Source organism: Rhinatrema bivittatum, chromosome 3, assembly GCF_901001135.1.
Source record: "Rhinatrema bivittatum chromosome 3, aRhiBiv1.1, whole genome shotgun sequence".
NCBI classification, from domain to species: domain Eukaryota; kingdom Metazoa; phylum Chordata; class Amphibia; order Gymnophiona; family Rhinatrematidae; genus Rhinatrema; species Rhinatrema bivittatum.
The window spans coordinates 469504990-469569963 of NC_042617.1; the positions used below are offsets into that span (position 1 = coordinate 469504990).

Consider the following 64974-nt stretch of genomic DNA (forward strand, 5'->3'; position numbering starts at 1 on the left):
TAGTAAGGGCAAAGGCTATCTGTGCCATTTTGAATACTGGCAGCCGATGGCCCGAGTGCAGGAGATGGCTCCAGGACCCCCGCTGGACCACCAGGGACTTTTGGCAAGTCTCAGGGGGGGGGATTCCTGACCATTGGTCAGCTCCTATGACATAGTAAGGGCAAAGGCTATCGGCGTCATTATGAATACTGGCAGCCGACAGCCCGAGTGCAGGATATGGCTCCAGGACCCCCGCTGGACCACCAGGGACTTTTGGCAAGTCTTGGAGGGTTGTAGTTAATTAAATTTAAAGGGTTGGGATATCCTACACGCGGGCCGTCAGCTGCCAGTATTCAAAATGGTGCTGATAGTCTTTGCCCTTACTATGTCACAGGGGCTACCAGTGCCATTGGTCGGCCCCTGTCACATAGTAGGAGCACAAAATGGCGCCAGCTATCCATTGCTCCTACCATGTGACAGGTGCCAACCAATGGCATCGGTAGCCCCTGTGACATAGTGAGGGCAAAGGCTATCGGCACCATTTTGAATACTGGCATTTGACAGTCCGACAGGAGTGCTGTTCGTCATATGTTTCGTGACCAAACGAATACAACAAATAGGAACATATACGTTTCAGATTGCCAATACGTCAAAAACGAATGCACACCCTTCTCCCTATCTGCTTGCCCCTTGTTCTATACCCATAGTGACTCATTTTTCCTCCTTTCTTTTATCATAGCACTGTCATTTGCACCAAAGGCTCAGTGCAAAGACGCACACAAGGTTCAAGCAACTCCTCCATCCATGTCCCTACCATAGAGGAAAAGTGCATGATTAAGGACATTTTATTATACTGTATATTTATGATTTTATTTTGTTTTATATTTGTTTTACTTAGCTGTGTTAAATTTGATATGTTTGTTTTAATTGTTTTGTGTTTCCAGTATGTTGCTCTGTAAATCACTGCAAATCTTTGCTTGGCAGTGATCAACACATTTAAATGTAAATTAAATGAGATGGCGCAGCTGCAAAGACTCGGAGCATGTGCTCACTCTTTACCCATACTGCTGCTGCCAATGCTCTTGCTACCACAGCTCTGGGAGAGAGAGACATTAAGAGGTAAGGTGGGTGAGCATGGGAAGGAGGTAGAGAACATGTGCAGAAGAAGAACCTAAGGAAAATTAGACACACAGAATTTGATAGCAGATAAGGACCATTAAGCTCATCTGATCTGTACAATTTTGTTTCTGGAACAATGCCATAGACCTAGGAGAAAGAGGGTAGAATAGGAATAAGGGAAGAGGAAAATGGAGAAAGAAAATCTGGGAGAGTAAAAAGTGGGGCAGGAGAAATACCAGGGGAAAGAGGATGAGGAGAGGGGAAGGAAACTGGGCTGGCACTTGTGGCGCACAATAAAGTATTTCTGGATGTCATACTTTTACTTTAAAGCTATATATTTCTTAAGAAAAGTCAGCAAATATTTGTCCAGTCACCAGTTACAAATGTACAGGAAAATAGCAACATGAGCACAGTATACGGGATGGGAGAATATCAAGAGTGGATAGTTTCTTTGTCTGGCAACCGGGTGGATAACAGCACATAATTTACCTCAACAATGTACTTAAAGGGAATAATTAGAAGATGGCTACTACTGATATAAAGCTTTAAAACACTGGAAAGCATTTTTGGGAAAGATGAGTCTCAGAAATAGTAAAGTATGCTACAACATCATATAACAAGGTATAGAAGATCTAGCAATATAGTTCAAAAGCAACATTTTACATTGTTATGTAAGTAAATATTAATTTTAACATAGATCTCTGAAAATACAGGCAATATTGGGACCAAGATATATAAGGAAATAAAAGAAGCTCAAATACATATAATCAAAAACAAGAAATACACCACCATATGATGCAATACTCCTGACTTTATAGCCCTTCATCCCTTTCCATCTAGAAATCCCCTTAGTTGATCGGGTTCGTAGAAGATATATTTATTCTCTTGAAATTTTAAACAATATTTGCAGGGATACTTCAGGACCATGCTGGCCCCTCGACTTAATACTCCAGGCCTCATTAGCAAAAACTTTCTTCTTCGCTCCTGAGTTGAGCGGACAATATCCGGATAAATCCAAATACTCTGCCTGTAATATCGAACAGTTCTATTCCTGAAGAAATACTTCAGAATAAGATTTCTGTCCTGCTCAAATGGAAAAGTAACTAGTAAAGTGCCCCTGGTCTTTATCTCAGTCTGTATAGACATCTCAATCAATTCTGAGGCATTCAAAGATCTTATTTCCTGCTTTTTCTCTATTCCCATGGATGGCATATCCTTCTTGGAAACAAAAAATGCTTTTGAAACAACCTGAGTTAGTTCCTTAGGAATTTTTAAACAATCTTGCATATATTCTCTTAACATTTCAACAGGGGATAACTTTTTCACAAATGGAAAATTCACTATTCATAAATTAGAAAATCTCAGTGAATTCTCTATGTTCTCAAATCTTCTCTCTGCTTTTACCTCAGCTTTTATTAAAGTTCCCTGGATATTTTCCAATGAGGTGACTTTCTCCTCCAATTTCTCAATTTTATTTTGATGTACGTTCGTCATTTTTTCAATCTTTAATCCCCTTTTGTTCAAATCCAAAAAAGCCTGTGTTAATGTTGTAATAGCAGACTTGATTGATACCATAGCTTTCCACAACATATCTAAAGTCACTCCTCCTTCTCCTGTTTGGACTCGTGGTGGTGTCAGCTTTTCGGATGCCCCTGGGCTGAGCAAAATCTCTTCGGCCATGGGGATCAATGGAATATTATTTTATATTGTTCTGGCATTCAAAAAGATTTTGGCAAATGATTTTAAAATGATCTTAGACTGCTCACAATTAAAACAAATATATTGGCCTGCCTCTGTCCCAACTACTACTTATTTATAGGCCAGGCTGCTTAGTTGGACATGTGTTAAGCAAAAAGTTTATCCATATATCTACATTCCTCAGAAATCAACCAGAAATAGTGTACTTTTAAAACCAATGTGCTGTAATTGATAGTTGGGTGTAGGGGAGAGAAGGAGATGGTTATTTAAAACTAATTTGGAAATAACTATTAAAAATATTTAAATAAAAATATCAATGTTGGTGCTTGGTAAAATGTTTTAGTAATTATTATCATTAGTATCATTATTCATTGAAATGCTTATTGATGGTCTTTCTGATAGACAGCTTTATTTTCCCTTAAGAAGTCAAATATTGACATCCATACATTGTTTTTATGGCATGAACATCTATGCTTTATATAGAAATCATTAACCATGCTTTCTTTTGCTTTTAGATACTTTTTTTTTCATAGGAAACTCATCACTATGATGTGTGTAAGCATTTGACTAAAATGACAATGGAAAACAAGGCATTTGAACTTGGAACATTAGAACAATGGGGATCTATTTGATCTCAAAAGCTCATGTACAACATCATTGGACAATTTATTTATTTGCTTATTTATTTAAAATGTACTTATTAATTGTGTCCTCAATTCAAAAAGAGTTGCCCAATGCAATTTAGAATAAAAACATGCATAGAAAATAAATAAACAAATCATGATATAAACACAAAAAGGTTACATATGACACACACAAAATACCACGATTCGAAGTTCAATGATGTTAAAAATATTCAAGCTGATATATCTCACCACCCTTCAATCTAAGCCAGAAACCAATACCACTATTATATAGCATATTATAATTAATTACTGGGAAAGAGCCAAGTCTTTTATTTTTATATTTATTCTTTATTGATTTTGAAATATTTATGACAAAAAACTGTCAAATACAAATATGATTCCCACTGTTATCAAATACATCAATGTAGTAATTATTTAAATAATGATATTCTCTCCCATTAAACAGTGAGAATCAGCTAAATACTATGTAATTTTACAGTGAGAAAATGAATTAATGAGCATATATAAGAAATAATTCAAACAAAATGTGAAAGTTACCACACACTTACATTCTATTCTAACCAGTTTTGATATGGTCTATATTCCCTCCAATCAAACTTTTAGATTCTAAAAATCTCTTCAGGTCTCCTGGATCATAATAAATATATCTCTGGTTTTCGAACCTCATTATACATTTAGCTGGATATCGTACAAGTATATTTGCACCTACTTGTTCTGCTAATTTTCTCAAAATTAAGAACTCTTTTCTTTTGCGTTGAGTTATTTTAGCAATATCCGGATATATCCAGATTTGGTGATCGCAAAATTTTACTAATCTGTTACGTAGAAATAATCTCAGAACTGTATCCCTATCTGTTGGGAAAACAAATTTAACCATAACAGTTCCTTTCTATTCAACAATATTAATATCAGTAGAAGATTCTAAAATTTCGGAAACATTCAAAGGGGGAGTTTGTTCCTGATCTATTGGAGTAGATACTATATAATAAATTTTAGCTATAACCGGTAGAGCTTCAGATGGGATCTTTAATATTTCCTTTAAGTACCTTTTAAATTGATCTAGTAAGTTTGAAAATTTTACCAAAGGAAAATTAATTACCCTTAAATTTAAGTATCTGTTCTCATTTTCCAATCTTTCTAGATTTCTAACATGTGACATTTCCCCCTGGATCAAATTTGTTTGCACTTTCTGTACTTGTGAGATTTTATTTTCCAATTCCACTAATTGTAATTTTTGTTTATCTAGACCTTCTTCTGTTTTTAATACTCTGTTGTTCATTTCTAGTGTAACAGTAGTCAATTTAGAAATAGCTTTCTCTAATGTTACTATTGCGGTCCAAACAGAGTCCAGAGTAATTTTTGATGGTTTTTCAAGTTTCTTCATTGGAGGGATTATTGCCAGTCCTGTCCCCTCCTTGTCCTTCATCTCCATTTGTTCTTTCTCATCCACCATACTTGAAACAGATGTTATTTGCCCTTCTATTTGATCATTTCCTTGTACAGGTGCTTGGAGAGGGGGAGAAGGGGTTACTGGTGCTCCCGGGCTGAGTGATACTAATGAGGCAGATAATTCCGTACTCAGCTCAATTTCTGGAATTATAGTGCCTCCATCGGGAGATTTTTCTTGTGTGGGGCTGAAAAAGTTCTCAATTTTGCCCTGGGAAGGGTCTGTGGGAGTAGATGCCGTAGCAGCTTCTCTCAATTTCCCCTTCCTTTTAGTGTGTGGCATAATGATGCTGAAGAAAATAGGTCGCTACTAATTTAGAGAGCTATTTCAATACCTTCCGCTTGATCTTTACCATGCACACTGTAAACTGGAGGGTATAGGAGAGTTAGTTTAAATTTTTTAATCAAAACTTAGACTTACTTGGAACAGCAATATTTTCTATCAAAGTTCTCCATCAAAGCCACGTGCCCCTTAGGCGCGCGCGGCTTGGGCGACGCGAGCGCCGACGTCAACTGTGCGCCGTTGAGGTTCAGCTTTTTAAAGGAAACTTAAGATGACGTCACTTCCAGGCAGCGATTTCTCCATTGGGGCAAGGTCCTCCCTGACCCGGGTAAAACAGTTTTCAGCTGTTCCAAGTCAAGTGAGTAGTATCCAGGCAATAATTCTTGACTTCTCCTTCCCCTCAATGAGGAAAGGGAGACCAGGTTTTTATATCTCAATACCTCTTAGTGACGTCACTTCCGGGCAGCGATTTCTCCGTCGGGGCAAGGTCCTCCCTGCCCCCGGGTAAAACAGTTTTCAGCTGTTCCAAGTCAAGTGAGTAATATCCAGGCAATAATTCTTGACTTCTCCTTCCCCTCAATGAGGAAAGGGAAAGGTCTTTATATCTCAATACCTCTTAGTGACGTCACTTCCGGGCAGCGATTTCTCCGTCGGGGCAAGGTCCTTCCTGCCCCCAGGTAAAACAGTTTTCAGCTGTTCCAAGTCAAGTGAGTAGTATCCAGGCAATAATTCTTGACTTCTCCTTCCCCTCCAGAGCCAAGTCTTAACTTTCTTCTGGCAGGACAAATAATAGGGATGTGAATCGTTTTTTGACAATTTAAAATATTGTCCGATATATTTTAAATCGTCAAAAATCGTTAGAGGCGATATTTAATAGGAATTCCCCCGATTTATCGTCAAAAATCGTAAATTGGGGGAAGGGGGAGGGCGGGAAAACCGGCACACTAAAACATCCCTAAAACCCACCCCGACCCTTTAAAATAAATCCCCCACCCTCCCGAACCTCCCCAAAATGTCTTAAATTACCTGGGGTCCAGTGGGGGGGTCCCGTTGTGATCTTCCACTCTCGGGGGTCGGGCGCGTTGATAGAAAATGGCGCCGGCGCTACCTTTGCCCTGTCATATGACAGGGCAAAGGTAGCGCCGGCGCCATTTTGGTTCCTGTTCCCCGACGTCACGAGCATAGGAGATCGCTCCCGGACCCCCGCTGGACCCCCAGGGACTTTTGGCCAGCTTGGGGGGCATCCTGACCCCCACAAGACTTGCCAAAAGTCCAGCGGGGGGGTCAGGAGGCCCCCCCAAGCTGGCCAAAAGTACCTGGGGGTCCAGCAGGGGTCCGGGAGCGATCTCCTACGCTCATGACGTTGGGGAACAGGAACCAAAATGGCGCCGGCGCCATTTTGCTATCAACGCGCCCAATGCCCGAGAGTGGAAGATCACAACGGGACCCCCCCCCCCCCCCCACTGGACCCCAGGTAATTTAAGACATTTTGGGGGGGTTCGGGAGGGTGGGGGATTTATTTTAAAGGGTCGGGGTGGGTTTTAGGGATGTTTTAGTGTGCCGATTTTCCCGCCCTCCCCCGATTTACGATTTACATGATATTTAAAAACACAAAACCGCGACGATCCGATTCCCTCCCCTGCCAGCCGAAATCGATCGTTAAGACGATCGATCACATGATACACATCTCTAACAAATAATTCTTTTCCAACCTGATCTCTAATGATAGCAAATTCCATAATGAGGAGACCATCACTGAAAATATTCTGTTTCTTAATTAAATCCTACTCATATCTCAACAATTATCCGTGACTGGCCCTTAATTGTTATGCATGGGAATATTACTGTAGTTTTGTTGTAGTTCTCTAAAAATAGAATACTTAAAGCTAATAGCTATAGAGAAAAGGTTTAATTAAGGGCCGGATTCTCAAAGGGTTATGCGTGTAAATCCGGAGGATTTACGCACGTAACCGGTCATACACGTGGCGGACCTATTTTCAAAAGGCTCGGCGACACACGTAAAGCTCCGGGACGCGTGTAAGTCCCATGGCTTGCAAAAACGGGGCAGTCTGAGTGGCAGGAGGGGATGAGGAGGGGGGTCTGTGGACAGGGCGGGGGCAGGTCCAGAGGCCTCCGCATGGCCTCTGTGCCGGGGATCCCGTGCCTGCAGTTGGCCAGCGCGTGCAACTTACTTCAGCCCCATGGTAGGAGCACAAGATGGTGCCGATGGCCATGTGACAGAGGCTGAACAATGGCACCGGTAGCCCCTGTGACATAGTAGGTCAAAGGCTATCGGCGCCATTTTGAAACCGGCAGCCGAGGGTGTGAGTGCAGGGGATGGCTCCCCCCCCCCCCCCCGCTGGACCACCAGGGAGTTTTGGTAAGTCTTGGGGGGGTCAGGAGGGTGGGGGGTTGTAGTTAATTTAATTTTAGCGGGGAAACGAATAGGAATTGATGTATAGAACGTATCGGGGGGCCCCCTTCCCGAAAGCAACGTATCTGCCCCCCCTCCCGATGAATATGAATCCCGAATGCAACACATGGCGTCCCTCTGCACATCCCTAATGATTATGGGCTGTGCTAAACTGCTCAGTTATTGGAAGCAGATACATGCGCTATTAGACAGGAGCTTGAGCTGTAATGTCTCTTTTATTTCAACGAAATTGCCTAATTCATTGAGGATCGGGGGCCCCGAGTCCAGATACATTTTTTCCCCAAACTTTGGGGAAAATCTGTTTTTCAGGTTTTTTTACGGTGGGAGGGGCACATTTTATTTTTTAAAATTAAAAACCACCCCAAGCATTACAATTAACATATATACAACCCCCCCCCCCCCCCCCCACCATCCCGATCCCTCCCCAAGACTTACTAACATCTCTGGTGGTCCAGCGGGGTCCAGCGAGTGATTTGCCCCTCCGTACCCAGCATGCCTGCCTCGCTCGAAATGGCATCGATAGCCTCTGACCTATGTCACAGGGGCTACCAGTGCCATTGGTCAGCCCCTGTCACATGGCCATTGGCGCCATCTTGTGCTCCTGCCATGTGACAGGGGCTGACCAATGGCACCGGTAGCCCCTGTGACATAGTATGGGCAAAGGCTAATGGCACCATTTTGATTACTGGCAGCTGACAACGAGATCGCTCCTGGACCCCCCTGGACCCTCAGGGACCTCCAGACCCCCCCCCCCCCCAAGACTTGCCAAAAGTCCCTGGGGGTCCAGTGGGGGACTTGGAGAGATCGCCTTCCCTCGGGCCATTGGCTGCCAGTAATCAAAATGGCGCCGATAGCCTTTACCCATACTATGTAACAGGGGCTACCGGCATCATTGGTCAGCCCCTGTCACATGGTAGGAGCACAAGATGGCGCCAATGGCCATGTGACAGTGGCTGATCAATGGCACCGGTAGCCCCTGTGACATAGTAAGTCAGAGGCTATCAGCGCCATTTTGAGCGAGGCAGGCTCGCCGGGCATGGAGGGATAAATCGGTCACGGGATCCCGCTGGACCGCCAGGGATGTTGGTACGTCTTGGGGAGGGATCGGGATGGTGGGGGGGTTGTATTTAATGTTTTATAGTAAGTTTTAATGCTTGGGGTGGGGTTTTTTTTAGCTTCGTTTTGGGCCGTTTCGGTTTTCCCCGTTTAGTTTTTTTAAAAAACTAACCGAGGAAAACCGAACTTTACCCAGAAGCGTCCGACTCAAAAAACGACCTGGTAGTAAAAAACGAAGCTCATCTCTATATATTTCTGTAAATTTTCGTCTGCAGAGCAAAAATTACAGCTTAGGGGATCGTGAGTTACTCACCATAAAATTGGCCCTCGAAGAATGGCGCCCATGGCTAGAGGGCACACAACACAAATTCACTGTGTTCACTGATCATAAGAATCTGGAACATTTCAATCAATCCAAACATCTCAATGCCCGTCAAGCTCGATGGGCTTTGTTCTTTTCCAGCTTCGATTTTGAACTTCACTATCGCCCAGCCGACAAGAATCTACGGGCAGATGCCCTATCACGATCCTTCGAGCCTGAAGACTCTCCGGAAAAACTAGTCATATAATAGACCCAGCCTGTATTTGTCTATCTGCTACTCACCCAGTTCCCTCTGGAAAGATGGTCGTGCCCCGACGACTCTGAGAAAGAGTTCTCCACTGGGCACATGAATCCAAATTCGCTGGTCACCCAGGTTGAGCACGAAGCTTGGCACTGCTCCAGCGGTTCTTCTGGTGGCCTACCATGATCTCTGACGCTAAAGCATACATCGAATACTGTAACATCTGTGCACAGCAAAAACCCCCGGTCGGTCAACCTTGGGGTTTTCTACAACCACTTCCAGCACCCGAGGAACCGTGGACACACCTGTCTACGGATTTCATCATAGATTTGCCGCCAACAAAGTGTCACACCATAATATGGGTAACCATAGACCGATTTTCAAAAATGGCCCATTTCGTCCCTCTACCGGGCCTACCATCTGCTCCAGAGTTAGCACATTTATTTTTCTATCGTATCTTTAGTAGGGGTGTGCATTTGTTTTCGCCGTATTGGCGATCCGCAACGTATATTGCACTATTCGTAGTATTCGTGGGGAAGCGAAACGTATTGTAATTCCCCACGAATACACGAATCTTCCCCGAATTATACGGCTACCTAAATAAAAATCTAAACAAACCCCCTACCCTCCTGAACCCCCCCAAGACTTACCAAAACTCCCTGGTGGTCCAGCGGGGGGTCCAGGACCCATCCCCTGCACTCATACCCTCGGTGCCGGTTTCATCATGGCGCCGATAGCCTTTGTCACAGGGGCTACCGGTGCCATTGGTCAGCCCCTGTCACATGGCCATCGGCACCATCTTTTGCTCCTACCATGTGACAGCGGCTGACCAATGGCACCGGTAGCCCCTGTGACATAGTATGGGCAAAGGCTATCGGCACCATTTTGAGTACTGGCATCAGATGGCTGGAGTGCAGGAGGTCGCTCCGGGACCCCCGTTGGACCCTCAGGGACTTTGGCAAGCTTTGGGGGGGGTCCTCCTGACCCCCACATGACTTGCCAAAAGTCCAGCGGGGGTCCGGGAGCGACCTCCTGCATGCCGTCCGTCCGATGCCAATACTCAAAATGGCACCGATCGCCTTTGCCCTCACTACGTCACAGGTACCGACGGTCGGCCCCTGTGACATAGTGAGGGCAAGGCGATCGGTGCCATTTTGAATACTGGCAGCAGATCGCCTTTGCCCTCACTATGTCACAGGGGCCAACCATCGGTACCTGTGACATAGTGAGGGCAAAGGCGATCGGCGCCATTTTGAGTACTGGCATCGGACTGCCGGCGTGCAGGAGGTTGCTCCCGGACTCCCGCTGGACATTTGGCAAGTCTTGTGGGGGTCAGGAGGCCCCCCCAAGCTGGCCAAAAGTCCCTGGGGGTCCAACGGGGGTCCTGGAGCGACCTCCTGCACTCCGGCCATCCGATAGCCTTTGAGGGACTGACAAAACAGCAAGGAAGGCTGCTTAATAAATCTTAATCTGCCAATATCCTTTGCCCATACTATGTCACAGGGGCTACTGGTGCCATTGATCAGCCCCTGTCACATGGTAGGAGCACAAGATGGCGCCGATGACCATGTGACAGGGGCTGACCAATGGCACCGGTAGCCCCTGTGACAAAGGCTATCGGCGCCATGATGAAACCGGCACCGAGGGTGGGAGAGTGCAGGGGATGGCTCTCGGACTCCCCGCTGGACCACCAGGAAGTTTTGGTAAGTCTTGGGGGGCTCAGGAGGGTGGGGGGTTGTAGTTAATTTTAATTTTAGCTGGGACACGAATAGAAATCACTGTATTAATGCATCGGGGCGCCATACGGCCGAATGCAACATATCTGCTGCCCGACGAATCTGAATCATGAATGCAACGTATGGCGTCCCTCTGCACATCCCTAATCTTTAGATTGCATGGTCTACTCAAGGACATTGTTTCAGATAGAGATACTCAGATCGTTGCTAGATATTGTCACACCCTTTGCCGAAAATGCGGTATTAACATCAGTTTAACAACTACCTATCATCCCCAAGCTAACAGACAAGCTGAGCGAATGAATCGCTCCTTGAAGGCCTTCCTGTGTGCTTACATCAATGACCACCAAGACAATTGGTACGAACTTCTATCCTGGGTGGAGTTTTCTCACAACTCCTATATTGCCACCACTAATGGAACATCACCATTCTCTATTGTCTATGGGAAATAACCAAAACCACCATTGCCCATACCTCTATCAGTGCCGTCCCCTGCGGCACAGGCTACTACAGATGCCCTTAAAATGTTATGGAAACAGACAAATCTCTGCTTGCGTCAGGCTGCTTCCCAGGCTAAGAGAACTGCTGACAGTCGACATCGCTCAGCTGCTGAATTCCTCCCTGGCCAGAAAGTCTGGTTAAGTACTTGGTATATCTGACTTCGAATACCATCCCAGAGATTCCCTCCTAGATATATTGGACCTTTTACAGTTACCCAACGCATTGGACCTGTTACATATTAGCTGCGGTTGCCTCTTATGCTGGGAATACATGATACATTTCATGTATCACTCTTAAAACCTGTAGTTCTATCCTGGCAGAAACTGATATGACGTACAAAGTACACAAAGTCCTCGACGTCCGCCGTAGGGGCCGCCGGTGGGAATACCTCCATTCTTGGGATGGTTACGGACCCAAAGAAAATTCGTGGGAACCAGCTCAGAACATCCTGGATAAAACTCTCCTCCTGAATTATCATCGTGCCAGACCTCTAAGAGGTAAATAACAAAAAATAACCCAAACACATACAAAAGATCAGAAAATGGCTTTACTTTTATGAAGTAAAATAAAATGTGTATTATTAAACATGAAAATGTGGCACAGAATTGAGGCATGTTTTTCTACCACTTGCCAGAGAATCTATCCCTCAGCTGCTGCAGGAAACTAAGGGCAGCATTTTTGTCCAGCAAATCAAGGATGTCTTTGGATCTCCTTCCAAAGCAGGCAGGGAAATTTTTCTTTGAAAGATGATAAGAATCCCAGCCCAGATCCCTACATTCTATTTACGAAGCAGTGCCAGAGATATGCATATTTCCAACTGCTCAATATACACTCTCTTGGAATCCGAACAAATCTTAGACTAAAACAGGAACATTTGATAGCATAATTTTCCCCCTGAGTTCTCATATGAAAGTGTGACTCTTACATTAGAGCCAAAAGACCAGGCTGGGTATTTCACTGACACCTCAAAGTGTCAATGTACTGCAGGTATCAATTCACTCACAGCAAATGGGGAAAAGAAGAATAGGCCAGCTGTCTTAGTCTTGTGCGAGAACACACAGGATAAAATTACATTGCAGCAGTCCCAAAGATGAGAAAAGAAGTCTGCCATAAGTCACCGGAGTGGAATGGAGATGCTGGTACAACACTTATTTTCCCTGCCTCATGGGACCCCCTCAGAAACTGTATGTTGCACCTGCAAAAAGATTTGTTGTTCCAGTGAAGACATTTTCAAGCAAATAAATGTTTAGAATTCTTTTCAAATGCTCAGTAATGATGCTAATATATAACAAATGAGTACCAAGTAATGTTTAGCCATTTCAATTGGCAAAAATAGTTGACATAAATGAAAAATGTTTAGGTGTAAGTTGGTATCGTAGAAATGCATATTTGTATCCTGTGCATCCTATTTTTGTGTATGGGGAGTTTTACTCCTTTTGATGTTTTCAATAATGGTGTTAACATTAGAAGCAGGTTGCAGGACTGGGCAAAAGTAAGACAAAACTTTTCAAATGGTCTGCAAGTTAGTTTGCTTGCACAGATGGAAATGTGCATATAAGTGGTGACTGTCATATATGGTGCACAAGGATGTGCTTTCCACACTGTTTCCCTCTACTTGAGTTCAAAGCTCCTGTATAGTTTGTGCCTGTTATATTGTACGGGGGGGGGGGGGGGGGGGGCAGGGAAGGTAACACAGTGTGCCCTCTTTTCAGAATGTCATGAATGCATACTATTTTCCTCCTACAACCTAAGCACTCTTCCAGGAAAGGCTCCTTGCAATCCATCTAAAAGTGCGAGCGCCTTGGAAGCCCACATGCAATTTTAAACAGGCCAAGAAGGCAATTTTCAAACAGGCTGATATTTCCCAGATAAATGGTTTTAAATATCATCCTCATAGGGATCAATTTACCACTAGAAGTTTGATACATCACTACTAAATTTCAGGTTTCCACAAATACAATATCTTCTGGAAAAAAAAAGGCCTGGAAAAAAAAAAAGAACATAAGGAATGCCGTGCTGAGCCCAGCATCCTTTTTCCAACAATAGACTATCAGGATCACAAGTACCTGGCAGATCTCAAAAAGTAGATTAAGATAAGATATTTAGCACATACATGAGTCATATTCTATATGCTATTTCCAGGCACTACTACCCCTACATATACAGCTTTCATTTGCTTCCCTGAGGCCCTTACCACCAAATAAATTAACTCCTCAGTTCAGAAGTAACTCCAGGCATCCTCCTTGGTGGCTTTGTAGCTCCCACTATCTCCAATTTAAGGGAAAAATGTATTTTTTCTTCTCTTTACTTCTTTTGGAAAATCATGGAAGCCAGACTGTGCCCATCCTCTTTTCTTGTATTCTATCTGAGTCCGCTGGAATAGAATCAGAAACACATTGCTGGAACAAGTCAAAAACAAGTACTATTTCTTGCCAGTAATTTTTCAGAGCTATTTCTTTGACATTTTTTAAAAGAAAGTATCATGACCCCTGCAGCACATATATAGTATCAGTATTGGTCTGAGAGGACCAGCTGAAAGAAAAAAAGTGTTCACTTAGCTCAGCTAAAAAAAAGCATTCTGTGGCCATTTCTCTAAAGTAATAGTGGACTGTATTTTATTGTATTATCTCATTTTAAAGGTAGATGCTACTGCATTAGTTTTACTTACTGTCCTCCCTTCAGTGATATTAAATTTGACTGCATTATGATCACTGTTACTAAGAGGCGCCACCACTGTAAACCTTTGCCCAAAATCCTGTATTCCACTGAGGACTAGATTTAAATAGCTCCCCATCTTGTCAAGAACACCCGAAGGCACCTAAAGTGGAGAAAAGGGCACCAACAGCAGAGGCATGAACACCCCAAGGCATAGTGAGAGAAGCAAAACAGCAACAACAAGGGCATGACTATCTAAAGCTAATAACCCAGGATAAGGCAACAGCACAGTGGCATCAAAACACCAAGACATAGAGTACAGTACATGTCAAAGAGCAGCATAGCATCAAAATATCCAATGCATAGAGAGTGGAGTATGGCGAACAGCAAAGTGACATCAAAACCTACAATACATATAATGTGAGGTAAAGCAAACAGCAGATAGATATCAAATCACCTAGGCATAGAATGTGAGATATGGCAAATGGTAGTTTAACATCAAAACTCCCAAGGTGTAGTGTGCAAGATATAGCAATTAGCACGGTCACATCGAAACATCCAACAAATAGAATTTGGGGTATAGAAAACAGCACAGTGACTTCAAAACACCCAAGGCATAGAGTGTAGGTTATGACTTCAAGATATTGTGAAAGGGCCAAAGAGCATCAACAACAGCGGAAGAAATAGAACAAGGCACCAAAAGAATAGTGACAACGCACCAACAGTGGTATGAATACTCCAAGTCACTATGACAGGACAAAACAGTACCAGAATTGGCAGGAGTTGTCTAAGACACTGTGAGAGGGCCAGGAGCAGTCTGGATAGTAACAATAACAAAGCAGAGTGCATAACAAGGAAGGAAGCACAGTCGAAAAAGACATTTTAAGTTTTTTTATGTTTTTAGGGACAACCCTCCCTCCCCAGTATAAGAAGTAGAGAACCAGGTTGTAGGAACCAGGCCAGATCCCTAGAGTAGTAAAAGAAAACAGCAAAGCACAGAATCAGGCAAGGCAGAGTGAGAGAATGAGAGGAGAAATTATTAATGGTTTGGGATTTTTTATATTTTTTTCTTTTTTGGGGGGACAAAACACCCCAGTATAACCAACAGTAAAGCAGGATAGGAGGACCAGGTTGGAATCCTAGAGTGGAAGAAGAAAAGATCAAGATACTGAATCAGGAAAGAGGCAGGACAGTACTGGGCAGCACACAGCAGCAGCAACAACACAGGTAGCTGGCAACTGTACAGCAAAGTGCTGAGCTTTAATGCTATGATCTTTGGTTCTTTGTAGCTGTACACTGAGTCCTACTGCCTCTTGCATGGAAATTCTGAGAAATTGAACAGAGGTAGGTCTATTTTAAGAAAGACCAATTTTTCTACCATCTCTGGAACTAACCGTGAGTGATATTGGCTCATGATGTCCCCTGCAATTAAGAATACCGATTCACTAGGAGCTCAAGAGATGAAATGCTGGCCCACATTATAGAACCATAGAAATGACGGCAGAAGAAGACCAACAGGCCCATCCAGTCTGCCCAAGAAGCTCTCACACATTTTCCCATATATGTTACCCCGACCCCTGAGTTCAGGGCCCTTATTGGTAACGTTTTGATTCCAATTTCCTTCCAACCCCGCCATTGATGCAGAGAGCAGTGTTGGAGCTGCATCAAAGTGAAGTATAAGGCTTAATGTTTGAGGGTAGTAACCTTTGTAATGAGAAGTTATCCCTATGTTTGTATAATCATATTGCTCAGATCAATGCCTTGTTATATGTTGTCTGGGTGTAAATCCTCTTTTCCTCATTCCCCTCCTGCTGCTGAAGCAGAGAGCCACGCTGAATATGCATTCAAGGTGAAGTATCAAACTTGATTGATTTAGGGTATTAATCGCCTCAAAAAGCAAGCTACTCCGACGTTTATTTGTTTCACCAGACTGTGCAATTCAATCCATGTTGGTTGCTGTCTGAATGTAAATCCTATTTCTTCATTCCCCCCCCTGCCATTGAAACAGTGAGCTGCTCTGGATATGCATTCAAAGTGAAGTATCAGGCTTAATTGATTAGAGGTAGTAATTGCTGCAATAAGCAAGCTACTTCCACGCTTATTTGTTTACCCAGACTGTGCAGCCTGGTTGGTTGTTGCCTGAATGCAAATCCTCTTTTCCACATTTCCTCTTGCCGTTGAAGCATAGAGCAATGTTGGAGTTGCATTAATCGTGCGAACGTTTATTGAATAAGGGTATTAATCACCAGGTTGTAGCCGTCATTCCCGCAAGACACTGGACAGACAGACACAATGCCAATGTCTGGACAGACATTGGCATTGTGTACCCAATATGCCAATAGATCTATGGCCGCATCTTTTATGGGCTCTGTCAGATACCATGTGACTGAAAATTGCGCTGGCATCTCCTTTTGTGGGGGAGGATAGCCTCTTTTGCCAACTGCTGTGGCTATGGCCTGGATCAAGAGAGAATCTTCTGTCATTAACAAGGGGGTGGATAAAGGGGGGAGGAAGTAGTAGCTCACAGGATACTACTCTTACTGAAACTACTGTGCAGGATGCCCACTTTTCCCTCTATTGCATCCCCAGCTGTGCCGGTGCAAGGGTATTAGGCACCCTAGGCTAACCTTTAGTTAAGTGCCTTCTACCTTAAACACTTTCCTATTGATGACAGTTCTGGCACAGAATCATCCTGTCTTGCCCCATTAAGCAAAATCTCTCACTCTCCTCTCACCATTATGTCCCCTATTTACCCCACCAAGTACTGAGTTTGTAAAGTGAAAAAATTATTTTGATTTGTTCATTCATTTCATAACTCTCAGTCATTCTTCATATTATTACAAACAAACAAAAAATTATTTTGTTTTTTTCATTGTTCTTTTGTTTAAATTGAAGTCAACAGGAGAAGCAATTCATAGGCCCCATTTATTTCAATGCAAAGAAAAAAATGTCCAATGCTGGGTCCCATCACCAAGGACCATGCCTAGGAGCAGGACCAACAACCAGGGCCCCACTCAAAGCCATATCCCATTGCCAAGGTTTAGGCTTTGTGCCGGGGCCTAACCTACAGCTGGATCCCATTGCTGAGACCAAGCTTAGGCCTGGAGCTGATGCTGAGGACTGGCTCAAAGTCAGGTCTGTCATCGAGACCCAGGCCTAGGACTAGGCCCAAAACTAGATCCCAGTCTGAATCTGGGCCCCATCACCAAGACCCAGGCTTAGGCCATGGCCTGACAATGGGCCCTGGACTGAGGCAAGGTTCTGACACTGAGGCGTGGTTCTAGGACTAAGCCTAGCCCAATGCCTAGGTCTGGCTCAAGGCCAGGTCCCAACATCGAGGTTCAGGCTTAGGCCTAAACCTATTCTTGAGGCCAAGACTGAGGTCAAATCACAAGGCCCAGGCCAGATGCCAGGTCATTAACCAGGCCCCATTACTAAGGCCCAGGGACAAGCCAAAGCCCAGGTCAAATTCCGGGACCTAGCCTAAGGCATGGCCATTTCACTTCAGCCTAAGACCAGGCCTTCTGCCATGTTCTTTCTTCTTCTATCATATAAAAATGATGCAATCCATTTGAAGGACACACCACATTGACATCACTGAAGTTCCTCCCTACTGAATGGACAACACAATTTTGATATATGGCCATACATTCCAATGAGCATACATCAAAATGGTACTATTCGCTTGGGAGGAAGGCACCACAATGATGCAACTGCGGCACCTCCTTCGGGTAGACGGCATCATTTTTATTCAATGGAAGAAGAAAGAAGACAGCAAAAGGCCTAGCCCTGGGCCTCCTGGTGTGGGTTTCAGCCCTGGCCTTGGAGATGTGATCTTGCGCTACTTTGTGTGTCACTTAACAGATCAAAGTAGGGTGGTAAATGCATTGTTACTGAAGGTGAATGGATTTCTTGAATTTTACCTGGTTTCCATGTAAGTTTGCTATAGCTTATATCGGGTAAGCTTTATTCCACTGAAAATAAGCTAAAGTTAATATCTTGTTTTATTCATTTTTTTATTCCCTAGTGCAGCCTCTTAGCGAAACATTGGCCACATCAGACCAAAGGTTGAAGAATATATTTTAGATAAGTGTTTGAATTTGTCACATGTTCATTTAAAATGTCTTAAATTTTGGAAGAAGGTTTTTTTTTTTTTAAACTAATGATTGTTTAAAGCTATTACAGGTAGACCGTGCTTCCATTGGGGGCATTCTGGAATCTTTTTCCTGACTTATTTCAATAGATTGAAACTGTAGCATTAGAATGTTTTCACCAGGAATGTTTAAAAGTTGGTAAAGTGTTGTACATATTAGTAATAGTTAATTGTATACGGATTGTCTTACAGCTGTATTTGCTTTTGATCTAATTCCCTGTGTCATGATGGAATTCAGTTGTATGCAGTCACTACAAATGCCTATGGGAAGTGATTTTTCTTTTTACAATATATATGCATTGTGTATTCTTCATATTCATCATACTCAGACACACACACGTACACACCAGTGTAGAGATTGGAGAATGGGGAAAAAAAGCTAAACAGTGACAGACAGATAGTCAGAGACTTAGCACACCAGCACACACACACACACACACTCTGTTGCAGCATCTGAACCAGTTTAATCTGTGGGGGTAGATATTCAGAATTATGCCATCTTCCCTCCCCCTCCCCTTCCTTATTTACCAGTGGCTGCTCCAGCACAGTGTCTTATCCTTTGGCAGCAAGACAAGTCTGTCACTCTGGCAGTGGTGGCTCCAGAAAAGCACACATATACACACACACACACACACTCCTCCTTGCCCCAGCATCCCCTTCTTTCTCTTCCCCTAACTCTTGCTCAGAATCCCTTTTTCACTCCTTCCCCTGCATCCCCTCTCTCCTCCCATTCCACTCCATGCCCGGAATCTCCCTGCCTCTCTCTGCACTCCTCATCTTGCACCCCTTTCTGTATCCGTTTCACTTTCACCCTCTCCTTGCCCTTCATTCCCCTTTCTCTTCTCCATCCACTCCTTTCCCTGCATCCTTTTATTTCTCCCCTTCACTCCTTCTCCAGTTAAATTCCTCTATCTCTCCCAGTCATCCCTTGCCCATCAGTACCCCATCTATGAACCATCCCTTGCCTAGTAGCTATCCTGCCTTCTGCTCACCCCCTGCCTGTTAGCAGCTCATGTCCATCTGTCCAGTAGCAGTCCCTTTCCCCCAGCCCCTGCTCAGCAGCCCCTCTTTCTCCCAACCATCTGTAATAGAAGCCCCCGTCTCCTCCATACCCATTTCCCAGCAGCAGCAGCCCTTCTCTTCAAAACCTTCCTGCCCAGCATCAGCTGTTCCACCTCCTCCACCAATCTCCTATCCATCAGGAGCAGCCCCCATCTCTCTGCCCTCAACCAAATTTCCTACGCACTCACAGGACCAAGCTTATTCATTGCAGAATCCTGACTAGCTGGGGTTTACCCAGGACATATTTGGAAACCACTTCTCTATCTCTTTCAACCTTATGTCCCCACAAAAAAAATATTCTCAGGTCCATAGCCCCTCACTCTCAAAGATTTTGAGAAAGAGAAAGGTACAGTATTGGAGGTGAAATTCTTCTAAGCACAAAGGAAGAAAAGGATCTGGGGGGGGGGGGGGGGCAATTGTATCTGATGATCTTAAGGTGGTCAAATAGGTGGATAAAGTGATGGTAAAAACCATAAAGATACTTGACTGCTTAGGGAGAGGAATGGTCAAGGAAAAGGGGAGGTGATATTGCCCCTTTTACCTTGAGACCTTCTGAAGACCACACCTTCAAAAGGATATAAGCAGAATGGAGTCAGTCCAGAGGGTGGCTACTAAAATGGTCAGTGATCTTCATTCTAAAGCATATGGGGATAGACTTAAATATTTAAACATGCTATACCCTAGAGGATAGGCAAAATGGGGAGATATAATAGAGACATTCAAATATCTCAAAGGCTTCCTTGTATAGGAGGTGAGCATTTTTTCAAAGAAAAGGAGGCTCTAGAACAAGGGATCATGAGCTGAGGTTGAAAGGGGGTAATATTGGGAAATATTTTGTTACAGAGAGGGAGGTGGATGTGTGAAACAACCTCCTAGTGAAAGTGGTGGAGACAAAAACTGTATCTGGATTCAAGAAAGCATGGGATGTTTAGGGAAGATATGAGAATTATGAATGCTAAATTAATTGTATGGATGGGCAGACTGGATGGGCCATATTGGTCCTTTTCTGCCGTCATGTTTCTATACTTCAATGATACTTATTAATCCTCCCAATTGTTTTTCAGCTGCTAGAGGTTCAATATCTGAGTCAGAGAATCCCAAACAAGATGCCTCCTCAGAATCAGTTGTTGAAAATGTTCTTTCCATTGCTTCAGAAGCAGTAACCAATGTAGAGGAGCATGCTGCTGGTTTTGGCTGTTGTACATCAGCTGTCCCTGTCTATGCCCCTGCCCTGGATGGCTCTCTCACCTTTTTCCCCTATTCGAAAGTGGGAAAGGAACAGGTGGCGGTGCAAACGCTCTTCAAATTTCAATTGCTTCTACCTTCAGCTACCTTCCTTTTCTGCCATTCTGCACTTAAAAAGTCTCTCTTCAATTTAGAGGCAGGACTGCCTTTTTTATTCCTGCTACTAGGCTTGTCTAGCTCTTCACCAGTTCCTCTGCCCCTACCAAAACTGCCAAGCCTGCCATTCCATTTTTCTTTTTCCTGACATGATGGAATTTGTTGATATGCACTGCCTACTGGGGGTTTGAATTTTACAAACAAATTTATCTACTGATACTATAACTATACCCCCACACACAGTGTAGAAAACTATCTGTTACACACACACACACACACACACACACACACACACTCACTCTCACACAGATATAAACACAAAGGGTATATGTGTGCTGTGTGCCTTCTTTCGCAATCCTCATACAAAATAAAATACTGTTATACATGAACATATCCAAAGACTGGCAGACTAATTAGACTCTTAATTATGTATGTATTTACTGTAAATTGCTTATGCCTTTTTGATTTAAGGCAAATAATAAATTTTAAATAAATACAAATATAAATACAGTGTCTCAGTGTGCTCTCACCTCACTAGTGTTTATACAGAGGCAAAAATATCACTGCACTGATAGAATCTTCCTCCTGTCTCCTACCCTGACCCTTCTCTACTAATGAGGGAGACGGTGGGATGATTAGATATCCAAAGGGTTACAGGGGCACTTAGGGAAGATAAGGCCATTCCAGAAAGACTAAATGATTTCATTGCTTCTGTGTTTACTAATAAGGATGTTGGGGACATACTGGTTCCAGAGATGGTTTTCAAGGGTGATGAATCAGATGAACTGAACCAAATCACTGTGAACCTGGAAAATGTAGTAGACCAGACTGACAAACTAAAGAGTAGCAAATCACCTGGACCAGATGGTATGCACCTCAGGGTTCTAAAGGAACTAAAAAATGAAATTTCAGCTCTATTAGTAAAAATTTTTAATCTATCATTAAAATCATCCATTGTACCTGAAGACTAGAGGGTGGCTAATATAACCCCAATATTTAAAAAGGGCTCTGGGTTGATCCAGGAAACTATACACCAGTTAGCCTGACTTCAGTGCCAGGAAAAATAGTGAAACCCATTCTAAAGATCAAAATGACAGAGCATATACAAAGATATGGTTTAATGGAGCACAATCAGCATGGATTTTCCCAAGGGAAGTCTTGCCTCACAAATCTGCTTCATTATTTTGATGGGGTAAATAAACATGTAGATAAAGCTGAACTAGTAGATGTGGCACATTTGGATTTTCAGAAGGTGTTTGACAAAGTCCCTCATGAGAGGTTTCTAAGAAAACTAAAAAGTCAAGGGATAGAAGGTGATGTCCTTTCGTGGATTACAAACAGTTAAAAGACAGGAAAGAGAGTGTAGGATTAGATGGTCAACTTTCTCAGTGGAAAAGCATAAACAGCCAAGTGGCTCAGGGATCTGTACTTGGACCAGTGCTTTTCAATAGATTTATAAATGATCTGGAAAGGATTACGACAAGGGAGGTAATCAGATTTGAAGATGATACAAAATTATTCAGAGTAATTAAATCACAAGCAGATTGTGATAAATTGCAGGAGAACCTTGCAAGACTGGAAGACTGGGCATCCAAATGGCAGATGAAATTTAATGTGGACAAGTGCAAGTTAATGCATATAAGGAAACATTAACCCATACTGTAGTTCACAATGTTAGAATCCATATTAGGAGCTACCACCAAGGAAATAAATCTAAGCGTCATAGTGGATAATACTTTAAAATCATTCGCTCAGTGTGCTGCAGCATTCAAAAAAGCAAACAGAATGTTAGCAATTTTTAGGAAGGGAATGGTAAATAAAATGGAAAATGTCATAATGCATCTGTATTGCTCCATGGTGAGACCACACCTTGAGAACTGTGCACAGTTCTGGTTGTCTCATCTCAAAAAAGAATGTGATTTGGTGAAGACAGACAAGAATGTGGACCCCTTGCCCGAGGTGGAGCTGGCACAACCTTGAGAGGGCAAACCATCACAGGTCCCTACCATCGGGAGGTGAGGCCGAGCTGTTTCAGGAGCTGGCTGGAGCTTCACCAATACCACCTCTGTTCTCCGCAGGTTGAGCTGGTTTTAGGTGGGCCCCTGGGAAGATGGTCGGTTAGCGGCAGGGAGTGTTGTCCAAAGTTGTTCCAAGGTCAGAAGCCAGGGGATCATCAACAGCCAGTCCAGAGTCAGAAGCCAGAGAGTCGCCGATAGCCAGTCTGAGGTCAAAGCCAGAAGAGTCACCGAAAGCAAATCCGAGGTCAGGAACCAGAAGAGTCACCGAAAGCCAGTCCGAGATCAGAAGCCAGAAGATCCATCTGCAGGAACCAAAGGATGGGGCTGGAGCAGAGGCAGGGCTCGGAAGGCAGGAACAGGACTCAGAAGGCAGGAACAGGAACCAACGCAGCTCGGAAGACTTCACCAGAGTGAAGCAGACTTGTTGCCAAGTCATGGAAGGATCGGAGAGGCAAGCCTAAATAGGCTTGGGCCGATGATGTCATCAGGGAGGCGTCCCGGAATTTTCTGCTGCTGGCCCTTTAAGAACTCGGCAGGAGATGCGGCTGAGTGCCTAGGAAGGGCCCGACCAGAAGTAGGCTGTAGATGGCATCGGCCTGCTGCCTGACGCTGTGATGAGGGGGCTGGAAGTCGTCCCCTCTGCTGTGGAGCATGGTGCAACACTGGTGGCAGGAGCCGTGGGAGAGGAGGCGGCCGGATGCATGCAGCAGGGGCGTCTACCCGCCGCCGCGTGAGCCCCGACAGTTGTCTCGGCACTGGAAACGAAGGTGAGGGGGGCTGGCCACAGCCATCTGTGGCCGGGCCACCTAACATGTGGTTGGTTCAGTTAGTGTAGCTGGGTTTAAAAAAGGTTTGATAAGTTCTTGGAGGAGAAGTCCATTAACTGCTATAAATCAAGTTGACTTAGGGAATAGCTACTGCTATTACTGGCATCAGTAGCATGGGATCTACTTAGTTTTTGGGTACTTGCCAGGTACTTGTAGCCTGGATTGGACATTATTGGAAACAAGATGCTGGGCTTGATGGACCCTTAGTCTAACCCAGTATAGCAATTTCTTATATTCTCATGTTCTTATGTTCTTATGAAAATTAGCAACAAGGCCACTGCCTTCATCCTTCTAGCACAGTGAATGAAACCATTATAGCACATAAAAGATCAGAGGAAGCCCTTTACTCTGGGAAGCCTTCTTCAAACACATCCCTCTCTGTCAAGTGCTGGAAAGGAAATTCAGAGCTTCTTGCACATGCTCAGAGTTTACAGTGAGAATAGGTCAATGTTACTTCAGCCAGATGGCAGCTATAGGCTAGCTAAAAAGATGCTGCACCTTTATTTACCCTCTCTATGAATTCCTTTCCAACTTGTCCTTCCTCGGTTCTGAGGTCACACAGGCAAGAATTTTTTTTCCCATAGTTTCCCATTGTATTTTTCTCAGCAATACACAGCCATAGACTTCCATGGGTCTTGGATTTCACTGGGAAACATTAAAAAATGAGTTGAAAATGTTTGTCTCATTCATGGGACTCCTCCATTTGTTTTGGCGGGGAGGGGGGACCACAAATAAAACAAAAATAGATGGGTTTTTTTTGTGTTTTTCCATTTATTTCAAAAGAATGTATATCCCTGCTATCTGTAAATGTCCATGTATTTTTAGCTGATCTTTTTTGTTCAAACTATGTATTAGTTATATAAAAGGTTGTTTTCTTGCAACAGAATTCTCTTAATATTTCTCTATTTCTTTTTACCTACTGAAAATGGACCTACAATATTCTCATACTTTTGGCACCTCACTTTAGTATTAAATTCACCTGCAATGATAAGTTTGTCCACAGGTATTTTATTCTCTTTTGTGAGTTTTGTATCTCTTCAAGAACTGTTCAGCTTTAACTCTTTCTGTATCTTCATTGGTGCTTACATTTGTATCATCAAATGCCATGTAGTTTGCTTTTAATATGCACTGCTATAATTCATTCATTGTATGTCTGATAGTATAGTGAAGTTACTGCAATACTTATCGCAATTGTATCGATTTGATAATTTCCTGTCTCTTGCTTACTGTATATATGTGTTAGGATGAAACCCAGGCAGGGGCTTGAACTGGGAACAGTCCCGGTGTTTAACTTAGCTGAGTTATTCATCATCAACAGTATGGGAATGCTGCTGAATATACTCAGCTATAGTTGGCTAGAAACGTTTATCCAGCTAACATTAGGACTGATCTTTGGCTGTCATAAGTTATCCAGCTATGTTAGCTGGATAAAGCTGAAAAATCAATGTTTATCTGGCTAACTTGCGGCCTGATTTACTAGACTTTTCTCCCACTCTATGTCTATGGGAAAAAATGTTTAGTAAATTAGTCCCTTAGTCAGATAACTGACCTTGCCTTGGAATGCCCCCTCCCCAAACCATTCATATCTGCCTTTTAGCTGAATAAAATGTTAGCTGGCTAAATCTGGAGCAGTCAAACTAGTGGGATTTTTAAATTTGGGTATTTTTCTGGCTAAGTGAAAAACTTAGCCAGACGAAGATGCTGAATATGGACTTAAAAAATGGTGTGGGCCATCCATTGCTCCTACCATGTGATAGGGGCTGGCCAATGGCACCAATAGCCCCTGTCACATGGTAAGGGCAAAGGGCTATCGGCGCCATTTTGATTAGTGTCAGCCAATGGCCTGAGAGCAGGAGATCGCTCCCGGGACCCCCGCTGGACTACCAGGTACTTTAGAAAAGTTTTTTGGGGGTCGGGAGGGTGGGGGATTCTAAATAATTAAATTTAAAGGGTCGATGTGGTTTTGGGGGGTTTTCTTCAGTGTGTCCTTTCTTCCTCCCCTCAAAACGAAAGGAGAACCGCACGAAAATTTTGTGGGGTTTTCCTATCGCTTTCGGGGACCCCCCCAATACCTGACAGATGAGAAAATATCGTACAATATTTTCATCCGTCAGAAAAACGATTCACATCCCTACCACCGACTGCTCTCCAGCGCAACAAGTACAATCTTCCCCAAGTCTTTATTACAATATGCAAAAGATGTCAAGGCAAGCTGCAGATGAAGGACAAAAAGGCAGGATAGAATAGACACAAACAGAATTAGGAAATTGCACCTGAGGAAAGGAAGGCTATCAGTTAAAAATGCCATCAGAGAAGAAGTGGTGTAAACTGCCATGTAGTGAATTTAGAAAAAAATGTAAAGGCTGTTAGTAAAGATAGAGTATAGAGACTCGGAGATTAGATAATTGTTTATTTCATGAAAATAGTTCTTAACTGAAATAATTTATAACAGTGTTAAATTTTATGAGAAAGATTTCAAATTGAAGCAATTCATTAATAGTTTTATAATTAATAATAATGTATCTTCTATATTAAAACTGATTGAAACAAAAGTAAACTTTTTTTTTTTTACCCGAAAAGGCTCAATATCATTAAACTTCCAAAGATGAGACTGAATAGCACCAAAAAGGTAAAAGCCTTCATCAGTCTGCAATCTAAAAGCTGTCAAACATTTCATGATTTTGTCATTTTTGATTGTTTGGCCAATATTAAGGGATAATGTATTTTTCATGGGAGATGAGGAAATGACCTGAACTGTACATGCCTGCTGGATTATACATCAGATTCTGCTAATAATACACAAGAGATGAACATTTGTCGGTGGAAGACAAAAGCTCATGCTATGAAACTCAAAGGGAATAATAAAACCAGAAGTAAGCTTAGGAAATATTTCTCCTCAGAAAGAGTGATGGATGCATGCATCAGTCTTTCAGTGAAGGTGGTGGAGAAGGTCAAAACAGTAACAGAACTCAAGAAGACATGGAAGAAGCATCAAGGATCCTTGATTGTGAAGTAGTCAAAGGAAAGACAGACGTCAGCTGGGGTCTATGGCCTTTGTAAAGCAAGCAAATTGGGGATGAGACTGGATGGGGCTTATGGTTCTTCTTTGTCATTATATTTTATGGGTACAAGGAAAAATAAAATATGTTAGATGAGCTGTGTGACCCATCCAGTCTGCCCACTTTGCTTCTTTTTACAAGTGCCATATACCCCAGTTATCACACTGATTTCCCTTTATACAATACATTGTGCACCTGATATGTGAAATAATGCAGGTATATCAATGATTTAAAACACAATAAAGGCAACAACCACTTGAAGTTTTCCATGTTATTACTGAGGTAAGTTATAATGTCACATTCCTGCATGTAATTTCTGAAAACGTTTCAAAGCATTTAAAAGCCCCAAGCTTTAAAAATGTGTAAAAGCCCACATTCAGCATCAGTGCTTGAACTGTGCAAACTTCTGTAAGTGCTGGAGAAAACTGGGAGGGGAAGAGGATCCCTTACAAAAACAGCTGAGTGCACTGTAAAATAGCAGTGCACTGCACTTCAGTGCTAAAATTACCTCCCCAGCTATTTGGAATGCAAAATCTTTTTATGTAGCACAACTGAGGCACAAATTAAAAAGAGCTGGCTCCTTTGCTGATGCTTCTTATGGAACTTGCATTAGCCTTAAACTTGCAGAATAAAGATCAATGAGAAAGTACATATTTTGCTACAGAATTCATAAAACATAAGAAGCCTACAAACTATCCTAGTCTTGCAGGACAAATGTCAAAAACAATAGTTTTAAAGTAGAAGAGGGAGACATCTTTTAACCACCTTGTGATTAACTTTCCCTTGCTTTTCAGCACAGTAAATTTGGAGTACAAAAAGAGTTAGGGAGATAGATTTATGCTGGGGGAGCTAAAGATTTTCATTTTGGGGGGAGTGCATATTTTTAACCATTTGTTTCCTCTGACTTAATATCACCACAATATTAAGTTGGAGGATGTACAGAAAGGTAGTATTTTCTGCTTTTCTTTAAATTGTTTGGGCTGCTCAGAAATTAACGCCTGCTCTGGGCAGGTATTAATTTCTGATAATAAAAATGTGCAGGTTGGGGGGCACATTTTTTTTTAGATCTGGAAAGAATAACTAATTGCCTCATCAAAATGCTATTAATTTTGCGGGGGGGGGGGGGGGGGGGGGGGGGAGGGGTTGGATATGCATTTTGGATGCACTAATTTTATTTATTCATTTATTCATTTACTTATTAAATTTCTATGCTGTCACTCTGTATTCAATCAGAACGATTTACAAGTATAAAAACAAATAAAAAAACAATCATATCATCATGTACAATTATAAATATAAAGAAATACATTGAAAGATTTAAAAAAAAAAATGAAATAATTAAAAAATAAAAGAAAGCTTAAAACACATCTAAAATGAAAACAATAGTAAAACCTGTATCATTTTTTTGTTTTGATGTTGCTATAACCCGTGAACCTTAAACCACTTTCACCATACAAAATGCGCGTTCAACCATGGGTTAAACAGTGCGCTCAGAGGAGCACGCTGTTTTGCATCAGCCCCAGTGTTAGCAAAAGACAAACTGTGCACCATAACATTCCTGCAGCTCTCTCCACTTCCTTCTCATACTACTGAAAAGCAGGGGCATATTTGTTCACAACAGTCTAACAATATTCCTTCATTTTGAAATTTATTATTTGAAGCTTGAGGTTTCCTCTGAAAACACTCCATTTTTAGAAATTGATGGGGAAATAAATCTCTATTCCTACAGATCTCTATTATGCAAGGCTGGCTAAGCTCCTTTAAATTAGTGCCTTAACAGCACTGTATATAATCATTTGTGACCTCCCCTCTAAACACATCAGGCGCTATATTTAGCAGCCATAATGCTGCATTCAAAATGATCAGTTTGTAAATGAGCCCCCTTGAGTTTTCCATAACAGAAAATTCAAAATACTGAAAAGCATATACATAATTTTTACAGTAAACATTAAGCAGAGACAGAACAAAGAACTTTTTTTTCTTCCCCTACTTTTGCAGCTGAGCATTATTGTTGTTTGAAAGACATGCTTTCACCCTGCAGAGTAATCATTTTCTTTGTAACATAAACCCAGCTGATATGTTATTGGAACTGAAATGGACTGGCTGAACATGACTGACCCTCTTGAGTACCATGAGGTTGAACTACCTCCTGTACTGAAGAGTGCTGCCACTGCAGCCGAAGGGCAATGTTCATACACAGGACCTACCAACAGTTTAATAACAAGAAGGAAAGTCAGAAGAGAGAGAGAGGGAGAAATAACCACCTGAGTCAAAATCTGGGACCACAGAGTTATATGGATGTGGCAGGTCAGTTTTGGAGTGAATGGAGAAAGGGCTAATTAGTTCAATGGGCACACTTAACAACTCATTTGCATCAGCACTGCAGCAATACTGCCAGCACAAATAAATGGAATTTGCAAACCAGCATTTAATGCTGTCAACACTTTAAGGATCACAGGTACAAAACTAGGGCCTCATTTACTAAGCATTTTTCCCCATAGACATGGAATGGAAGAAAAGCCTTAGAGAATCAGGCCCTTAGATAGTGAGGCCTCTGGGGACGGGAAAGTACCTCCCAAACCTGAATGGAATCCACTTTGAAGTGTCTGAAAAGGTGGAATATAAATTAAATTAAAATGGATAATTAGATGTACTAAAGGGATTTTCCAGTTTTCACAGAAGGTTGCAAATAGCAAGAAAAATCAAAATTGATCACTGGTGTCATGTTATTTGATTTTTCCTTCTATTTGCAACCTCTATGAAAATATATATATTTGTGTGTGTGTGTGTGTGTTTGTGTCTACATCCTCATTTTCGCTCTTCAGATATACAGTTGCTGAAAAACAGAAGAAAATGTGATCACAATGTGAGTCAGTTTCCCAAAAACCTCTTTTATCCTGCTTCCTTTAGCCAGTTATGTTAGCTGAATTTTCAGCAAAACCTAAATGATAAGAATCATGACTGAAAATTTCCCTAATCCAACTAAATTTAGCCAGTTAGCACTGAAAAATCAGCATTAAAGGCAACCATAACCCAACCCAGTAATTCTCCTCAAACACATTTTTTTCTCTTTCTAAATTTTCCCTTTTGAATTTAGGATTTTGTCTGGTCAGTGGTGGGGAGGGGGGGGGAAGAGAAATTTAAAAGGTGATGTTTAACTGACTAACTCTAAAAATTAGCTGGTTAAACTTTTTGATAACTGACCCAGGTATTTAGAAATAATTCTTCAACTTTGTAAAAAAAAAAAAGATTGGAGGTTGCCAATCAGTCCATGTTAGGATAATTTTGTAGACTTTCTCTGAGGCTGATGCTTAAAGATATCCAGCCAAATAAAACTTATCTGACTAACTTATCCTGGATTCAGGGACTTGGCTGCCCCACTGAATATACCAAGATAATTTTTAATTTAGTCAGATAAGTTTTATCCAGCTAACTTTAGATCTGTTTGATAGCCACAGAAGTAGCTTCTCCCTGTTATGCCCCATCCTGCCCATCACATAGCTGGATAAATACTTGTGGTAGCCACTAAACACATCCAAATCTTGCAACAGCACCACATAGCGTCTTATTAGCCTACGTAGGGATGACTATCAGTCTCCATATGCTTAGATGTTATTTTCCCATGAATCTGAGGCTACTACCAGTACTAGCAGCTGAGTATGCCTTTTAATTATTGCCTCAATAGCATGGTATGTATATCATTATTTTACCACTATCCTCACACCCCAAATATGTCAGGTGCTAAACTTAGCACCTAGTTGCCCATCAATACAAAACTGTACTGTGCTTGGTAATTTTTGCCTGAATCACGGCCTCCCTCTTCAATGTCATTGGACTTTCTCGTCAAACTCGGGCAGGCTCTTTCTCTCTTATGGGTTTCTTTCCACTTTTCCTCTCTCCCACATTCGATTAAGTTGCCTGCACAAAAAGCAGATTGTGCATCCACATGTGAAGCTGAGCGTACAAACTGGCAATTCAGGCAGACAACTTCCCGTTGTATGCACAAAATACTTTTTGTGTGGCAGTTATGAGCTGCATGCGCAAACTTCTGAATATGAAAAAATAAAGAAGCATAAACCAAACAAAATGCTCATCAAAACAAACCGAAACAAATTGAAACGAAAATATTTGGTCTGCACATCCCTAAATTGTAATTCTCTTGTCTATTGTGAATATGGGAGAGTAAGTGTTATTGAGTTTAGCAGCAAATCTTTAACTCTTATTATTGGTATTTTTGGGGAAGTGGCATTAAAGCGAGACCCGTTCAGCCCTTTTCTGTCATGTAACTAACATTCACTATAAATAAATACAGAACAGAAGAAACCCTGGGCTCACCGGACACTTTCCTGGTTGTCTTTATTATTATGTTTGAAAATGAGTGATAGAAAGTGTCATTTGAGTTAATTCTATTTTTCTGATATTATTTTAAAAATAAGGAAAGAAAGCACATGATTAATTAATTAGAAGGAAGCTTTTGTGTGATTGACAATAATATTGTAATCACTCTCCCCTATGATTTTTTTTTTCTGTCCGATTTCATGTTTGGCATTTTCCTATAGTGGTATAATGCAAAATAGAGTAAATAATCATAGCTAGCTATTGATTATTGTTAGAAAAGATTTGGATGAAATTACACTGTACGCAATCAACAGCACTGGGGGTGGGTGCGGGGGTCCTTATTCATAAAAGCTGGGGGTGAAGTGCCGGAGCAAGCGCAGTAATGTTCTCTCCTGGAGAACTGAAGGCAGCACTGAATCTGTTTCCAAAGCTTAGAGAGAATCGTGCATGCAGCACAGTTCATGATAAAGCCCAAGAGCAAAGCATTAGCGCTGCTTTGTAATTAATAAAGTATACTGTATCAGTTGTAAGCCTTTAGTACCAGCGCTTTGCAATTTAGCCATAATCAGGTAGCCATAATATTCTAAGTTATCTGTAACTTCCGAGTAGAACTGTGAAATTCAGGTTGCATCTTTTCTGTCACCCTGACAATCTGTGCGTGTTAACTTTTATTTCCATTTCGAAATGTATTAAAACAAGAAATGTTTGTGGTAGTGCATTTTTTAAATAATTTCTCCAAGTATAATTTTGCAAAAAAAAAAAAAAAAACACAAAAATACAGATAAAGAATTATCACAGGAAAACACATTTCATTTTTTCAAAAATGTAGGTCCACGATTATTCTTTCATAATTGACTAGTCTTGAATGGTTTCTTCTGGGAAAATAAATCATAAACTACTATAGGGATACTGTTTACAACTGCAAGGCCGAGCTTTTGCACCAAATAAACAAAGCCAGGGAAGATGCCTGGTATGCGGGAGAATACAGTTCTTTCTCCAAACAGGTAGAGAGTAATAAACCGCACCCTGCCAGACAAATGTATTTAAGTGCATCTCTCTCTCTCTATCATTTTTTAACCTAAATAATAAAGAACAAGAAATTCGGGCAGGAAAGAACCCCTGAGTGACGAGACATTACCCTAGCTTTGGGACATTTTCCCGAATCACTGTCTGTAACTCCAGGCTAGCGGTGTATGAAGAGGCGTCGCCTCGCCTGCTCTTCACAAAGGAATCCTTGAAAACTGCTGAGCGGAGAGAGTAAGCGCGCGCGACCTGTCCCCGCGGTCCCCAAGGCTTCTGCACAGTTCTGAAAATCACAGCCCCACCAGCCAGCTTACTCTTCTTAGACCATTCAAACGTGTTACGCCCGCGAAAGGGAAGCAGTTGAGGAACGTCATCCTTTGCAAGCGGCAAAACTGCTCTAAACAGGCACAGGCGCAGCCCCAGAGGAAAGGCACTCTCGTTTCCCTGTTCCTGCTAAGAGTTCATGGAAGAATTCATCGTGGCAAAGCGAAAGGGCTTAAATTAAAGCCCCGACTCCCAGCCTGCAAGAACTGAGAGCCTGCCTTAGCTAATACTACAAAGAAAAGCATGCCACTTCATTTTAGGAAATCCTATATTTCTATTTCCTTTCTCTTTCTTTCCATATCCTTATAGGCAATGGGGCATCTTGGCATGCCTACCCTGGGACCGATTCTTCTGTTTTCCTCTTGGTGTCTAAACTCCCAGCTCGTCACAGCCCTGCACATCAGCTCCTGATATTAGATTTCATTTAATGTAAGCTTATAAAAGAGCATTAAGAGCTGGAAACATGAGTAATGGAGCGATCACTTCGTGTCTCAGCAGCCAGTCTGCCGCTCATGTTACAGATTTCTTTGCACATGACAGGGTTTCTTTGTCTTTGTTTTTTCTTGTTGCTGTTTTTTTTTCAGTGAGGGTGAGAATCTTCCCTGAGATCCTCTTTGAGACTTGACACCCAGACAGCAAGAATCCCTCGGACCCACCACAGGTTCCCTGTACCAGATCAACACGTGGAGTCTCCGGAACACCTTGATCAAGGGACATTCCTGCACCACCATTTCCCTGTCACTGGTCCCGCGCTGGAGCATGAGAGTTGACAGCGGTGACCCTCATCTGAGATTGCCTGCAAAAAAAAATAAATATATATATATATATATATATCTATGGCAGCCGCTATAATGAGGTTTTTACTTGGCTGAATGTAGCCATTGATTTATCTGAGGTGATGGACTGACCGTGCTTGTTTTACATACGACACAGAAACAAAACAAAAAAAGAAGGAGCGATTGGCGCATTTAGAGACCTGGGTTTGACTGTTTAGCAACCATTTATCAACAAATACAACAGGTTTAAAAAGAGACTCCGATAAATAAAGGAACTGATGCTTGCCAAACAAAACTTTCATTTTAATAAATTGTCCATGAGCTTCTAATGCGCCTATAATTTGTAGTTATATCCCATAGTTTACACTATCTAAAATGAATTTAGCGTAAAATCGTATTCCACAAGAGGCGGGGGGAGGGGTTGCGTACGTCCCCACTCTTCAACATTTTTTTCCCGTTCTTCTTACAAATAATGTAAAAAAATGTAAATACTAACTTCAAAAAAGAAAAAAAGGACGACATTGCTCAATTTCGTATTATTTTCCCGAAATCTCTCACAAATGGAATGTGTTAGTGATAAAAAAAAAAAATGGAATTAAGTCAGTCCTTTGACCAATCTTTTTATATAAAGAGCCTCATCTACACATCTAAACTGCTGCTAAAGAGCTCAGTGTGTTTACTCCTGTCCCTTGCGCTGAAAGGTAATAAAAAACTGACACGTTTCCTCTTGCCTCTGACTCCGATCATATTGGTAAGGATCTCTCCTGGTACCACCCAGAGGAGATACAGTTCAGTTTCAATAAATATTCCCACTCCCAGTACGGGGGGAGTTGTTGCTTTAGCCTACGGCCATTTTCACTTGAATTTACGATGCACAGGTCGTGTACGTTGAGAACTGCTTTAAGAGGACGTCTCTGCCCTGACAGGCTAATTGCTCTATGGGGGTCATATCATAAGGAAATAGCCTCTCTCCTTGAGCCTAAGGAAACTACAGGAGTGAGCCACGGCTTTCCGAGGTAAACGCGACTGGCACTTTGGAAGAAAGTGTGAATTATGTCAGGCGGAGCAGAAAAAGGGTGAGGGATATCAGAGAGGAGTGTTGTAGCGGGAATGAACACTATTTCTTGAGTGCATACAAAAATTACAGGTAGCTGCTCACAAAACCAGCCAGAAATCTTTTTCACCATATTAATACACAGGTAATGTGTTGTGACGGTCAGAGCAATGTTACTGATTCTGCCAGTTTCCCGGAAATTGATTAACCTGACGTTAATATACAAAAACTGTTTCCATTTTCAAGCGCAAACTGTTAAGAGTTAATTTAGACATCAGACTCAGCAGCTTGATTTATCTGAACCATCATATTAAAAAAAATTAGTTAAAACCTGTAATTTTAATGACAAATCAGACCTCCTAATTCCTGCTGCATTAGGGCATCGGGAAAAAAAAAAACTGTTACTGCTGGAGGGTGCAAAAACCTTTGTATGAAAAAGTTAAGAAACGCTTTCCACATTTCAGTGACAACCCAAAGCTTGCGTGCCCAGAGGATCTGACTTATGGAAGACGCTTCCTATAAAGAGAAGGAGAGAAAACCCGTGGTTAACCGAAAGTGTGGGTGAATTTTACAGAGCTAATTACATTAAAAAGAATATAGTGCACCCCCGGTATTGCATCTAAGGGTAATTTTTTTTAAGACTTGTCTCCAGAGTCTGGTTAGATAGTTCAGGGTTAAGTGTGGTGAACAGCCCGGGGAGGTGGGAAGAGAGAGAGAGAGACCTGGGTTTGGTTACCAGAGCTAGCTTTTGCTCCAGGGCCCAGCTGAGGAGGTTGCAGAAACAGCACTCACATCCCCCTGGCGGGAGAGAGTCTTTTCTGAAGGGCCACACCTGGTCCACATTAGCCAGATTCCAGAGGATCCAGGGTTTGTACCCCTCATGCTTAGGAGGGTAGGCACCATGGCTGGGTAGACTTGGGAGGGGGATAGAAAAATAGGAGAAAATAAAAAAACATCAGGTAGCTGTGAATGAAGGCTTGTGTCCAATAGAGACCAGTTCTGGTTGAACTGGTGGGAGAAACTGACTCCTCCTTACCCCCAACACACACATACAACATACACAGATACACACAAACCAACCAAAAAATGCCTTCAAATAGACAGGAAATGAGAGAATTTGCATAAAATAATCCTCAAATGAAGTCCCAATATTTAAAAGTGCTTCTAAATCCATCTTTCAGAATAAACAGGTAAGTAAATGTTTCTGAAGCAGAAGAGAATCAGAGGAAGTCAAAAGCAAGTGCCTGGATTTAAAGCTGCCCAGTTCCAGCAGGCAGGGCAGTACAGTTTAATGTGAAGTTAGGATTATGTTTCAATTTTTGGTAAACAGAACTGGATACTTTAGTGGTATTGGATCAACGAAAAAAAAAAAAAAAAAGGTTTATATAGATAGTTGTGAGTATGTGTTAGCTTTCCAGGCCTCCCAGTTCAAGTCTACAGACAAGACACATCTGAAGCAAGGATTTCTGAGGTCTAACACGTTAGTGGACTATAACAGCTCTTCATATAAACTTATATCATGGCCTTCAAAATATCCTGGAAATGTGTGAGAACTCAAAGGTGCAGGCATGTTTCCAGTGGAAAGGAATCCTGGCTCAGGGGTTTGTAAAGAAACATTTCAGTTTGTTCTCCGAAGTCAAATACAGCGGGAGCACAACATTTAAGGAAATCAGATTTTAACAATTTTTCAAGGACAAATGTGTTTAGCAAAGTAGCTTCCTGGATTTTTTTTTTTTTTGTACCAGAACTGGTTTCTTTTCTTGCTAACTTTTCATTCTTATTCATTATTCATTACACTTTGCTCACACTGGGGCTGATGCACTCAGTGTTGAGCACCCACTTTCCTAACGCGCAGTCAGCTCCCTCCCCTGGGTGCATGATGCAATATATAAATGAGGGGTTGTGCTGCCAAGGAGGCACCAGGGTCAATTGCATGCCTCTAGCGTGTTCCTGGAAGCAGGTGCCCAGGAGAGGTCGGCTGTCCGCAGGTTAGGAAAGCGGGCGCTGAATTATACGAGCGTTTGTTTTCCTAACTGGTGCACAACCACTGGTTAGGAAAATGAATGCTCATTAACTGAACGTCCGTTTCCCTAACTTGACCATCGGCACTATTTTTTTAAAAATTTTTTTGGTCAACATTTTAAACTTTGGTTCCTCTGACTTAATATCACCATGATATTAAGTTGAAGGATTTAAAGAAAATCAGTATTTTCGGCTTTTCTGTACAACTTTTTGGGGTGCTCAGAAATGAATGCCTGCTCTGGGCAGGCATTAATTTCTGAATGTAAACATGTGTGGGTTGGGCGCACATTATTTTTTTTTTTTTACATTTGGGGTGAATAACTAATAGCCTCATCAACATGCATTTGCATGTGATGAGCGCTATTGGTTTCACCGGGGGGGGGGGGGGGGGGTTGAATGTGCATTTTGGATGCGCTAATCTTCTTATAGCATAAGGAGCTGTGGACACGCGTCCAACTGCGGGTTAAACAGTGCGCTCAGCTGAGAGCACTGTTTTGTAGAGATGTGAATCAGAACCGGTATCGGTTCAGATTCCGGTTCCGTTTCACTTCGTGAAATTTTTATCTTGCAGTCCGATCGGGTTTTTTTTATCGGCTGCGCCTGAGCCAATAACCAAAAAATACAACCGACTCTTCAAAATGAGTTTGTTAGTATCCCCGCCCCCCCCACCCTCCAGACCCCCCCCCCCCCCAAATTTTTATATACCTGGTGGTCCAGCGGGGGTCCCGGGAGCAATCTCCCGAGCTCGGGCCGTCGGCTGCCAGTAAACATAATGGCGCCGATGGCCCTTTGCCCTTAGCATGTGACAGGGTATCCGTGCCATTGGCCGGTCCCTGTCACATGGTAGGAGCAATGGACAGCTGGTGCCATCTTTAAAAATGGCATGGGCCATCCAGTGCACCTACCATGTGACAGGGGCCGACCAATGGCACCGATAGCCCCTGTCACATGGTAAAAGCAAAGGGCCATCGCGCCATTTTGATTAGTGGCAGCCGACAGCCCGAGCGCGGGAGAATGCTCCTGGGACCCCCGCTGGACCACCAGGTATTTAAAAATGTTTGGGGGGGGTCCAGAGGGTAGGGGGATACTAACAAACTCATTTTAAAGGGTCAGGTTGTGTTTTTAGGTTGTGTCCTTTCTTCCCGCCCCCCCCCCCTCCCCACTAAATTAATCGTGGGGTTTCCTATCGCTATCGGGGACCCCCCGATATCTGACGATATTGAAAATATCAGACAATATTTTCAATCGTCAGATAAATGATTCAAATCCCTACTGTTTTGCATCAGCCCCCTTATCAGGTTAGTGCTCAAAGGAGTTATGCACATAAATGTATCATGTGATCTAGCAATTTTCAAAAGCCCACTTACATGGGTAAAGTGCATTTACACATGTTAAACCGATTTTGAACATGTAAATGCATTTGAATAGCAGGCCCTTTTCTTTTCAGCTTTAGATGCTATTGTATTCATCCTGCACAGAGCTGTTGCTATGTATGAAATGCAGCACTAAGGGTTTGCACAGACTTTTTTTTTTCATTCTGTTTTCTTTTTCATTTTTTTTCACTTTTCAATTTAATTTGTTTCATTTCTTTAAAATAAAAAAAAAAGAAATTAAAATAACATAGCTATATAAAACAAAACAAAAATATGTGAAATCCACAGTCAAAATCCCCACTCTGAGCCCTCCCCTGGACCCTTTTCACCCTGCAGTTGAAAATGTCTTCACTGGGCAGGCGCAACTATTGGATATGGTGCCGGCAGACAGAGGCTGATGCCATTGCTCATTTTTGCTGTACAAAATGGTACTGGCCAGGTTCAGGCTGGCACCAGTTCATATGGCAAAAATGAGCAGTAGCAGCAGCCTCAGTCTGCCGGTGCCATTTCCAGTAGTTGCAGCAGTGACTCTGGATCACGCTTGCCTTGGAAGATTTTTTTATCTACAGGGTAAGAGGGTCTAGGGGTCCAGGGGTGGGGCTGGATGGAGAAAAGGGATGGCACAGGAGTGGATTTTTTTTTTTTTTAAGCAGCAATGGCATTTTGTTTTAATGAAACAATTGAAAACAATCAAAATTGTGTTTATCTTTTTTATTCTGTTTTAGAAATGAATTTTGTTAAAAATGTCTCTTTTCGGTTCAAACTAGTGCACACCAAGGCAGCGTTCTGTCAAGCTCCATATTTCAGGATGGGATGAATGCATCATCTGGAGCTAGAACAGGGCCTTACAAACTAGGTCTTTTCTCTCATTCTGTGCCGATTGGGAAAAAAAAAAAAGCTTAGCAAATCAGGCCCATAATGAGGTTTGGAGCAACGCAGGCATATTCACAAAATGACCCCGTCAGAGGCCAGCTCTATAAATAGTGCCAGAAATCTGCAGAGTCATTAGGGGTCAGCCTCAGGTTGGAAAAGAGGTTTCTAGAGGGGGAAAAAATGCATTGAGTCATGCAGTTTGTGAGGTCAGAGTCAAAGTATAGAAAAACAAAATAAAGCTTTCTTCAAAGCAGAGGAACCCTTTCAAAGGTAGGTCAAACTAGTCTGTGCCAGGTTTCCAGCAGCAGTAAATTTCCAGTGGTAATTAGGATCCCCCCACCCCACAGCACAATCTCCCTCCTACATGTCCTTATCCAAGTAATGTGCCTAAAACAAACACAACCCACACAAGCACATGCAAACCTTTTTTCTCATAAAGCAATTGTCCCATCTTCTTAGACACAGGGACATATGACCCACAGACAATTTTGGAAAACCCAAATCAGACCTATAGTTTAATGCAGGCATGGGGTGGGGGAGGTGGATTGAATGCAAATTTCTAGTGCCAAGTAGAATTGGTGCAAAGTAGTAGTGCTTAAATCTCCCCAAAGTTTTACCATTGGTGCAATGTGGTGCCCTTTGTGCCAGCACTAATTCTGCATATACAACTGGCCGCTTAGGTTTCTGTTTTTCAGAAGAGGTTTGGCGTGAGCACAAAAATGAAAAAAAAAAAATCAATTTGGCTTATTGTTCAGCTCATTGCGATGCTCTTGTCAGTCACAATAATCTGATAGTTTCAGTGCATTTCAGCAGAACATGCAGAAAGATGCATTTCAAGACTAGGTGTCACCTTTGAGGGCATATGTGTGTGTTTTCCCTAACTATGGTATCACTGACACATGAAATGCATTGAAAGAGTCGTCTCTAAGGTAGATAATTGTCTCTGGCATAAATCTATAAAACCAATCCATCCCACTGTTGAAATAATTTTTTTTTACTGTTTTAAAGAAAAGTAGCAAATACTTTTATTTGGGGAAAACATGTGAATGTTAAAATACTGTGTGTAGGTCAAATTTAAGGCATAAAAGGGTTTTAATATCATTTGTATCATTGTGCACAATTCTATGCCACTTTTTTTGTCAGAGCATGGTACAGTAGTGTACTATTAAAGAAAACCATGTATTAGACAAAGGGGTTGAGATTTGATTTAGTCTCATTAGATTATTTCTACGGGAGAATTTCAGCAAGCCAGCCTGCATAAACAGAAGAAGCATCCCGGCTCTTGCAAAAAAATGTTTTAGGATCCTTCATCTCTACAGATTAGCATTGAGTTTGGTTTGAAAAGGAAAGCTGCCACTGTTTCAAGCTGTAAGCAAGTGTGCTGTTTAAGGCAACAGCAGAATATCTGTACAATCAGATTAGAAATTGATTTTTGGCTTTTTTGGCTAAGAACAATCAGAAGACTTTTGTCATGAGCTGAAGGTGGTCCCATCTGGGCCTTTCCACTGAGATTAGGGTCCTGGATAATGCTGGGAGCTAAAAGTCATTCTGCCACCCCATCCCACTGGGGACATGGACGTTTTTGGACCCTGACTGAATTGGGAGTATTCAAACTTCAATAATAATAATAATAATAATAATAATAAAACCATTAGAATACTGCTCATATTCATTTTTAAGGTCAGACCGTACTAAACAATCAAGTTCAAATAGGGAAATCCGTTTTGTCCACTAGTGATGTTGTATAGGCCTGTTGATATATTCACATTTTACTTTGTTTCATTCGATTTATTTTATGTATTTATTTATTTATTTTATAGACCGATATTCGATCTGAGATATCACATCGGTTTACATTCATTTTGGCTAATTCCAGATGATTTCTTTAAAGGATTTCAGTGTCAGTCATGTTTGTGTATGAAGTGAAGGTGTTTTCAATGTTGCCATGAAATTAACATGACGATAATGCTCTAAAACAGCAATATTATGTACATATTGTACATCACTTCCTTGATAGTTAAATAAAACCATTGTTCTTTTCTTTCCTGAGTTTTATTTTAATCTGAATGCAATACCAGAGCTGAGAGTTTTCAAATGCTTCTTCAATTTAACCAAGCCCACCAGCGTGAATCTGTGCAATTTGAGTCACTGCTGGTATTTTTTTTTTTAACAGGAGGTTTAAATCTCTTTTGCCAACAGTCCTTACATCAGTGTGTTCTCAACAGGGTTGGGTAGCAAAGTGTTAAATCCTCCCCCACCCCCATCCCATATTTAACAGTGTTTTATCTCAACCAAAGATCAAGAAGGGACTGTCTTGAACTCATAGCTCAAAACCGCTGGTTTGACAGCTCACATGATGGTAGCCAAAAGGCCAAGAAGTGAGGACCCTTAGCACAGAACCAGACACAAGGCTATGTCAGACACGTGGCAACAGACATACCAAAGAGCTGAATTAGTACAAGTTTGAGATTTGTGAGCTGTAGCACCAATCGCCCAGGCTTCAGCTTCAGCTACCAACAATCAGTTCATCTTTCATTAACACTCAGAATTCAGTCACCTTAGAAAAGACAAATAAGCATTTCAGAAGCCAACCTTCCCTTCACTCACCTCATGCTTGAGTTTGGGAAAAAGGGACTCTGAAATGCTGGCTCTGGGGAGTTTTTAATTGGCTCATAGAGAAATTGAAATATGAATGTGAAGGGAGATGGGGGGGGGGGGGAGAGAATGGTTTGTGAGGAGAAGGAGGAGGGAAAGTGCATCTTTTTTTTACTAGTAGCTAGGAAACTGACTTGGAGAATGATAGCAAAAACACAAAAATCTAAAAAGAATTTTTGAGTGATCCTGACACTTTCTCCATTCTTTTTCTGTATAAATTTACAAGCCTAGATAATTATATTTAAGCTTTGAGATTATCTAATTTAGGCACCCCCTGAGAAAACAGGGGGGCGGGAGAATGGGCCTACGAAAGCCCGCAGCCTTCGCACTACGGCGGTGCATCGGCTGCCAGCTTTTGCACCGAATAGCGCCGCCGTAAAAGGTGGTGCTATTTGGCACGCTACTGCCGACGATAATGTTAGTAACATTATCGCCGGCAGCGAAGACACTGCTGACTCCACCCCCTCCCTGCCCCGACTCCTCCCCTCCCCTAATTTACATGATATCGCATACAAAAAGGCGTGCGATAAGCCTTTGATAAATGACCCCCTAAGTTAGAAATACATTTCTGGAGACTCTTACAGCAACATGGTGGACTTCAGCCTAAGGGGGAGCTATTTCTTTTGATCTGTAAAGAGTGCGTCCTTGACACACCTAATTACATGCACATATATTGGACTTAGTGTTACTGTTTTTCTCAGGGGCAGTGTCTCCAAATGAGTTTGTCTTGTGCATACCTTCAGGCCGATTCATTAAAAAGTGCAGGAGAGCCGGCGCTTCATGTTGAGCGCCCGCTCTCCCGACGTGCACCTGGGCACCTCTCCTGAGCATGTGATTTTGTATTTAAATTAGGTCCCGCACTAAGGAGGCGCTAGGGACACTAGTGCACCCCTAGCGCCTCCTTATTAGTGGAAGTGGCAGCTGTCAGTGGGTCTGATATCCAACAATTTTACCGGCGTCAGTTTTCAAACCCACTGACAGCCACAGGTTCAGAAACTGGATGCCAGCAAAATTGAGCATCCATTTTCGAACCTGCAGACCGGTGGGCAGATTTTTTTTTTTTCTTGAACTTTTGGATTTTTTTATTTTTGAGGCCTCCGACTTAATTTCGCTATGATATTAAGTCAGAGGGTGTACAGAAAAGCAGTTTTTTCTACTTTTCTGTACACTTTCCCAGTGCTATCTATGGTTAACGCCTGCCTTTGGGCAGGCATTAATTTCTAAGAATAAAATGTGCGGCTTGGCAGCACATTTTACTTTCAGTATCTCGGGCGACTAATAGGCTCATCAACATGCATTTGCATGAGATGAGCGCTGTTAGTTTTCGCGAGTTTGGCTGCATGTTTTCAAGGCACTATTATCCTTTACAGTATAAGGGGTAATAGATGCACGTTAAAAAAAATGCTGCCAAATGGGTATTAATGGTGTGCTCGGCCGAGTGCACTGTACTGAATCGGCCTGCTTGACAGGAATGAACCTCATTCCTAAAACTGGGTATTCTGGGTATTATTATTTATGCTCTTTTTAATACTTGCATTGGGCAAAGAAAGTTTCCTTCTGGATTTCATAGAATGTTATATGGATAGGTAACACTTCAAGGTGTGCCTGGAAATTCTTTTAACTCAGGCCAGTGGTCCCAGATACATTTGTGACTATTTCCGTATCTTTCTCTCACATTTTCTTGGTCACTGATTGCATCTTTATGTACTTGAGGATCTTCTCTCTCTCTCTCTACATTCCACAGATTAGCTGCTTGGTACTGACACTTTTATCAAAAAAATCGTTCTTGAGTTTCTTCTCCTTTACACAATGTCCAGTTTTCTTGCAGCAGGCATTTTATTGGTTGGAATGGGATTGTCCCAGGGGATCACAATGTTTGTGTCATGGACAGCTATGATTTGTGATGTTTATTTATGGTGTCTAACTCTAATAAAAAAGAAAGTTGCCCCACACCTGCATAGACAGTATGTAAATTGAGCTCTGTCCCTCTCCCTTCCTGTACTCCCCAGCTCCACCCCACTCTCCATCACCACCTCTCTCTCTCTCTCTCTGTATCGGAATTGAGCTCTACCCCTCCCTTTACCTGTGCTTTTTCAGCTCTGCCCCATTCTCCAGCTACTCCCCCTCTCTACTACTTCATATGGAAATTCTCTCTCTCTGTCTCTCTTTGAATAGTCAATCCACTTTTTACTATCTTACAATACATTAGAGCCAGCCCACACTCTCTAGTCCTTGGATGGGCTTTTACTATTAGTATTTTTTATACTTTCTACATACTCGGCTTGCATTGGATTTAACCAGAAAGGCAGTTTATAATTAAATAAGGTGGTGATGTTGAATGTCTGTTTGTCATACACATTGGTGATCTTTTTTTGCCCACCATGCGGCTAAGATTCTTCTGGCCGAGATACTGCAGTGGTTTGCCATTGCTTTCTGCAGCCTACACTGCTGGTCTTCCCAAGCAGTTCTCCCTCCAGCTTTGTCAGGCCGTGTTCTGCTCAGTTTCGAAGCTCTGGCATGATCACACTCAGCCAGGGTGGTGTAGCTGGGCAGCATAAGGTAATTATTGTCATTTTGTTTATAAAAGATACTTGAGCGTTCAATAGCTAGGGTGGAAGCTCTGACCATTGGTGCTCCTGCTCACAAATTTCAAGCCTGAGCTATTTCAAACACTTTGTGACTGCGCTCCTTTGTATAAATGTAAGCAGGCATTGCACACATCCACGCAGGATAAACAGCTGAAGAAGGCACTTCAGGGAGAAGCATTTTCATATCCTGCGGTTGAGTCATAATAAAAGCTTCACGCCTTTTATTATATACCCCTCCCTCTCTACAAATATATAAGAAAAAAAATAGTATGAAATAAAATACAGAGAACTGGACAAAAAGAAGAAGCAATTTAGCCAAAAAATATGTAAGTTGATCTTTGAGGAATCTAATACTGCTACTATAAACTTTATCTTGTAACAATACAGTAAAATTCTAATTGAAAACTTATTACTGAAATGAAATGAAACAACACAAGAGAACTGTATACATTGTACACACCATGAGGATTATGTGAAATATGATATATATACACAACAGCATCATATACAAAAATTAATTTTCCAAACGTATTATCATAGTTTAAAGGTTGCTTGATTAGTCATTTTCTTCTTCTTTGGGTAGTGTTAGTCTTATATATATACAACTGCTTGTTGCACGGTGAAGCCAAAACTCCAATATAAATTATAGCTAATCCAAGACAGAGAAGGTCAGGGAGTTTTTGTCTGTGTTGCATTAGAGCACAACTAAAGGAAACAGCAGCTTTCTGAGCTTTCTCGGGGCAGCAGTGAAAAAAGAACTGGTTTCTGGAACCAGGGAGCACCTCTGCCTTGACTCACTGGGACCTTCAGAAAGCAGTGTCCCCTTTACCATACATTTCCTCCTCATAGGGGTAAATCTGTCACACTAGGAACATGGGCATTCATTGGGTTGGCTGAATCCACTGGATACAGTCAACAACTTGCCCTTTGATGCCACTTGACACAAATAGATGTAACCTCACCATCTGAATAGCTAAGCCTTTTTGTGTAATAAGCTCACAAGATCCTTAAAGCAAAAACACTTAAAAATATATATATAACGTGAAGGGGGGGAGCAAGGACTGAGGGCCTATAAATGTAAAGCAGAAAGCCTTTTCCCTCTTAAAGCAACAGTACTAGCTGGATTCTTCAAGATATTGACCTGCCTGTCTCTGTTGTACCTGTTTGAGTCCTGCTCTTATATCTACTTCAGTTGCCTTGTATTAGGATTAAATTCCCCTTTGTAGAATTCTGCAAAGCCAATTTTCAAAGAGTTTAGGCTCCTAAGTTTTAGAATTAGGCTCCTGAATGTTCCCTTTTGAAAATGTGCTAGGGCTGAGTCCCTAAATTTAGGCTCCTAGTTTCATTAGGGACCTAAATTTAGAACCCTAAAAAGTGAAGTGGAGGTAGGGCAGGGAGACAAAGTTAGGAGCTTACCCCTGATTTTCAGAATTAGGCAACTAATTTAGGAGCCTATATCTGGGCAAATAAATAGCAGCCCTAAATTTAAGAGCCTAACATTTAGTCTACAACATTTATGTGAATTTTCAGCTGAAAACTTAGGCACCTAATTTAGAACCCCTAAATTTAGGGGCTCAGCTACTTTTGAATATCAGCCCCTTAACCATTTGGGTTAAGGATGGTCAGTGCGCCAAATTAGGAGAACTATTAAAAATGGTAAACCTTAATATCACTTCAAAAATGAAATAAAATGAGAATGAAATGGTGCTTCTTAAGATTTGTGTTGTTGGTTTGAATCCTAGCAAGAAGGATGTTTGGGTAATGAAGCTGCATATTACACTCAATTAAAATATCATTAAGAAGTTCACACCTTGTTCTTATTTTTATTTCATTTCAGAGGAAATGGTCATGTTCTAGGTTTTCTGAAAGATGCTCCTGACAGTAAAACATCTGAATGAAGACATCTGACGCTGGGTTGACCTATAACAACTGTAGGCAAAATCAGGGCTTATGTTACAGACAAAAAAGAAGTGTGACTGTGGAGGTGGTGGAGGGTTGAGATGGGCAGGACCAGGACCACAGGTGTGAATTCTCTCTCACACATGCATAACACAAATCAAAATCATGTAGCTGCCCATGTTTTAGTAGCTAGGGGGCCATAAACATTGATCCATGAAACTACTGGGCAAAATACTGAGACATGTACAGTGGGAGGCATAGAGAAGTAGCCTAGGGGTTAGGGCAGCAGGGTTCAAACCGAGGAAGCCAGGATTCACATCCAACTGATGCTCATTATGACCTTGGGCAAGTCATTCCAGCCTCCATTGCTTCAGGTACAAACCTAGGGCCTGATTTACTAAGGCTTTTCTCCCAGGCTAGGTAGTGAGTACAGTGCACACATCTATTTTTATCTCAGCTCTGGGAATGACACCCAATCTTCATAGGTGCTTCACTCTCTCTCTCTCTCTCTCTCTCTCTCTCTCTCTCTCTCACATGTATATCCCTGAACCACAAAATGCGGTAACAGCATTTTCAGTCCTATGGCGGCCACAACGCAGGGGAAATAGGTGTAGTTATTTCCAGTGATAAAACACATTATCACATGCGATAAAGGTTTTATTGCACATGATACTGTGTTATTGCATGCATTAACTGCCGATCATTACCATAACCCCTGCCATAACTCCTCCCAGATGAATAATTAATACATTATTTGCATATTGGCGTGGGTGGCAGTAATTAATGTGAAGGTTAGGGCCCTAAGGCAGGCGTTAAGACCTTATGGCAAAATGATAAATGACCCTGTCAGTAAGAGGACAGGAGGGATGGTCCTGGAAACGCTCTCTGTTTTTTGGCAGTGGGGAGTTTGGACTAGGCCTGCCCCACCAGGCACAGGCAGCCTTCACTGCTTGACTGTAGCTTGGTCCCTTATCTAAATGCTAAAATTACCCAGGGTTGCAGTGACCCTCCCCGGCAAGAAGAGACTTCAAGCAATCTGTGAAACTGAGAAACCTTCAGAGACCACACATTTTACAGTGAATGCAGTGAGGCGGAGGGGGAGGGGATCTCCTCCCCCTCCTGATGATTGCAGTGCTTACCGTTATTAGTACAGCGGCAACCGAAAAGTGGAATTAGGCTGGGGCAGTTCATTAATTGTATGATGTGCACCCACCCACCCACACCCACACCCACATATCCCCAGCTGCAAGGACTTAGGCTCCTCTGCAGGAAGTTCTGTTTCCTACGGAAAGAAAGGTTGTCATTGCCTGTTTTAAACCAATCACTTTTTGTGCATTCTACTTTTATTAGGAATATTTCTATAGGGTAAACTCTCAAATCCATTGGCAATACTAATCTCACTGTCACCATAAAAAAAAAAAAAAGTTCTTGTAAATTAGCAGGTCATTTTGGGGATGATCAAAAGAGGGTTTCCTATATGGCAAGACCATGTTTTTCTAACCTCTTGAAACAAAGTGCAGATTTGAAACAACTGGGTTACAAAGATAACCAGTCTTTGCTAGGAGATGCATCTAAATGTTTTTGTGTATTTTAAAACCACCATGCGCACTGAAGGTTTACAAATAATAATAATAATAATCGGTGGTTGTACTAATTCTTCTACTTGTAAGCATTGGATCAGATACATTTCTACCGACGATGAAGACCCACCACTCCCAAAAGGTGAAATATCTTTACATATCTGTTGGCCTTAGAAAGCTGTCATTTCTACTCAACTACTCCGCTGTTCTTTTGTTTTCTCAAATATTTAAACACTCTTGCTGCAGATCATTTTTACAGGATCCAGTTCAGTGGCATGCAGCCAATTTTGTATCCAGGTGCTCGCCCCAGCTCAGTGAGACAGGCTTTGTTTTACATAAAATAATTTAAAAAGGGGCTCCAGAGAGCGCCAGGGAACGTCTTTCTCTCTGCCTAGGATTTATCAAGAGGCTTAAAGGAATAATATTATGGAGTTTAGATAATGCAGTCAGTTATACTTTTTATTTTATGCATTACTCTTTTTTTTTTTTCTGTGTTGCTTCTTCTTAGATCCCCGTGCGGAGACAAAAAGGGGACCTACAAAGCAGAAACAGCACAAGGAGAAACTAGAGAGTTCTCATTCGGGGGAAAGAAAATCCTAAAGAGAGGAATGTGACACAATAAAATGTGCATAGGTTTTATTCCCAAAAGTGCAAAAACAAAATGAATCGCTTATATTAGAGCCAAAGAGAGAGAGAGAGAGAGAGAGAGGTTTTCCTAAGCATTACAGAGAGTACTGCAGCTGGAATATTAACTTAGACTACGGTTTTGAAAAAACCAATTTACTAGGCAGGTTTTGTACCAGTTCTAATCTCCAGCACCATCATGTTTACCTGGCTACAACTGGATTTTGTTGTTGTTGTTTTTGTTGTTGTTGTTGTTGTTCTAAATATCGAAAACATTGCAGAGCATAACAGTTTCCATTCTTAAAATGAGCGAAGATTCTTAAAGGAGAGAAAATATTCCAAAGCAAGAACACTGGCAAAACGTGAACTGTACAAATGTCAAAACAGATCATTTTTACAGGATTTTTCACGTTCCGCCACCTCTTTTAGACTGCAGTTGAAAATTTACAGAACTCAATTATTTTCTCGTGTGAGTTTACTGCAAAACAGTATTTGATTTGTTGATCGCTAGTCAACACAAAGCTTTTTTTTTTTTTCATATCCTGCAAACGTTACGGTTCTCGTTTAACTTTTTCGTCTTTTGTCCATAACCCGCTGTCTCCCGAGCTGAACCCTAAAACCAAATGCTTTACTATAATTAATGGACGAAATCTACTTGGAAACCAGAAGGACACGGCGGGCTCTTCCGAGTTTTATGTTGCAGCTCTGTAACCCCTTATCGCAGGTTAGCCAAGGAAATGTCAATTCCGTTACAGTGCTAATTCCCAGTTAATTTTACGGTTCTTCCCTTGGCCTGTAGACATTGTTTGTGCATTGTGTTGGTTAGCGGTTTTTTTCTGCGAAGGGCTCCTCCTTCGGATTCAGGTACTCCAGAGGACGGGCTTTCTTCCACCGATCCTACCAGAAGAGGGGTCATAGATCAAAAGCATGCACTCCGGGCCTGGTGCCTCAGTCCCCTCCCCTGTATCCGTCAGAGATCTTAATAGCAGATAACCCTGAGAGATAACCGCTTCCTCTGATTAATTGCTCCCGAGATTTGAAACCGAAAACTGCTTTTTGTATTTATTACCAAGATAACGCTGATTCTTTCTCTGACCTATCGGAAGACCCTGCTTTTTCTCTCCCCTCCGTCCGTCCACCTCCTGACCCTGCGCGGAGTAGATCTAGGACTCCGTTGTTTTTTCTTCTGTTATTTACCTGCAGTTTTTGTTAGACAAATAAACACATGATGGGGGACTGAGAGGCAGCCAGGGCTCTCTTTCTAGGCTGATGTGGCCCAGGTATAGATTGCCACCATCTTTTCGTTTTTTTTTTTTGGTTATTACTTTCAGAACACTGTCTCTTGAAATATGCAGGTAGCTGGTTTAGTTGGATACCTTCTAAAACTGCCCTCAGAGATGCTTCATTAGCTAGTTGGGCAATCAGCTAATAGCTTATAAATGCTCCTTTAATTGGTCAATGAAATGTATTAAACCGGCCAAAATACCAGGATGTGAACTAAGGGGCTCTTCTATGGCCAAGTCTGGAAATTAACTCATCCTCAGATTAGGCTGAAAGAGCCAGAGAAAAACCATCCCATTCAGACGATTTCGTTCGTGATTATTACATAAACAGGGTCGCATTCATGTCCATTATCAACCTATAATGCCTCTTTCAAAACACCTAAACGCCTAGCCATTTGCTCAGTAGTAAGGCGGCAAAGCAATTTGCTTGAATCACGTTTTATTTTAAGAAATTTCAGGATTTAAGCATAAACAAAATATTGAGGGGAATATATTTCATCTTTATTTTGAAAACTGATCCTCTGTTCCATGCACTCAAGCGCTTTATGTTTATTTGAAAGATGTAAAAAAAAAATGATGCTGTCCTCGTAGCTACACCGGAAGCCAGGGATGTTAAAATGAATTAACTAAAACCAAAGTATTTAATAAAAGACATAAAATGGAATGGGTTAGGAGGCATGCATTTAGAAGGCCATGCATCTCACATTTTAAATCTGGGCTACCACACACACAAACACACACATGGTAGCCCATATGTGTGGTAGTGATATAAATATCATTTTCAAAGGTCGTTAAATCGTTTTTCGAAATAGAAACTAAACAGTTAATTCGGTTCGAGCAAACTCCAGCCTCAGACAATGAAGCAAACCGCCCGGACCTGCTTATGACGTGATTGTGGCTTCTCTTTCTTCTGCGGTGGGATTTTCACATGGGGATCAAACTATTGGGGCATCCACATTAATCGTTTATCGCCTTTTGTCTTTCTTTCGTTGGTGGAGGGGGAGCAGTGTTCTGCGGCACTGTGCTAGTAGTCTCAAAATGTAAGTTAAACAGAAAGATATTTAGATAATAATGTATGTGTTTGGTTCTCCTGGAGGAAAAGAGTAACGAAATGTCTGGTAGGATGTAAATTGGCACGTTTCTAACTTTCCCATACTTCCCCCCATCCTTCTCCGAAAATGAAACAGTGTTATCTCTCATGATCAAGAGAAACAATTTTCCTTGCCAAGGTAATATTCTGCTAGATACAGTTGCCAATGTCTTATGTAAACAAATATAGGGGAGGTAAATGAAATGGAAAAAAATATTTAGTTGGTTCCAAATTTCTAAATTGTAAAAAAAAAATAAAAAAAAATAGCAAACATATAATGATCCTGTTCATTTAAATCTCTTAGTTTTTACAAAGCGGGTTGGGGGGTGGGAATAGTTACTTATTTCCATCTCTCGAGGTATTTGCTTGAGTGCACTGCCTTCCAATAGATCCTGGAAAAGAATTGTTGTCAATAACACTCAACTTGATACAAAGCCAATGGTTCTTTTTCTTTGCGGGTAGGTTGGAAGGGAGCAAACAAATTTGTCATAGAGATGATTGGTTATATATATATTTAGCTCTATTAACCTCTGTGCAAGAATTACTTCAGGGCACAAGACTTAGGTAATAAGAAAGGAGTCGTTATAAAATGGCGGTGGGCAGGAGCCCCTTGGATAGAGGAAACATTATGTTTGACTATTGTCTGGCTAGTGCTTGGAAGAGATACTTGTCAACTGATTAAGTCAAGGGAATAGTGTCTAGTGCTTCCTCTTTTGTCTGGGTTAGGCCTTAAGGTCTTTTTTTTTTTTTTTTTAATTTCCTGCATTTTTTGTCTAAATAACATCTTTGCTTGTGCCATAGGATAAACCCTTAACTTTCTGCTTATTGGCTGGAATCTAATTTAGAAGACATTTCAGATTTCCTTCCAAGAAGTCTACAACATTAGCAAACGCCTTCCTCCTTCAGAGCTGATTTGCTCAGGATCAGGCAATGCACGATAGGCAAATCCAGAACATGTAATGCCCACTTCAAAAGACTCAGCTAGCGATCTGTGCAGAGAACCTTTGCTTTTACGTTTCATTTCAAAGCTTTTCTTCCACGGAATAAACATTTCTGATTTAAGACAGCTGACTGAAATCAAAGGCTGACTAATCGACGTTAACTCAACTGAAATGCAATTGTTAAAGATAAAATGCTAAGAGCAGCGCAGACGGAGAGGAAATCGGAGTACCTGCAGCCACATTCCCTCAGGCCGCGAGAAGACTTAACCGTTTGCTATTACTCATTTGATTTGTTTTCTTACTCTTGACACTTAATATCACCTAAATTCGGGTTGCCAGACACTGAATTTTACCCCGTAGACAGAATATGTGCTTTTATTGGCCTTTTCCAAGCCATATTCACAAATTCATGTTAGTTAAAACAAAGCAACAACCTAACAGCAAATAATAATTATTTTTGCGGTGCCTTTAATTCCCTCTCCACCTTTACTTTAATATTTTACCACATAAACTGTGGGAGATAGAAGTGCAAATTAGATGCAGAAGTAATTACACATAACACAAAGAAAAAAAACCTGAAACTAATTTTAACTTTTTATGAGGGAAAGGCTTCAGCTTGCCAAGTTTGCCTGTAAAATAACAATTTATTTTAATACTTTTAGAAATCCAGTGATAAATGTTAATTATCAGTAATCAGCATAAAGTGCCAAATAACCATACTTTTCTTTTTTTTTTTTTTTTTTTTACAAAACATATTGGGATGTCTTTTTTTTTTCCCCATCGGTAAAAAAAATATATATTTTCAGGTTGAAAAAAAAGTCATGATTGTCCAACCGTAAAAACTCCCCATGAGAACGAGGTGCCTTAAAGAACAAGTTATACATAAAGTTAATCCGGATAGCTTTCAAAAGGTTCTTTATTTCTTTGGACTTTTAAGTTGTCTCCCCCCCCCCCCCCCCCGGCAAAAAAAAAAAAAAAGCAAAAACACCGCGCCCGATTTACCAAGGCACCAGATCAAAAGCGAAACGCGTACAGAAAGTTAGGTGCTGTTCTGGCCAGAGTTCAGGTGCTTTGTCCTTCCAGGTCCACACTAGAGTCTCAGCGACTGGTAACTTCGGGGAAAGGAAAGTTCTTTAAATCCCCCACCCACCCCTTTTTTTTTTTTTTTCAAGCTGTCAGCCTTTTCACAAAGGATCAGCTTTTATATTTAATATATACATTTTATTCTCAGAATTTTTTCCCCGCATCTCAGAGGTGTAAAACGTAAAAAAAAAAGTGAAAAAAAAGTTTAGTTTTTAGAAGCTACGGTTTGATGGAGATTACTCTCCGACTCTCGAGCTCCACCTTTTGGTACAAAGTTTACTGAAGCCACGCGAATCCTCTCCAGCTCATCAGAATATGCTCTCTACTAAACAAATCGATGTTTCTCGTTGGAGTTTAGAAGGGCATTTTGTCTTAAAAGTTCAGTGCTTTATTCGTCGAATTGAGTTCCAAGTTTGGCATATTACAGCAATGCAATAGTTCTTTAAAAAAAAAAAATTAGTCTTGCAGAATAAACTGGTTAACTCAGCATTTTATTTTTGCAGGTTTAAGCTCCTTAACTTGTGTATGCAGAGTCTTGTGGACAGCCAGTGTTCTGGATTGGCAAAATCCTTTCCCACATTCCTGACACTTGAAAGGTTTTTCTTTTGAATGGATATATCTAGGGGAAAATAAAGAAAAATATTATAAGAAACTTTCTATTCGAAAGATTTACCCACAAACAGTGTAATATAATGTTAAGTTCTTTTAGAAATAAAATTATATGTAATTCTTAAAAAAAAAAAAAAAGCTTAACTTTTTACACTGTATTGAAAGGAATCATAAATGGGCATGCAGTTTATCAATATAATATAGTGTAATTAAATATCTCTGGTATAATTGCATTAAAAATGTGTATTTAAAAAATACAGCTCTGTTACTATGACGATTTATTAATGAATCAAATATGGAATGCTACTTCATTGATTTTTTTTGTTGTTACATGAAGAGTATCTTTAAAGCTTAAGCTCATGAAATATAGCACATAGCATTTCACTTCTACACGATATGAGCACAACAACAAATATGAGAGATATGAATGGGATACCAAATACCCAGCCCATAACTGTGGAATATTTTTATTTTTTACAAGCAACCCAAGGAAATGTCAATAGCCAACATTTAGTATCGGTGAAATATTCGGGCACTGGAACAACTGTACTATATATAGACCTAGTACTGATAATATATGATAAAACTATATATGACCATTACCATAATGTTATTCCTGTTTTTCTAGGTCTTATTGAACTGATTACCTGTGATCTCTAAGATGATCTTGTCTTCTGAAAGCTTTATGGCATATGTCACAGGTATATGGTCTTTCATCAGTGTGGGTTCTTTCGTGGATCAAAAGATTATAGGACTTGGTGAAGTGCCTGCCACAGAATTTGCACACGAATTCTTTCTTGGTTTTAGATGGCAATCTGCCCCTGGTTGGTTTCTTCTCTGGTGAAAGTTTGGTAACGTCAAGAAGAGAACTCAAAACAGGAGATCCTTGGCTATCGGCCTGGCCCATTTTCGAATGATCTTCTTGGGTGGCTGCCACAGCAAGATTGGCAAAATCAAAACGGGGCTTGATCTTAAGTGGCAGGCCTGTGGATTCTTCTTTAGGATGGATAGCGTGGGGAAATAAGGGGAAGGCTGGTAGCTGGAACCTGGCATCCATCAAACTTGAAACCCCAGGAACTTTGGAGAAGGAAGAACGAGGTAAATGCATAGCGGGATAACCCAAGGTCCATTGGTGAAGATGAACAGCATGTAGGGCACTGAACCCATACAGGTTGGGCAAATGGTCTGTTGGCACCGGGAGCCCATTGAAAGCTTGCAGGAAGGAATAGTTAGTGAGCTGTAAGGAAGGGTGAATTGGCACCGGAGCCGGAAGAGTTTTGCTGCCCATGATGGTCCGTTGTAGAGCCAATTTGATAGGACCCTTCAGTCACCAGCCAAAACCTGTCTAAACAAAATAAAACTGTTATTATAATTATGTTAGTGGTACAAAGTCTTTTTTTTTTTTTTTTTGGCTACATAAGCAGTGAAAAAAAAACAACTTTTATTTGTACCCTCCATGAATAAAAGTCTACCTTCTACATCTGTTGTACAAAACATCACAAAAAATCAGCACAATTTCGAATGACCCCAGTTGTTGGGTTTTTTTTTTTTTTTTTTTACTTTAGTTTTAATTTCCTAGGATATTTTCTGAAAAGTTTATCGGACAGAACTTTCTAAAGGTGATGTTTAATATAATTACCGAGTGAATTCTTAAGGAAAGTTAAAAATTGGATAGCACTACCACACTGGTATTTCACATTTTGGCCTACATTAAATACAAAGCTCTTCCATTTCAACTGTCAACTTAGGTTGCTGTTCAAACTTCACATTACTTCCGAAATCATCTTTGCCATACTCATTCAATGACATAGTGTCCATGTCCTATCATATAAGGTCATAATAGTTCTTGTTGATAGAAACAGACAATATACAATTGGATAATATATATATTTCTTCTCATTAAAAGGGGTCTTACCATGCTAAAATTAACTGGATGTGCTACATTTCAACTTAGCATTTAATTTCCTTCATTTCACAAAAGCACTGCATATTTCTCACGGCTTATGTAAAAATCGCATACATGGAACTTCATCCCTTCAAAACTGCTATTTCTTCTCAGGTTATATTTTCGTCTCTCTTCCACTATACAACAAAATATCTTTACGAAAGAAAAGGTCAGGGAGGCAGGCTCTAAAGTGCAATTGTTCTAATCATTTATTGTTATTACAAAATTAAATAACCACCTATAGTTCTAATTGCGCATGCTCCTCTTCTGTCCTATTTAAATAGGAACCAGTCTTACCTAAAGCAAATGACAAAGCTGCAGTACGTCAGGGGGAAAAAACAAAGAGGGAGTCTGTTCTCCAATCCTCGTCACTGTTGGGTACCACCTAGGAGAAAAATAAAAAGTTAATGCACTATTTAAGAGAACGAAATCCAAACTAAATATATACGTTGAGCTGTAGGTTTCAGATCCAGATAGCTCGGTGCAAGATAGTGTTACACTGTTGGGTCCCAGTCACACTAGACGTGCCTTGCAAAATGAGATGTAAATATGCTGAGCACTATAATATCTCTGGGTTCATGTGCATAATTAACTCTAAGTCAGTGCTTGTATTGATTTTCCATATGTTTTAATTAAACAGTTATTGGCTAGAGTTCACTCAAAAATTCGTAATTTATTAGGACAGCCTCTATGTTCTGTGGAAATGATCTATTTGTTGATTTATGATTTATCAGCTGTTCATTAAGATTAAGAGACTTTTCTGCACTCCCTTTGGACTTTTGCTTAAGGTACTGAAGTACTGGACTTCTCCGAGCCATTTCGTTAAGAAAGAGGCATGCCAAGGGAGAATGCACGGATAGGTCTAATCACTTCTCCGCGTTTCAAAATTATATTAACTGCACAGTACCAAACCTCAGAATATAAAATGTCTGAAGTTACACGAGATTGTAGAATGAGAAAGTGAGGGGATCCGTAGAGGCTGCCGCTCTCATTTTTTTGTTTGTTTATTATTATTATTATTATTATTATTTTAAGAATGTTTGCAAACAGGTGGAAATGCTTCAAACATGGACAGGGATATTAAAAAAAAAAAAAAAAAAAGGAAAAAAAGCAATATAGGTGTTCCCTTGACAAAAGTTCAGAAGCCTGTGGTCAGAGGACCAATGCTGCGGCCATCCCCCAGAAAAGAAATCCATCTTTCACGCCAATTTACATAAATCAGCCACCGGAAAAAAAAAAAAAGCCAAAATCTTGTGGCATTCCACAGCAATGACCCAGAAGAAAACAGTGACATTTTGCCAAGAATGTCTGCTAACTGGATATATTATGAATTGCGCCTGATAAAAAAAAAAAATGTTATCCATTGCATTCGAACTTAAAGCATTTGAAAAGCAGGACCAAACAGGTCGGTAAAGTCACATTTTAGAGGTGGGCTTTCTTTTTACGGGTTGTGATAATACATACAAATGTTCTCGGCTCGTAAGTATTTTTCATACATGGAAAATGCCTTTGAACATTACATCTAGAAAGAAACTGTCAAATTCATCAGCTGTTTGGCCTATTTGCAAGATTAGTTTTCTGTCCAAAAAGCAGTGTATAAACTTGCTTCCTGCACTGAATATGGGAAAAAGCAGCATTCCCTTGCAGGTGCTTAGGAAATGCTGCAGTCCTCTATAAGAAGAAAAGCAAAATAGAAGGTGCACTTTAAGGAGCCCCTTACTTTTCCTATGAGAACTAAAAGAAATACGCTTTCTGGAGCAATTTTCCTAAGCAAGAAATGAAAGATAATCCTTTTATTGAAAGATAGTACAATTTATTCAAAACAACATCTTCTTGTACTAATTTTGTTTGCTCGGAGCGGTCATGGGAAAAAAAAAATGTGCAGGAACACACACGTTTCTTGGCATCTATGAAGAGATGCAAAGCCAATTTAACCGTATAAAATAGGTACAGATAACAGAAAAGCTAGAGAGGAAAAATATTTTAAAAATTCAGAACGACAGATTTGGACACTAGTTTCTATTTTGCTTCCTGATGATTGTCCACGTCCGCAAACCCCCGCTCAGCTCACCAATTTCTTCACCTCTACCTTTAATTCTGGATTATGTAAACAGATCCTTATCCAACGTTTGAAAAAAAAAAGAGTCTGGGTGAGTTATCTGCACCCCAAGGCAATAAAATAGTACCATTTTTAAACACAAGAGCTAGTTGCTGAGTAATTTAGAACAGGCCGCTAGTGTACTGACATAAGACTGAAACAAAACCTACTCTGCCAAGATAAATTTACCCTGCAAAATAGGATCATAAAGTTGAAAGACTGCATCTGTCCCCAGCTTTCCTATCCTTTGTACTGCTCAGCAGACTAGGTAGTATAAATTGTCTTTTCCTATTGTGTACAACTATCTCCTAGATAACAGCCTTAAGAATTTTACTTAACACAGATTCTTAGAGAATATGCACTGCTTGGCAAACTTTTTTTTTATGCTGTTTGCTGGCAGAGTATGAACAGGAATTTGTATCTGCTGAAAAGTAAGTTTCTCTTTTGTTGTTTTGTCCCAATTTCTTTTTTTTTTCCCTTCATTTCGCATTATCCATTTCTAAAAAGTATTGCCTGTTCGGCTGAACACCGGGCCCAGAAATTATTTATTTCTGTAATTTGAACCATGTGGAATAAGAACATAATTTATTTTGACAACCCTCTAAACAAACATGACTGGTATATGGTAAGGTAAATCTGGAAAATTCACACCGCTAAGATGCTCTTGCAAAACAGGATATATCAAAACACACTTTTTCAATATTTTATCGCAGCTTCACCAGACATGAATTGTACATTCACAGGTCATATATTAATTACGTCTTGGCTATAGTTAAGCTTTTGTAGTGAAATAGAAAGGGGGAAAATATTTGAGAGGATATTAATTCATTGTAGATAAGAAATTCTATATTCTAATGAATATTTGCCCAACAATTTATGAGCCATGCTACAGTTTGCTAAGAAGACAAACTACCAGGGCATGTAAGAAGGCCATTCAAGTCTAAGTGAGCGGGCAAGAGTTAATTCACACTAATGAAAAATTTCAAGAACTCAGTCAGCCTGTGCCTCAGATATCTCTTCCAAACGCCTATAAAATCATCATTCACATGTTATCAGGGAATCAAGTGCTGACAAGCTGGAAGACCACCGCCAGGAATGTTAATAAATAGAGAACTTAAAAAGAAAAAGTCCATTACAAATTACTGTGGTTTAGTGTCGAAAGTGGAATCATTGATTATCCTAGTAGATCGTAAAAAAAAAAGAAAAGAAAAGAAACGTATACAGTTAAATGTAGTGGATTAGAACCGACTTATTATTATTTTTTTTTTTTTTACAAATTTGTTGATCTTTTAAAAGATATTATTTCCCACACGCGAAAGAACCCAATTTAATTAGAATAGGCGGTTTACATTGGTCTGTCTTTTCCCTTGTTATTAAAGAGCGTAAATCATGTTGTGAATAGGTATTACAAGTGTGCATTTTTTTTTAAAGATGTATTCTTTTGGAGTATGCTGTGCTCAGATATGGGGGAGAATAAATACTGCCAGCAGCTATAAAAGATTATTCCCCTATGTCTTTTATCATTCTTTCTTTTCGATGGACGTCATTAATAGGGGAGGCCATTAGGAATAAATCTGTCTCTGCACTCAAGCTTTGGGAGGCAATGAATGGTTAAGGGGGGGTGGGGGAAGAGAGGAATGAACCTTTTATTTCATTCGTAGGCCACTAAACCATGAGTAACTGATAGGGACAGGAGGCCCTCAAAAACGCAAATAAATAAATAAATAACAAAATTATAAAAATAAAACGAGGCAATTCAACACAACTTGACTGAAACGGGTCATGGACAAGAAATTTCTTTTTAATCATGTTCATCCTGATTTCTTGCGCATATCAGATTGGTTATTATGCTGGAAAATCATGATTATTTCAGGATGCTTTCTTTTGTCATTGCTTGCATTTTTAAGGGCCCAGGCACCTGTTTGATGTCTTGGTTTTCTTCATGTATTTGTCACTTGTTACAGTTCATATTCTTCTTACACCCCCTGTTAATTGTAAACTGGCATGATGTGATTGTATCATGAATGCCGGTATATAAAAACGAAAAATAAATAAATACATGTATTTAAAATCCGATAAACTCAGAGTAAATCCCCAAGCTCAATTTATTTATTTTTTTATGTGCTTTCTTCTAACTGGAAAAACTACTACTGCAACATTCCTTGACTTAAAAAAAAAAAACATTTTAATGGTCCCTTCTGAAATTGTTCTTCAAATGCACATTAAAAACATGTGTGCTTAAATAACTTCCACCCCACTGGTATTTATGGTAAGCTAAATGTCTCTGATTACATCAGCTCATGAGGAAAGCAAACAGCAAGCTATAACCAAACTTAATATTCATATTAAAATCTGGACTGGAGGTCTGGGATACTAAAACGATTCTGGGCAAGTCACAAAAAAAGGAAGTGATCCTCACCAGAGCCTGATCTGCGCAATCTAAGGACGTTTTAGAATCGGACCCTTTCATCTGATTTTAAATAAAAAACTTCAGATGAACCGGTGCTACCTACCTGTTAAAGGCTGGCTACGTACCGAGCTGTTATGCACCCTGACATCTGCATAAATTGACAGCTTAGTCAGACCTGATCGCCTGCGCGCAGCAACCCGGCGTGCGCATAACTGTTGGCATTGAATACTTGCAAAGTAACTTCATGGAGTACCAATGCATTGTTTTGAACAAGGTGGATATATATATATATAGAGAGAGATATTTTTAAATATAAGGAAAAGAAATAAGGGTAACAGAAGGAGGGGGGAATGCAAACCCTTCAATCAATGAAACCCTCTGCCCACTATCGCACCAAAACTAAACGCCTCTGTGCCAATCCTTGTGGATCCTTCAGCTACAGCCCCCATCCTCCACTCCCCCTTTCACCAACCAGCTCCGCAGGGCGAGAAGCTTCTGGTCTGAGACCCATCTGAGAGGGCGGGGGGGGGGGGGGGGAACGGGCAAAGAGAGAGAAGGAGCCCCTGCTGCTATTTACCTACTACCGGTGCCCGGCTCCCCGGCTCGGGTGGGAGGCAGAAGCTGAGCTCCGGTGCAGGGAGTGCCAGGGGCTGAGCGGGAGCGGGCATGCTCCGAGCTCCCCGCTGCAGCGCAGGGCCGGGTGGGGATCTGGCTTGCTCCTCTTGCCGCTCCGGTCCCCGCTCGCTCGGGCTCTGCCAAGGAGAAGATCTGAGATTGCACTGAACTCTTTCCCCCAGCCCGCCTCCTTATTTCAAGAAGCCCGGCCAGCGCGCATGCGCGCCAGCCCCTCGGGTCCGCCCCGCCCCCTCCCCTCCCTCTCTTGCTTGCAGCAACCGGGCTCAGGGAGGAAAGACCGAGTGCAACTTTTTATTAGCAGGGATCATGCAGCTATGCAAGGATTTCATCGCGATCGTCCAAAGAAAGAAAAGCAGAGGGATTGTGTGTGTGTGGGGGGGGGGGGGAGGGGGGTTTAGTTGGGGAGGGAGAGGGAGGATGGATCGATTTAACAACACGATATTCATAGACAATGTCAAAATTGCCATGAATTCACTATTCGGTTTACTCTGAATTATAATAATAACTTTTTATACCTCGTTATTAAATCGTTCTTCAAAATTAACAACATAATTTTTAAAACATGAATAGCATCCTGCAGTTTATTGAGAAAAACAAAACATGCTGGCACTTTTCCATTCTTCAACTATTTGTTCAGCACGACTAATGAATATAGATTTTGTTTTTCTTTTCTTTTAGCTCACATCATACAGTTGCAGGTTCACTCTCAGCAATGTCACAATCAAAGCGTGCACAGTCAGGAATCCCAGGGCTGGATCTGCTCTGCTTATTGTTATAGCCGTCCAGCTAAGCTGCTTGAAGTCACTGTGGAGGTGAGAAGAAGAAGCCCAAGGAAAGGTGAACCTCCGAGACAAAAGCAAAGCCCAACTGGGAGAAAGTCAGGGCACACTGTGCCCTCTTAATTATAACACTGCGCACATTGCGTTCATTGTTGTGTCGAAGCACCACCGGAATTTTAATGCCGCAAAATATGATCCCATAAGTCGAAGACAACCACATAGCACCCATTGCATACGGCAGCAGCTGGCCTCATCCATTCTGCCCGGTTATTCCTGTCCACGCTGCAAGGCTCTATCCCAGCTCGCAACCCCAGAAGCTTCCCCGCTTGTAGGATACAGCTCCTTCCTCATCCAGGTCACTTTTCATGGTCTTCCTCTTTGGTTCTCTCCTATTCTGGACTGATGAGCGCACTCGTTCCCTTAGGTAAAGAAACACCCAGCCCCCCGCCCAATTAATTCCTAGTGTCTTTACCACTGTTAAACAATGCTCCTGATAATATAGGACAATAGTAAAAATGCAGCGATCACCTTCTCTGTTATATCCATGAGGTGACTAAGGTATAGCTTTCCTTTGCTGTAAGATCTGCTGCAACAGCATAACACCCCCCCCCCCACCCTTTTATCTGCAAACTAAAAATTATTTAGAGGATAGCTTTTGGAAAGTCAAGTGTCTGCATATTGACAACATTTGGAGTATAGAAGCTGTCCAAAAATATGTGATCATCAATGTCAAATGGGCAACTTTATTTTAAAGATTCAGTACATTCATTCCGAAAGCCTGGGGGCGGGGGAATAGTCAGACTGTCCAGATGTGCTTGGAAAGTCCTTTAGAAGGAGAGTGTGAGAAAGTCACCATTCTTGACCCCCTTGGCTCGGAGGATGCACGTCGCAGACCAGCAGAGCTCCCGCACCTTTCCCTGGAGCTCTGCCCTCCCTTAGGCTTCCCATCCTGCCCGGGACGAGACCGTGGAGGTGCAGAGTCTCCAAGAGCCTGCACATCAAGATCCCCTCTCCGCCACAAAAGAGATGGACCAGAGGAGACGCAAGTCAGGTAAAGCAACAAACGGAACATCGATTGCTATCTACTGATATTTACTTTCTTGACTAAATTTGGCTCTGGTTAAAGCCATCATCTGAAAATCGGAGGCGTTCCAAGGTTGGGTGAGGTTTTTTATTTTTTTTTCTTCAAAATCCATGCTGGCGGGGAAGTGAGGGAATCATGAAGGATTGGGGTGGTGATGGTGGGGGGTGTCATTGCCTGGTGGGCCACCTTTCACTCAGGAAGCATCTTTCTCCGAGGAGAGCAGAACGAGCTGCAGGTAGCTGGCAGCCAGGGATAGCAACTCATGGGAACTTCTGATTCAAACAAGCTGACATTTCTTCCTTTCTTTTTTCTTTTTTCTTTTTTTTGTTACACATCAGAACAAAAGCTGGGAATAATAGTAATAATAATAATAATAATGATAATAATAAAAACAGCAGTGGATAATTACCTCCCCCAGCCGAAAAGAAAAAAAAAAGACGTTTTCAAACAGCTCATGGCCAGAACTGGCAAGTAGGAATTCCATTCTACAGTAGCACATCTGCACTTGATACATAAATAGTAATTGAACGACTTACTCATAGAATATTATTCTCTTCTTTGTTATACAGAAGGAATATAGAAATGTTTTAACTTAATTTTATACTGATTTTTTTTTTCTGTCCTTTAGGTTTTCTTTTTTCTTTTTAGTTATTTTAACATTCACTTTGCAGCTGTCCAGCAAACTACTTTTGCTAGTTATGGAGGGAACCTGAGCCAGAATGCAGCAGATTTCTATGGAAGAGATTCCAACTCTTATCTTATTGCAATTTACATTATGTCACTTAGCAGCACTATGTAACGCAACACCACCTATAATATAACTAATCAAACCCGAATCTACAAATTCACCAGGGGTGGGTGTAAGGGGCCAGGTTGGTGTTTTATTCCCCCCCCCCCTTCACATTTCAGCATTTGGCTATCTAATCTCTTCTGCTACAGATTAGCGCTGCTAGACGTGACAAGCCAGCTCTAGCCATCTGAAATCAGATGCCAGCGAATTCATCATCGCTTGGAGAACTTTACAAACGTCCAATAATCGGAGCGTTTTCAGTCCCTAAGCATCTCCCGTTTGGAAGGCAGCGGACCATCTACTCAGGAGCAATGAAATCGATAAACGCCAAATAAAATAAGAGAAGAACTAACATGTTTCTCTGAATCTAGCAAGGACTAGTGTTGCATCTTGCGAAGGAAATCATTATTGTAATCTTATCGGTTGATCTGATATGAAATGAGACTTTTAAATGAATGTGGTATTAGTTTCTGACTCAATATTTCAAAAATGCCAGTTTATTGCCAGTTAACCATTATTATACAATAGACTTTAGACTTTCTAAAAAGAAGTCGTTAAAAAAAATACACTCCGAAAATATATATTTTTAAAAGAAACACGTTAGGGTTTTTGGTTTTTTTTTTTCTACTTTTAATAGAAGCAGCTAAATGCTTGCAGACCATAATCCATGAAATAATCCGTTTTACTTCCAGAGCAATAAATTTCCAGTTCAGAGTTTCCTTTGTCTCCCGCAAAGAAGCGACAGGTAAAGCGCGTTGGCTGTCGGATAGCTTGCACTCCTCGCCTATTGGATTCATGGAAGCCATTACTACGAAACCGTATTGGGTTGCATTTTAATACGGGGAAATAAGGTTCTACTGGATGAACCTGGATTTTCCACATTGAGTGATGGGGTGGATTTGCCGACAAGAAGTGGCAGCTGTATTAATGGTCCAAAATCCTTGACCCTCTACAGAGGGTTGAATAAAAACACACGTGCCACTTTACATTTGGGAACAGGCCGACAAAGAAAGGCACACGTGCAAGCTACAAACCTTTAAAACCACAAATCAATTTGTCGAACCAAATAAAACAAGGAATAGATTCAGCACAAGGGCATTTTTTTGGCTTTCAGTCCTCTTTTGGATTTTGCCGGTATGAAGCCAGTTTGAGGTTTATTATTCAGACAAGGAGATCAAAGGAATACAAGTCCGGAGACAGGGGAATCCCAGTTTGATCAGGACTTTGAAGGTTTGCAGTTTACTCTGCAAACGAAAAGGAAAAACATGTTGCACTTGGTCTGAAATAAATGGCTCTATTAAAATGTAAATGCATTGAATAATTTATATACATATCGTTACCAATTTCTTATTAACTTAAAATTCACTGGTTTTTAGAATACTGAGGTTAAGATACACATTTATGAGATAATAGATGCATATAAATAAGACAAATCTAACGAAATAAAAAAATTAAATTAGGAGTAGTGTTGCCACCCGCATTTTTCTATTACAGTAGAGATGGCCGGATGGATAACTAGGCAGATAGGTATAGAGACTACTTTGATATATACTAGTATCATAAAAGAAAACAAAATTCTATGCAATTTATCTTCTTGCAAGAATTCAAACGTTGTTTTGGTTCACCTTTTGCTGAATATTGGTCCGTTGTGTAAAGCATTCGATTATTTCTCAGCGAAGGTCATTCTTTAAACAAGAAGTAGTAATCGCGCCTCCTTTTCGCTATGACCAGATTCGCACGCAGCTCGAGCCCTATGAAAGGAACAGGGACGCGAAACGCAATCCTGAAGAGAACGCGCCACCTGCTGGTGACAGGCAGTAACACTCAGCACTGGCAAGCTCTCCGCTAACTGGTTTCACAAATTATTTAGCTTTTCTAGTTCCCTTTTCAAAAAAAAAGTTATATTCTGTATTGCCTTGGATATTGCTCATTCTCGATTCCTCCCTTACTTTTCTCTCCCTCCATCGGTAACTTACCATATATCACTAGGGCTTCCAAGGCTAAGATCGCTAGGGATTTATTGTTTAAAGTGCCTCTGTGCTCCAGGAAGTGGCTTGCGCCTTTTGAGTCTGCTCAGTCATTCACGTTCACAGTTTTACTGTACGTTTCAGGCTCTCATGGTCAGGGGCTGTGGAAGACCACTAGCACTGACTTCAGGACAAATTCCTCTTCACGACGACTGTGCCTGAGATCTCAAACTCGTCTCAGGAGTTTTGTGAAAGACAGAAAGAATGACAGAGAGTGACAGATAGAGCGAGCGAGTGTGCGAGTGTGTGTGTGTGTGTGTGTGTGTGTGTCAGAGAGAGAGAGAGAGAGAGAGAGAGAGAGAGAAGGAGATAGAGACAGAGAGGGTTTTATATGAATACCGAAGTAATCCTGGTAGGTAACAGAAGAATAAAAACATGATGAAATGAAGCAGAGACCTGCCCTTTACTTAGCTTGTTTTCCACGTTGCACTGATAAGGGTATTTCTGCTTTATACTAAGGATTTTGTTCCCAAAAGATTATTTTCCACCGTTC

General features: G+C 41.3%; 1 protein-coding gene across 3 annotated transcripts; it reads right to left on the bottom strand.

The window, feature by feature from the left end:
• Nucleotides 1–50787: 50787 nt before the first annotated feature.
• On the bottom strand, nucleotides 50788–59942 carry OSR1 (odd-skipped related transcription factor 1). 3 transcript variants are annotated; one of them, XM_029595963.1, is made up of 4 exons: nucleotides 59743–59942; nucleotides 54955–55042; nucleotides 53360–54053; nucleotides 50788–52722 (listed from the first exon to the last, which is right to left on the bottom strand). In XM_029595963.1, the coding sequence occupies exons 3-4, from the start codon at nucleotides 53998–54000 to the stop codon at nucleotides 52587–52589; spliced, it is 777 nt and encodes a 258-aa protein (XP_029451823.1). In that variant the 5' UTR covers nucleotides 54001–54053; nucleotides 54955–55042; nucleotides 59743–59942; the 3' UTR covers nucleotides 50788–52586. The 3 variants fall into 3 exon arrangements, with proteins under 3 accessions (XP_029451823.1, XP_029451822.1, XP_029451824.1); XM_029595962.1 differs by having other exon boundaries at nucleotides 53360–54057; XM_029595964.1 differs by lacking the exons at nucleotides 54955–55042; nucleotides 59743–59942 and adding an exon at nucleotides 54628–54873 and having other exon boundaries at nucleotides 53360–54057.
• Between the last annotated feature and the right edge of the window lie 5032 nt (nucleotides 59943–64974).

Coding starts and splice junctions, on each gene's coding strand:
- OSR1 (XM_029595963.1), bottom strand. CDS start 54,000: ATGGGCAGCAAAACTCTTCCGGCTCCGGTGCCAATTCACCCTTCCTTA. Junction 52,723..53,359: donor GATCATCTTAGAGATCACAG/GTAATCAGTTCA, acceptor ATTTTCCCCTAG/ATATATCCATTCAAAAGAAA.